A 72,089-nucleotide genomic window follows, 5' to 3' on the forward strand; every position below is an offset into this window, starting at 1 on the left:
CTGTGCCTTTATGTCCCCACATCAATCATTTCTTAGATATGGGAAGGGCAGGCCCTTGGACAAGACAGCTTTCCATAGCAAAATCAACACTGATGGGGTCTGAAAGCTGGGTGCTGACAGCTGGCAGCACACCCAGGAGCTGAATTAAGAGATCCTTCGTGCCGGAGGGAGCAGGAAACAATGTCCACATCACATTCCATAAACATTGTGACAAACTGAGAATCACTGTTTTAATCTATGTAAACTTTAATTTGCCATATTTTTCTGTTAAAATGGTGGGAGTACTCACAATTTAAAATTTTATTTTTCAAAATGATGTATATGTTCCTTTTTAAGTTCCTTACACCAACACCGTCTTCCACAAATTTCCATTCTGAAGTTTGGGACTTTATACATTAAATCTATAAGTGAATTTTATAAATTAAATCTATAAGTAAATTGACTTGTTAAAAATCTTATCTTCCCACCCAGGAAAATAGAGAGTTTTTCACTTATGACTAGATAAAGCAAATTGTCTTTAGTTTATTTTTAAAGATACTCTACATTTCTTTTTAAGTTTATTCCTAGATATTTCATATATATTTTTCCTACTGTAAATAACATTGCAGCATGACATTTCTAATTGTTCTTATCAATTTATTTTGCATGCAATATAATGTTAATAATAACAACAGGAATACAACTAACATTTATTGACTCATTATTATGCTGTTAAGAAAATAGCACATTCCTTAAATCAATTGCACTTATTCCTCACCATAACCTGATAAAATAGATATTATTGTTATCTTCATTTTAGAGATGAGGGAAAGAATATCTACAACATGATCTTTAGAAAGAAGACAATTGAACAGAGAGGAAAGATTCTAGTCTATCTGTTAGGGATGGATTCATGTCCTTACCAAAGGTGTGTTCAGATGCCTAGCCCTGGCCTTGGGTGTGTGAAGCCATTTGTAAATAGGATTTTTGAAGCTGCTATTAGTTAAGGCCTGCCCAAATGCATGAGGGTAGGCCTTCATCTAATATAGCTGAAGTCTTTGTAAACGAAGAACATTGGGACACAGAGAAGCCATGGGAGTAGCCAGAAGCTAGAAGTTGATGGAAGCTGCAAGAGAAAGGAGAAGATGCCTCCATGTGCATTGCCATGTGAACAGCCACAGAACCCCGAAGATTGCCTGCCAGCCAGAAGACACCAACCCTGGGAGAAAGCAAGCCTTGTAGCCTCTGATGCCATGAGCCAATAAATTTCTATTGTTAAACCAACCCATTGAATGGTGTTTGTTTTAGCATGTAAGAAACTGAAACACTATCCCATTGGTCTATTCTTTTCTTTTTTTTTTTTTTAAATATGCTGTATGGTGGAGTCACATTTCATTCTTTTTCCATGTGAGTATCCTGTTATTGCAGCACCATTTGTTGACTTTTTGCTTGTCTTTTTGTTTGTTTGTTTGAGGAAGTGCATGGGCTGGGAATCAAACCCACGTGGCAGGCAAGAATTCTACCACTGAACTACCCTTGCACCACCCCACATTGGTCTATTTTTGTACTAACAGTATATTGTTTAATGAGTCCTGAAATCTAACAATATAAATTCTCCAATTTTGTACCTCTTCTTCAAGATTATATCTGCTACTCTGGGAAGAATTTAATATCAAAAACAATTTCCACAGAAACACCTTCTGGAATTTATGGATTAATATATGGAAGTTATTGAGATTTCATAGCTATATTACATGGTTATCACTCCATTTATTTACATTTTCTTTTCCATTTCTCTCATTGTTTTGTAGCTCATTGTGTAATATGTTATACAATGTTATTTATTTCTAGGTATCTGATGTTTTCTGATTCTCTTGTACGTTTTTTAAAATCTAATTTTCTAACTATTGATGCTGGCAGATTGAAGCAATGGCATTATATACAGCAAGCATACAGAATTTATTTATTTATTTGATCACCAATTCTAATAATAATCCAAAATTCTTTTGGATTTTCAACATGTGCAATTATGTCATTTAAGAATAATTTCTTGAAACCCTTATACTTTTAAATTCTTCTTTCATTTTATTACACTGCCGATGTCCTCTAAGACAATGTTGAATAGAAATTCTGACAGCTAATTCCCAGGTCTCATTCTTTATTTCAGAGGAAAACCTTTCTGTACTTCACCTATAAATAGTATGCTTGATGTAGAATTTTTATAGATGCCATTTATCTAATTTAGGAAGTTTCTTTCTATTCTTAGTTTGTCAAGATCATGAAAAGTGTATTTTATCAAATAAATTTTCAATGTTATTGAGATGCTTAGATGGACTTTCTTGTTTAATCTGTTAATATGATGAATTACATTGATTGATTTTTTGCATTTAACCAATCTTTTATTCCTAGAAAGTCAAGTTGATCATGCTTTATTGTCTTTTTTTTGCATTTCTCTGGTTTTGATGAGCTAATATTTTTTTAATTTTAAAAAATTTTTTTATTAATTAAAAAAAGTTAACAAACAAAACATTTAGAAATCATTCCATTCTACATATATAATCAGTAATTCTTAATATCATCACATAGTTGCATACTCATCATTTCTTAGTACATTTGCATTGATTTAGAAAAAGAAATAAAAAGACAACAGAAAAAGAAATAAAATGATAATAGAGAAAAAAAAAACAACTATACATACCATACCCCTTACCCCTCACTTTCATTTACCACTATTTCAAACTGAATTTATTTTAACATTTGTTCCCCCTATTATTTATTTTTATTCCATATGTTCTACTCTTCTGTTGATATAGTAGCTAAAAGGAGCATCAGACATAAGGTTTTCACATTCACAGAGTCTCATTGTGAAAGCTATATCATTGTTCAATCATCATCAAGAAACATGGCTACTGGAACACAGCTCTACATTTTCAGGCAATTCTCTCCAGCCTCTCCACTACATCTTGAACAACAAGGTGATATCTACTTAATGCGTAAGAATAACCTCCAGGATAACCTCTCGACTCTGTTTGGAATCTCTCAGCCATTGACACTTTGTCTCATTTTACTCTTCCCCCTTTTGGTCGAGAAGCTTCTCTCAGTCTCTTGATGTTAATTCTCAGCTCATTCTAGGGTTTTTCTCAGTCCTTTGATGCTGAATCTCAGCTCATTCCAGGATCTTTGTCCCACGTTGCCATTGATGAGCTAATATTTTGATTAGAATATTTATAACAATAGTTATGAGATACACTGGACTAAATTTTTCACACATCATATTCTCATAAAATTTGTGTATCACTAGCCTCATTAAAAAACTCAGGAGGAATTATTTACTTTTCTATTTTCTGGAAGAATTTAAGATTGATATTATTTTTCCTTAACGTTTTGGAAGAATTCACTATTGACCTTATCCAAACATACAGTTTTATTTGAGAAAAGATTTTAATTGCAGTTTTAATTTTTAAATAGATATGGGATTAGTTCAATTTTTCTATTTCTTTCTCTGTCATTTTGTTGTTGTTGTTGTTTTTCTATTTTTTCTGTTGATTTTCATTTTGCAAGTTCGTTAGCATAATATTGATCATATTATCCTGTTTTTTTAATATTCACAGGAGTAGGAGTGATACCCACTTTTTCAATGTACCTAGAAAGTTCTAAAGTCTTTGTCTTATCCTGAAGTGTAACGGCACTCACTTATATTAGATTTTAAAAGTAAAAAAAAAAATGTTGTAATATCTAGGAAATAATATTTGAAAGGCATAAGAGGAAAGCTAACATAAGGTATAAAAGTAATTTATCCAAAAAGAATACAAGCTAAGGAGTTTAAACAGAAAGTAGAACATGTAGATGAATAGGAAAAAAATAGCAAGATGGTAGAGTAAATAAGTAAATAAGCAATTATATTAAATTAATATTTATATAAATATTAGAGTAAATATTTCATTAAAATGCAAATTAGGCCAGACTAGAGAAAAAGCCAACTACCAGATATTTTCAAGGAGATGTAAAGAAAGTAAAGCAATCATAGAAGATATCCAGTGCAAACAATCCAAAAGAAAATTGAAAAACACTTTAAACATGTAAAACACTTTAAATACTTTAAAATAGGATTAGGAATGAAGATGGATATTTCATAATGAAAAAGAGAAAATTCACCAAGTGTATGTTTAAACTCAAATTTGCAAATGCCTATATGTATCACATAAAACAAAAAAGGGAATAACAGGAGAAAAAATCTACAATTGCAGTTGAAGATTTTAACATTCTTCTCTCTTGGTAACTGATAGAACAAGGAGACAAGCAATTAGTAAGGATATAGAATATTTGAACAACATGATTAATAGATGACATAATTTAATAGATGGGAAATGAAATAAGTATATCTGTTTTTATTACTTCTAATCAATGTGGTAATGCAGAGCACACCAAGTAAAAAAAGCAAGGAAAAAAGTAAAAGGCATAACCATTGTAAAGGAAGAAATGAAATGGCTTTTATTTACACATAACATAAGTATTAATATAGAAAATCAAAATAATCTATTAACTATTATAATTAATGAGTACACATTTAGCAGTATTCCTTCTTACAAATTCGATGTTCAGAATCAACTGCATTTTTACATATGAGTAACAAATAATAGAAATATAAAGTATTTTAAGTGATGTCATTTACAATCACATCATAAAACTTCAAATAGTTGGCATAAATCTCCCAAAACACATGTAAAATCTCTACAAAGAAAACTATAAAGCACTGATAAGAGAAATTTAAAATATTTAATTAATGGGTAAATGTTTCATATTCATGGATTGGAAAACTCAGTACTGTCACTATGTCACTTCCCTACAGATTGATCTAAAGATACAATGAAATGTCAATCAAAATCCTAGCAGGATTTTTTTTTTATGGAAGCGTCAAGATGATCTTACAATTATTAAGGAAACACAAAAATCCAGCTAATAGTCAAAACTATCTTGAGAAGAATAATAAATTTTGAAGATTTACACAATTATAAATCATTGTTTGTAAGAAATTGACTATTTTAAAAAGTGTAGTGGGGTGGTGTGACTGTGGTGGCTCAGTGGCAGAGTTCTCGCCTGCTGTACCAGAGACCTGGGTTCGATTCCCAGTGCCTGCCCATGCAAAAAATAAATCAGCCATAATGAAACAAGCACCCATGGTGAACATGCAGTGAACTCATACTCTTGGGGAAGCGCAGTGGTGTCCGTATCTGTGTAGCTCTATTTATAAACTTTCTATTATGTTCCACTGGTCCCTAACTGTAAAAGAGAAAACAATAAAGTTTCTGGAAATAACCTGGAATAATATCTATATAAGCTTTGGTTAGCAAACAATATTACTTAAAACACAAAATTGCACCAACCACAAAATTGAGCACTTTTATTCATCAAAAGATAACATTAAGAAATTGAAAATTTAATCTATAGGTTGGTGAAAATTAAATCTATAGGCTGGATGTGACTGTGTGATTGTGAAAACCTTGTGTCTAATGCTCTTTTTTTCCTTATGGATAAAGAATAAATAAATAATAGGGGGGCTAAGGGGGAAAATAAATTGGGTAGTTGAAATACTAGTTGTCAATGAGAGGGAGGGGTAGGGTGTGTGGTATGTATGAGTTTTCTCTTTTTTCTATTTATTTCTTTTTCTGGAGTGATACAGATGTTCTACAAAATGATCATGATGATGAATACAGAACTATGTGATGATATTGTGAGCCACTGATTGTACACCATTTATGCAATGTATATATGTGAAGATTTCTCAATAAAAATATCTTTTAAAAATCTGTAGGCTGGGAATAGATTTTTAAAATATATTTTAAAATTGATTTGATTTATCTAATATATTGATATATTCATAAATACATCAATACATTAATGAAAATATATTAATAAATGATGGACTGATGCCTAGAATAAAAGAAACAAATAATGCAACAGAAAAAAAGAGAATAGCCAAATGAATAATAAACCAATGAAAATGTGCTCAACCTCATTTGTCATCAGGAAAATGAAAATTAAAACCACCATAAACTACCATTTCATATTCACTAAAATGGCTACAATTAAAAAGACTGATAATACCAATTGTAGCGCAAATGGAACTCATTCATACACTACCTCTCAGAAACAGCGCTAAGAGGAGAGATCTGTAAATATGAAATTTTATGTGTGTCACATCACTATAGAGATGCACGAGTCCAAATTCCATAGTGCTGGCCACTCCGATGAAAGTCTTCAATCAATTCCCCAGGACAGGCCAGCCGGCTGAAGACAGACGAAAGTTCTCTGCTCTGACTGCGCAAGTCATCACCTCTCCCTTAAAAGCCTTCAGCTGATTGGATTAAACATTTCTCATTGCAGAAGACACGCCCCTTAGTTGATTGTAGTTGTAAACAGCCACAGATGCAATTAACTGACATGATTTATGTCCCCAAAATGTCCACACTGAAATGGTCAGCCCAGGGCTTGCTTGACCAGACAACTGGGCACCATCACCTTACCAAGTTGATGCATGAACCTAACCAACACAGAGTGTAAATTGTTACAACCACTTTGGAAAATTGCTTACCAGTATCTACCAAATGTGACTATAGGCCTGAATACTCTATAAGCCAGAAAATCCACAATCTACTCCTAGAGAAAAGCCCTGTAGAAATGTATATACACACACATATATAAAGATGTGCATAAGAAAGTTTACAGAACACTGTTTGTGATAGACCCAACTGAAAAAAGACCAAAATGTCCATAAGCAATTAAATGGATAAATTGTTGGATGCTCATTCAATAGAAAACTATATAGCAATAAAAATGTACCAACTACTGGCATTTTAAACAACATAATAAATTTTACAAATATAATATTGATCAAAATAAACCAAATTCAAAAATAACACATACTGTATGGTTCTATTTATTTCTAGTGATCCAACGGCCTGTGTTTTGATTGCTGTCGACACCTTAGCCAAGAAACCGAAGAGACGAGTCTCAACCAGTCCAGTCCTTAAAATCATTCCTTACCTTTTCTTTTTTCCTCTCTTTGTAACTTGCACTATTGCCACATCCTTAAACCTTAGATTCTTCTTCTAAGCCGACTTCTCACCCAGCAGATGTCCTGTGATGATAGGGAGAATTAGAGCCTCCGTGGGGCAGGAAGTTAGAGAGGGTATTGGGAGAGGCATTGGAATTTAGGTTTTGAAACCACCATGTACTAACTCACTAGAATAGGCCCTCCTGTGCTAAGTTGTTAAAGTTTTTACTTCCCTTTTTTGGGTAAACTATTTCCTTGTGTTTATTAACAAGGGACTTGCCACATCAGAGGACAAGTACATTTTCTTCTTCTCTCACAGAACCACTGAGGCTTGTGCAGAAAGTGGCCCCAAACATAACACCCTGTGAGCGGAATCAAAGTGAGCAGAAACAACAAAAAAGAGAAACACTGATCAAAAAAGAAAGCAAGAAATCTGACCATTATAAGCTCCCCGCAACGTCATAAATCCACTCCTCAAACTACAGAACCAATGGACAATAATAACCAACTTACAAATCTTAATTTGAATATGAGCACAGTGAATTACAATAGTTGCCTTCCAATCCTTAATATGACGTTAACTGGCCAGTTACAATGTGCCAAATTTCTCTCCTCACCTCCCTATGTCTAACCTAATAAAAATCCCTTGTCCCTCCAGCTTGGGGAGATGGTTTTGAGGATTTTCCTCATGGCTCCCTCTGTGAGCCTTTGCTAATAAACTCTTCCTTCTCTTGGAATTCTGGTGTCACTGAATTAGCTTTGTGCCTATCGGGCAATAATTCACTTAAGTGGTCAGTTTCTGAAACCTCCCCAGTGTTCATCCTCCCTCTCTTTGCTGTTTCCACTCTTCTGTCTTTTCCTCTCATGAATGATAGCTTAAACTGAAGAATTCTGTTTTGCAGTTGTGAAAGCTACATGGTTGGCCAACGAAACTTGACCCCACTTAGAAGACAGGGCCTCTCATAACAGATCTGCCTTCTGCTTCCTTTTAGATGAGTCAGTTAAGACCAACCTTGGTCTCTTTCTTGTAAAAACTTACTTAAGGCTCAGAAAGTAGCCAACACATTGAGATATCCTGATATTTTTCTTCCCAAGTCCCATAAAGCTCTGGCCAGGCCTAAGATTCAGGCAACAGTTGAATCAGCTCATTTTCTAATGCATAGCATGAATTTCTAACTTTCCAGATGGGCACAAAGGGCTTGTCTCTACTCTGTACACCTAGACTTAGCTAAATTTACCACCTAAAGTTTATCATTTGAAACCCATCCTCAGCCAAGTACAAATTTCGGTTAGGACTCTTATAGTTGCAAATGACAGGGTGGGGAGAAACACACACACACACACACACACAATCTCAAAGTAGCTCGAAGGCAATTGTTGGTTCACATAACTGCAAAGTCCAGGGTAGCTCTGGCTTGAATCCTGGAACTCAAATGATGTCATCGGTTCTACATCTCTTGTCTCTGACCTTTTGTGTTGATTGGAGCAAAGCTAGCAGCCATCAGCAGATTAAAATTTTTAAGTCCAGGGTTAGCAACACGGTAAAATTTTCTTATACCCAGAGTGCAGATATCAATTCCAGAGAAGGATTCTGATAACCTGGTTTCTATCAGGCACCCACTCCTAGGATGGATCATTGTTGAAATGTGTGTGTGTGTGTGTGTTTGTGCTGGTGGAAGGAGGGGGTTCTTTTGCCGAACATTGGCTCCATTATAGCCATCTCTGTGACAGGTTGATGGGGTCAGGGGGAGGGTTGTCAATGCACTATGAGACTGCCGCAGCAGAACTGATAGAATTAAAGAGGTAGATAAAATATACCCCAGTAGATAAAATGTTGCGCAGTTCAAAACATTGTACTTGACAATAAGTTCCCTATTGGCAAGTTTTCAAGCACAATTCACATTGCATAGGACTGAAAGAGAGTTTTTGTTTGTTTGTTGTTCAGGGTCATGGACCATTCAAATCATTTCTTCGTCTTTTCTGAATTTCTGACTCCACCTTCCATTTGTTTTAGCATATGTCTTAACATATATGTTTCACTTCCAACTCAAATTCTCCTCTCCTGGTATATTTGATCCGATATTATAGCTTTAAAATTCCTGTGTTTCTACCATTACCTTCTGCCACATATAGTGTAGTGGTTAGCAGAATGGATTTTGGCATCAGGAAGACGTGGCTTTGAATCTTTAGCATGTATTTCTGAAGTATCTTTTAGCAATTTATTCAACCCCTCTAAGGCTTAGAGCAGTTGCAAATCAAAACCACAATGAGATATCATCTCACACCCACAGAATGGCCATTACCAATAAAACAGAAAAAGACAAGTGCTGGAGATGATGTGGAGAAAGAGACACTCTTATCCACTGTTGGTGGGAATGAAGAATGGCACAAGCGTTGTGGAAGGCAGTGTGAGTTTCCTCAGGAAGGTAAGTATAGAATTGCAATATGACCTGGCAATATCATTGCTAGGTATCTACTAAGAGGACATGAGGACAAGGACACAAATAGACATTTGCACACAAATGTTTATAGCAACATTATTTACAATTGCCAAGAGATGGAAACAGCCCAAAAGTCCATCAACAGATGAGTGGCTAAACAAGCTGTGGTATAGACATACGATGGAATATTATGCAGCTGTAAGACAGAATAAAGTTATGAAGTCTGTAACAACATAGATGGACCTTGAGGACATTATGCTGAGTGAGATTAGCCAGAAACAAAAGGACAAATACTGTATGGTCTCACTGATATGAACTAACATTGGTGAATGAACCTGGAGAATTTCCAAGTTAAGAACAGAGACCACCAGGAGATAGAAATAGGGTAGATATTGGGTAATTGGAGCTGAAGGGATACAGATTGTACAACAGGATTGATTGTAAAAATTCAGAAATGAACAGCACAACACTACCTAACCGTAATACAATAATGTTAGAACACTGAATGAAGCTGAATGTGAGAATGATAGAGGGAGGAGGCCTGGGGGCACAAATGAAATCAGAAGGAAAGATAGACGATAAAGACTGAGATGGTATAATCTAGGAATGCCAAGAGTATACAATGGTAGTGACTAAATGTGCAAATAAAAAAATGTTTTTGCATGAAAACGAAGGAATGCCAATATTGCAGGGTGTTGAAAGTAGATGGTCATTCATATTTTAAAACTTTAACTTATGTGTGAGACTAAAGCAAAAAATGTTCGTTTGGTACAAAATTTATATTTTGACGAGTGCATTTCCTAATATAACTTATGTGAACAGTTTAATTGAACACCATAAGTACATGGAACCTTGAGTAGGGCATGAGATTTTGTAGGTTTGTCCATAAGATGCCCCGATAAATCCCAAAGTGATTTGAACAGTGAATAAAAGAGTATTTGCATAGTCCTCTTGGGGGAATAGCAAGAAAGGGGGAAATTCAACTTCCCCATGTGCCCCGTGTAGAGAATTCCTTAAGAAAAAGGACCTTACTTAAAGCAATGTATAAGTATTACATTATTAATCATAAGAATTGCTCTTGGGAACATGAGAATCATTGCAAAAAGTCTCTATTTTAAATATGGAATGCTCTTAGAATTCATAACGTCCAATGTGTCACCTCATTAAATTCTGTGAATAATTTTAATGCCATTTATTTACAGTTTTAAGTAATAATGAGAAATTCAGAGAAATATTGAGCTATTCAGATTAGTTGTTGATTAATATACCACACTGATATAGAGTATGATTTAAAATGTACTATCTATGTTTTAATTATAATTATATTCAAGAAATCAAGCAAAAGTTTATTAAGCACTAGGTTCCAGGCAATATACTTTATTTTACAAAAGGTCTGGATTAAAGATCCAGCTTCTGTTAAATGGTGAGAGTACTTTTGCACATTCTCTAACAGAATGAAATATTATGCAATTAGCCAAAAGGACTATTTGAGTGGATTGAAGGGTGAGATGCATAATGAGAAGCTAATTACAGGGAAAGATCCTGGCTGCAGATATTTGTAGAATATTTCTTTTCTGACAAAATGCAGAATATTTATGTGGCATTTATGTGAATCAGCTGAATTCTGGGTTGAAATGGTGCAGTTAAAGATTGTTATCCTAGCAGAAGTATTCTCTGTGCCCATTATTTCATAATTAAATTTCATGTTCTTTTGTAATCCACCAAAATAAGAATGTTAATTTTGCTGCCTGTGTATACAAGTAGAGCTGAGAAAGCTTGATTTGAAATTCTTTTCCATCTGAAAGTATATTTAATTTGTGGACTATTGATGAGTAGTTTTCTGATGTTTGAAGTATTTGACAAGCAATAAAAGTAGAGTCACTGACTAAAACACTTAGTTTATATTATATTCCTTGCATTCAATGACTCAGTTTCCAGTACAGGGTGTCCAAGAATTTCTCAAAAGAATTGATAAAAACAACATTCTCTTTCCAGTCTTGGCTCCACCCCACCAAGAGGTGAATGTTATCTCTAGAATTCAGCCACCACCTGAAGTCAACTCAGGAAAGCTAAACTAAAATAAACAGATTTTGAATACCAAAGAACTGGAAACTGTGGAATTTTTGTGTTATTTTAACAAGTCTAGGTGCTAAATAGATTCAAAGGTGATTATAACGTGCAGGTTTATAACTGATTATTTTATATTTCAAACCAAAGTTCAGACCCCATAGTCCAACACACAGTATGACAGTGGGGTAGAATACATGAAATCTAAACTGCCTCAAAATATCTTCTTTGAAAAGTGATGACAGATGTAAATTGTTGTAATAGCTATGATAGAAATTCACTATTGTACAGGTCTTCAGTTTCCAAACTGCCTTCATGTATATTGTGACCTTCCCTACTATACTCTGAGTCCCTCAAGAACAGAGGTTTTGATTCATTCATGTTGAATGAACTCTCAGCCCTAGCAAGTTCTTATTACCATGCATTTAGGAAAAAGTAGGTTTAATGAATAAACAAATGAATAATTTCCTTCAACTCTTAAAGATATTATTAAATAGATAAAAATATGTATAATTATCTTCATTCTACAAAAGAATAATTAGAGGAAGTTTAAATCACTGGCTTAAATTCAGGTAGTTACTAGGTAGCAGAGTTGAAAAATGAACTCTGATGTTAAATCATGTGCTGCCTCTGATTAAAAAGTAAATTGAAAGCGTGGTTTTTAATTCACAAAGCTGAAAAATTTGCAGAGTTTTTGTTTTTCAAAGGCTCTTCCTTTCTAGGTCTTCTTCTGATATAAAGAATAAATATATTTTTTATTGGCCCAAGACATACCAAGGATAAGGATGAAGACCAATCTTAACCTAGAGGTTCTATGTGCTCCAGCCCCAAAACATTCCCTGACACTTGGGTCTCTTCCTCTGGTTCATGCCTTTCAAAGAACACTCAAAATAGAAATTTGGAAAATAACAACCCAGTGAGGAGTTCTGTTATTTTCTCCTAGGGCTACTTTAACAAAATACAACAAACTCGGTGGCTTAAAACAACAGAAATTTATTGTCTCAACATTCTGGAGTCCAGAAATCTGAAATCAAGGTGCCGACAGGTCCATGCTTCCTTTGAAGTCTGTACAGAAGAATCTACTCCATGCCTCTTCTAGCTATGGTGGTTGCCAGCAATCCTTAGTGTTCCTTGGTTTGCAGCTGAAGCACTTCAATTCTGGCCTGCATTGTCATATGGCTTCCTCCCATGTCTGACCCTGTGTCCAAATTTCCCCTTCTACTTATAAGGACACCTGTCATATTGAATTTAGTCCACCATCATCTAGTTTGGCCTCATCTTAACTGCATCCTCAAAGACTATTTCTAAAAAAGGTCAAATCACACTGCAGGGGGTTAGACATTAAATGTGTCTGGGGAATGGAGCACAATTCAACCCATAATACATTCCTATCCCATCTCTATGTGAATTGTTTGTCTCTCGGGCTCTATGGGAAGGTTTTTTTTTTTTCTTTTTTTGCATGGGCAGTTATTGGGAATGGAACCCAGGTCTCCGGCATGGCAGGTGAGAACTCTGCCACTGCACCACCATTGCCCACTATATGGGAAGCTTTTTATCTGCATGTGATAGGTGAGTGGGTAGAGCAAAGGGTTGGGTACTTCTTCACAGAGCATGTCATGGTCAGGTTCATATGTCAACTTGGCCATGTTGTGGTACCTGTTTGTCTGGTTGGGCAAGTGCTGTCCTGTCTGTTGCAAAGAGGGCATTTCATAGAATTAGATCATGATCATGTTAGCTGCATCCACAGCTGATTCCATTTGTCATCAGCCAAAGGGAAGTGTCTTCTGCAATGGGTGATATGCTAAATCTAATCATGGGAAGCCTTCTAAGGAGGATTTAGAAGAGACAGGTTCTGTTCCTGCTTGGGCTGGTGAGCCTCTCTTGTAGAGTTCGTCCAGACCCTCCATCGGAGTCGTCGGCTTCACAGCCTGCCCTGCGCATTTTGGACTCTGCCTTCCCAGGGTCTCGTGAGACACTTTTATAAATTTTATATTTGCAAGTGTTCTCTGTTGCTTCTGTTTCTCTAGAGAACCCTAACTAATACAGTGCATGATGTAAGAAGTAATTGGTAGGTCTAAGTCTGCTTTGAGCAAGGCCGGGGGTTATAAAGGCAGTGAAGGGGTCAGCCGCCCTAGTGGCTAGTCTTGAAGGTTCTTTCTTTTCCCTACTTATTACTTACCTGCCCCAGCTACCAGTCAGCACTGGTGGGAGAAGGGAGTTTTATGTTATGTTAGACTTGTTCCTGTTAGAAAGAAGTGGGAGAGAAGTTAACATAGAGGTGGCATATCATAGGGGAATTTCACGATTATGGTGTCTTTTTATTCATGCATTTATTTTTCAGACCTGAAGTTAGCCTGGGCACTCCTCCTTCCTCTCTGGACTCATTACCCTCATAGGAATCAGCTATAACATCAACTCTCTTTTCTCAATGAGTAATTCAAGTTCTAGACAAGTATCCCTACCTGCCACTGGTAGACTGATACCTTTCATAATTGATAATCTTTACTTTATGATTCATCTTGCTTGCTAAGGCTTAGAAGAATTTAGGAAGGGGTACTTATGAATGTTGAAAGAATATATATACCTCTCTCTGAATGCTGAAAGAATCTGTGCACTTTCGTCAGATGGAGACTACTCCTTTGCTGTTTGAGTTCTCTTAGCTATTTGATTTCTGTCAGTCCAACCCCATGTACTTCATATTATCAAAAAATCTCTCAAAGCTATCAGCCCTTCGATAATTCCTTGATCTTTTTCTTAGTGTGCCCAGGGATTCTCTCTTTGGAATTTGGGGAAGTGTGCTAGTTATTGAGTTCTTATTTCTTCATTTCTAATCCACCCTATTGTGCTCTGCTTTATAATGCTCAGATTGGGATTCCAGAAACCACATTATACCTCTTTCATCTGTCACTTTGATTAATTCCACTAACAAGGAGCGGTAGATGACAGCAGAAGCTGCAGGAGGTCTGAGACGTGCTTCTTCCTCTTTGACTCCTAGCCCTGTCAGTGTCATCAGAATAATGGTTCTTCTCCCCACCAATGACAGTGGATGCCACTTTCAGACATTGATTTCAGATTGCAGTGCTTTCTGATACTATATGAATTACAGCTCCTGAGGGGCCTTCCCTCCTCTGAGCTCCCGAGGCACCAACATCAACTGAACACCACCCTCGCTCGGGTATCGGGAGTACCAGTGCATGGGGGTCCTCTTCCAAATTCCTGGAGTGCCTGTTGAAGCCAAGAAGCTCCCCTTCCTCACAACTCTGGGTTGCTGCTCTACAGAGCTCTCCCACAAGCTTCTAAATTTAATAATCCCCCTCTTTTTTCTTCTATCACCCACGGAGGGGCGCCACCCACTTCCTGTATTCCTATAGTTTCTACTTCTGTGAATTACCAGTCCTCCCCATTTGAATTTTCAATACCCTAATACCAGATTGACAATTCTTCATATTCAATGCATCCTGTTAAATTAACCGATGTGGTTTCTCTTTATTGACTGGACCCTCACTGATACAGAAGAGAGGATTGGAATAAGGTCAAGAATGAATGCATTGGTTGAGTTCATCATTCTAAAAGCACTTTGCATCCAGATCTTTGCCCACAAAGGGCTTTTATTTCCGTAATAGGTTTTTCAAATTGAGGACTTGTTATCCAGTTACATTAACTCCCATATCACATCCCTCTAATTGATAAATACATTAGGGATCTAAAATAGATTGAAGTATGTACCCCCTCTTAATCCTATCCGATGTTCCTATGGTTTTGAAACCATTTGTAAATAGGAAACTTTGAAGATGGGTTGTCAGTTCTCATCAAATCCAAGACTTTCATTGGACTCATTTGTAAATAGTTTTACTAAGATCTCATTTAGGTATGGCCAAATTGAATCAGGAAGAGCCTTAATCCATATTGCTGGAAGCTTTATAGAAAGCCAGAAGTCAGAGAAAAACTCAAGTGCAGACCAAGGACATCACCATTTGTGGGAGGCAGAGATGCAAGCCAAACACTCCCAAAATTCTGGCAAGCCACCATTAAAACACTGCAGACTTCAAGGAGAAAGCTCAATCCTGCTGATGCCTTGATGAGACCTATAGCCTCCAAAACTGTTAACCAATAAATTCCTGTTGTTAAGTCACCGATGAGTGGCATTTGTTATAGTAATTCTAGCAACCTAAGACAGGCTCTAATAATAAAGATGAGACATTTTCTGATATTGATTTATTTTCCTGGAAATAGATGGTTTCAGTCTGAGATTTTACCACCTTATGATGTGAGGGAAAAGAAACAAGTGAAGAAATGAAGACAAATTTATTTCCTTCAGCCTGTCTCCTTGATGCAAAGAACAAGAAATTCTGAACACTAAAGAGTACAATCTTATTTGTCAGTTGCATTGTAGGAGAAATGGCAAGATAAATTAGTCTTCTGCTTCTTAAAAGTTTTCCTGAGCACTCCAGAGAAAACTTAAATCTTTTTCATATTGAAATGGAACAACAGCATCCAGCATCGATGCTTATCTTCAAAAAGTGTTCCAGGGCAGGCCACAGTGGCTCAGCAGGCAGAGTTCTCACCTGCCATGCCGGAGAGCTGGGTTCAATTCCCAGTGCCTGTCCATGCAAAAAAAAAGAAGTGTTCCAAAAACTCTAAAAAATGTTTCTAAAGCCAGCTGATTTAGTTAGCATTGACCTAAAAACAGGCAACTAGTCTGGAGATGAAGGTATTGTACACGCTGTTTTTAATAATTCATTTTTTGTTGCTTACTAACTCATATCTGGGCAAACAATTCCCAAATCCTGTCCATAAACAATCTCTTCACCAAACCTGCAACCAGATAGAAAGGTTCAGCTTTATCATTTTTGTATTCCTTCTTGCAATATTCTTTCTTTTCAACATTACAACCAACTATTCTTCTACAAAGCTTTTCCTTTTTTACTGGCACTGTCAAGTAAATTCTTGAAATACCTTCAAATCACTGCTTTCTAAAAAGAGAATAAATCTCTGAAAATCATGTAACTCCTTCATTTTCCAGATTTAAGCCCAGAAGTGTCTTTCCTTCATTCAAAAAGCATTTTGATCATCTGCCATGTGCCAGGCCCTGTCCTATTTTGCCAAACTGGAAATAAAGAGATAGCCCATACCTAGAGCCTGCCCTCAAGGAGCAACCAGTTTCTTAACAGAGATAAATAGCTATACTACTAGAAGAGAAATAATGACTCCCAAAAAGAGATAGGCAAATAGAAATCTAACAAAAGTTCTGAAAAGGACAAGGTTAATCTCAAGTGGGGAGAATCCAAGATGGAAGAGGTCACATTTGCATTCAGTTCAGTGTTGGTGCATTTTATCACACACCCAGTGGATGGAATGTTGACTGCAGCAGGATGGATTAGACTTGAGTAAATTATAACTTACTTTAAGATATACCCACAAAATAGGAACTGAATGTAAGGATATGGATCTATCTGTAGATTCACTTTCTTCATGAGATCCAGTACTATCTCCACTAGGGTTATTCCTAAAATTTCTTAAAAATCTTGATTTTTAAGGCCAATTGACAAGTTTCTGATATTGGTTGGACCAATTATGCAAAAATCTATTCAACCAATGTCATAGACTATGCCCATATATGCCTAGAATTGAGAATCCCAATCCAGGAACTTGATGTCAAGCAATAGCTACAGAGTAGAGAAGCAACAAAATTCACAGGCATCTAATATGACAGAAGCAAGTGTTCTGACAGGCAGGTGGACAGATAAAGCCTGGCATAATGGCGGGAACAGGAGCAGAAGAGATTGCAGATCCTGGGAGACCAGCGGCAAGGTATTCGGTCTCCTCTGTTATGGCTCTGACTATTGGGAGTTAGAACTTAGAACTCTGTTTCTAGTGAGAACTCAGGAAGAAGCCAGTTGGAAAGAGTGCAATAAAATCCACAGATTTAAAGTATTCTGGCAAAGTTATGAAGTAAAGGATTCAGGCATTGGAAAACATACCTAGGATGTATTTATTAGAAATGAAGGACAAGATAAGAAAAGCAGATGCCTAGTTACTAGAAACAATAGCAGAAGCACATCTTATTGAGTCAGCTGTCAAACATCGTTCATTATCAGGATCACCAGAGGAGCTTTTTAATAATATGTACCCCTAAGCTCCACACTGAACCTACTAAATCAGGATCTCTGCCATAGATCCCAGGCACTCGTATTTTATAAAAATTCTTTCAGATAATTCAGATATTATCCAGGTTTGAGAATGACTAAACAAAGACTTCTCATACTTCTATAACTACCTCTATGAATCAGAAGTAGCATTTGAGCCTGCAATAGGGACCCAGAGGTAGACACAAACAAGAAAAGTGGATGTGACTCTGCTTGCTAATATACTAATCTTATGGCAAAGGACATTCCAACTTGCAAGTTCTGGGATAACTGCAGGAAGTAGGAGATTTTCAGCCAGAAAGCCATTGAAAGTTTTTATTGTTGCTTTGTTTTATCATATTTAAAAGAGTTTTCTGACATGTCAATATCTAAAACAGTGAAGATCTCTGACCCATCCTCTTCCTCCATCTCAACAACTGAATCATCATTGTCAGTTGTCACTCAACCTTCTCCTGGCTTGGGATTTTTTCATGAAAGGACCATTGGCGGAGCGTAGTGTTGAATATGATATCCACCTAAACCAAACAGCATTGGCAGCATGTGGGATATTTGCTTGTTCCATGGTTTCACATTGCATTATGCTATTTTTATTTGTTTACAAATTTTGCCTTTAATCTCTAGTTTTAATTGTATCTCTATCTGATACACAAATAGCATCAATGAAGTCACAAAGAAGGAAAGTATGACTATATAGGTACTAAGCTAGCTGAGGTTCAAAGCTGATGAAACCTCTTTTTGTAAGGAAAGAACCATAAGATCACAAAGCTTTCTGTATTAAAAGCCAGTGCATTTATGCTAAATAGTGTTCAATTCCATGGGGTGCCACCCAGTTGAAATTAAGCCAGGCCACCTGTTTCCTTCTTCCACTGGTAAAGACCATCTCATATGAACCAGCTGCCATGGATGTGGTTCAGAAAGCTGTCCCTGAAAAGAACTCTGGGCCATCTGTGCTTGCAATACTATTAATAGAATGTTCTCCAGATCCTAGACTTTCATTCAGTAACCTCACATCAAGACCTTCTCCAACATGAGATTTGGAGAACATCAGTCATCAGCATTTCTTGTGCTCCCTTGGGAGGGCATCACAATTTGAAGGGAGGAGGGAAAGGGGTATGATGGGAATCAAATTTGCAAACTCCATGAGGACAAGATTTAAAAGATTATTTTAAAACATGGGGTAAGGGTAATCAAGCTGTTCCTGGGGGTAAAAATGTCTGTTTAGTAGCTCAGTAGTGTTATCAGAACACCACAACAAGAACTTTGGTTCTGTAGATGGAAAACTTTTTCCATGACTTTCTAGAATAGCAAGGGAAAACCTAAAACCCCAGCCAGTGCTAATGTGCACAGCACAGGATTACTTAATGAGCTTGCTTTGTTTTGTTGCTTGTTTGCCAACATTAAAGCCAAGGACAGTAGTTGATTTACATACTTTTCATACCTCTTTTTGGGTAGAAAAACTGTGGGCAAGAGAAAGGACTTCCAAAAGTGAACAAGAGACCTTATAAAACAGCACTGTAAAAAAAAAAAAAAAAGGGCAAAAAAGGGCACAAGATCCTCAGACATTGAAAGGAAGACCTGATAAAAAGAAGAGTAAATTCTCACCTTCAAAACGCAAATGAGACAATATATCAATGATTTTGGGGTGAGGAGAAAGAAAAAGGTATACCTCAGAATTGTCTGAGTAGATTGTTCAAAACCATAGCATGCACACACACATGCATGAACACGCACACACCACACCACACATACATGTGTACAACTGACACATACTCACACAAACATGCACAGAACGGGAATTTGGTGTGTTTACTAAAGTAATATGTTTCTATGATTGAAAATCAGGGACATAATGAACCACTATTATTAATGGGAATATGTCATATTCCTCACGTGTAGTGAGGGTGATAAAGACATTAAAAAGGTATTAAAGAGAGTGCAAGGAATAGAAGAATTAAGGCAAATGGAGCTGTGTTGTGGAATATTTTAACATTACCCATTCATGACAGCAAGAGAATCTATTACTACCTACCTAAAAGTAGGGTATAGGAAAAAGATGATGCCTTAGTTCTCGGTTGGCCTCAGAAGGTACCACATTGAAAATCTTGAGGCAAATCCAAAACATATTCCATATATTCATTTTGCCTAGGGAAAGATGAGCCCCCAGATTATAGAAATGATAAATTTGTGAAGCAGAGAAAAAAATTGAGAATAGAGGATTAGAAGGGGAAACATCTAGACTTTAAATCCAACGTGCTCATGAGAAACAGGAATAGCAATACATGTAATATTTGTAGAATTGTTGTTTGATTTATTTTCTGCTGAATATTATGTGTGTTACTTTATAATAAAGCTCTATAGTGATTGAATTATATAACATAAATAGCCATGAATTATTATACGCAAATATGTTATTATTTCTCATTTGAATTTGGTAATTTCCAATTAGAAACGGCACAATGTCTGTTATTAAGGTTCATCTTTATTTTTAACAGAAACTGCAAACTGAAAGAGTTTTTTCATTGTCGTATGCCTATAGTAGGGGCTTATTTCTTTATCTTCTGCCATACTCTAATCCTATCTTTTACTAAATCCTGCTTTTTCCAAAGGAAAAACAACTTGCATGTTGATATTCTATATTAGAAAAAAAAAAGCAAAAATTTTAATGAACAGCTTGCTCACTTTTGGACTTTGCTATTGAAATCACTTGCATATATATTTCTAATTGGCAAAATTGTTTTGGATTTTATTTTCCCAACTACAGTTTTCTGTTTGCTCTTGGGAGACATTTTTGAGGGAATGGAGGGTTTCACATTTCAAGCTTTGCAGACCCTTTGTAACACATAATGATGACTTGCCTATAGTTAGCTACTGAGCCGGCAGCCTTCCTAAATTTACAACAACACAAACCTTTAGCAAACTTTGAAGTTGCAAAGCTGTATGAATAATCAGTGTAAGAAATTTGGATGAAGGCAGTCAATTTTTCAGAGGATTAGCTCCATTCTGGCTCATACATATGCAGTGAAGAGATACACAGATGCAGATAATTTATCAAGTCAGGTAAAATTTTCCTATGAGTTTATTGTTCTAATAAACATGTAATTTTATTTTAAGCTCTGCATAGCTAATAAAGAGATCAAAAGGATGATTAAACTGAAATTGCCTATATAAGAAAACTAAAGTTTCCAAAATCTATTGTAATTTTGCCACTTGAAATGAAGATTCACATGATATACCATCTTCCCACACAGACTTCTTTAGTATTGCCTTACCATAATTACTGTTTTAGCCTTAATTATTAATTATGGATGCCTTTTATTATATGCCATCTGTTCATTAGCATGCATAGATATCAACTGCCTGACCCTGCATGAGGAATAACTTATTTAATTTGAAACATATTCAAGTTGATTAAACAGTTTGATTTTAGGAAGATTAAAATGAGTTTTCTGAAGAAAATTTGAGAAAAATGTCTCTATACTAGGGTACACTTTATTCCCATATTGAACAGCAAGATAACATCATTTATTCATAAATAGAGGAGTAACCCAAAAGATTTTGGAAATTATGGACACATCAACAGAGACAGGGTATAATTAACACATCAACAGAGATAGAATATACTATGCATATCTTGTAAAGTAGATGCAGAGGGGGCCACGGTGGTTCAGTGGCAGAGTTCTCACCTGCCATGCCAGAGACCTGGGTTTGATTCTCGGTGCCTGCCCATGCAAAAAACAAAAGTTTTTTCAAAACTTTAAAAAAGTTGATTCACAAATTTTATGTAGTTTTCTTTACCTCTGTGAAGGCTTTGCAAATTTCTAAGCACCCTCAGCACATTCAGAGGGCTTTCTCCTGAGCTTCAGTGGATACAGCTAAATCAGTCTTCTAGCATTTCGTTTGTAGGAATGGCAAATATTAGGATATAGGGTCCATGTCAATAGCAAACACTGAAATCTTAAACCCTTGAAGGTGAATATTGTGTCCTGCTTATCTCTTTACAGGTACTAGCATTGTACCTAGATATAGTTGGTACTTAATCTTTTAAAAATATTAATAATAAATCAAAGTATATTAAACTTGTGGCTGAGCATTAGATACAATTGCTTACTTTTTAAGTAATGCCCACTAATGAGGAAGTTGATATAAAATATCTCAAAGTTAGAAAATTATTGAAATAGATCATTTATTAAATAAAATATAATGAATTGTATTAATCATATAAAGATGAACAGCTTTATTATCAATTATTTGTTTATTCAGGAAAAGTCATGCACCTGAGGAAATGCCTTGGAGAAACTTTCTAAAGACTCTGAGTTCCTGAGATTCCTTTCCCTTTGGCTCCCCGGAATCCTAATGACTACATAGTATATACTACACTGGTATCATTAGCGTTAATAGATCACTGTGTTAGGATTGATTTGATAAGTACATTCTAAACTACCTTAAATTTCAGTTTGTGGAAAAAAAGTAGAAGTAAAACGTCAGAAAATATTGTACGCTATGGAATAAATAAATAAATAGTCCCATTGTCCCTGCGAATCTGTACCATAGTAAGGATAGGTAGGAAGCCTAAAGCTGGGACCTCGGCTCAGCCCCTCCTTTGTCAAATTGGCAGCATACTTTTGAACCATCACTAATTGGTAGTATCAGAGTGCCCTATTTCACTTCTTGGAAGAGATTTAATCCAGGTGTTGTGCACAAATCCAACTAATAGGCTGCTTGTCTCCCCAAGATCCTGAGAATCTCGTGGAGGAATATATAACTATGAGTCTGGCTCTAGTTGGAACTGGAGATCCAAATAAATTCATCCCTCTTGAATTTGCTTAATCAAGTTGATCCAATGGTAACAATGGGCAACACTGATCCAATGGGTAACAGTGATACCCATTGGATCAGGCCGCTCACATCTCCCTGATCATAATCAGTTATAGACAGACCAACCCTTTCCCAACAGGAGACAGTACCCCCTTAAAACTTAAGATATAAGGGAGTGCAAGGGTAGTTCAGTGATACAATTCTCACCTGCCATGTGGGAGATCTGGGTTTGATTCCCAGCCCTCGTACTTACAAAAAAAAAAAAAAAATCAACAAATAGTGCCATAAGGGGATAGTCACATGGAAAAAGAATGAAATGTGACCCCTGCCATATAGCATACCAAAAACAAAAAATTAAGATATAATGGGTTTCCAACCCCTTATCCAGAAGTTCCTGAAAAATGGCCTCCTAGTCCCTTGTCAGTCTCCCTATAATACTCCTGTTCTGCCTGTAAAGAAACCAAGTGAGATGTATCAGGTGGGCACAAGACCTCAGAGCTATGAACAGCTTTGTCCTTCCCTTTCATCCTAGAGTCCCCAACCCTTATACAAAATTCCTAGTCTACCCTGTAGTACTCCATCCTTGATTTAAAATGTGGCTTCTTCTGTATACCTGTTCACCAACACTCCCAGTTTTTGTTCTTTTTGAATGGCTGGGGCCAGAAGACCCTACCCAAACCCAGCTTACTTGGACAGTTTTACCTCAGGGTGTTAGAGGTAGCCCTCATCTTTTTGGAAATACCTTAGCACAGGACTTAGCCCTCTTACATTCAGAATCTAGTGTACTTGTTCAGTATGTAGATGACTTATGGATTTGTAGTCCTACAAGCTCCCCCCCCCCCCCATTTTGGACACCATTACCACATTTAAATTTTAGCTGAACAAGGATATCAGGTTTCAGCCTCTAAGGCTCAAATTGTCTTACAAAATGTTTCTCTGGTCTGTCCTCACCCCTGGGGGACACTCTGTCATTTGAGAGATTCTAAGCCATTCTCTCAGTGCCTCCCCCTGGGTCCAAGAAGCAATTAAGAGCCTTCTTAGGAATGGCAAAGTATTGCAGAATCTGGATTGCTCAGTTTGGAGAAATAGCACAGCCTCCATATGAAGCCTCTGGGGGCTAGATAGTGTCCCCTTGGAATAGGGAGAAGAGCAGGCTGCTGCCTTCAACACCCTTAACAGAAAGAATCCTTGCCTGTCTACCACCATAGGCCCGACAACCCTTGTGTGCCGGTTTGAAAGTATGTCATGTACCCTAGAAAAGCCATATTTTAATCCTAATCCTATTTTGTAAAGGCACCCATTTCTTCTAATCCCTATTCAGTACGGTATATTTGAAACTATAATTAGGTCATCTCCCTGAAAGTGTGACTCAATCAAGAGTGGTTGTTAAGCGGGATTGGGTGGAGACATGTCTCCAACCATTCGGATGGGTCTTGATTAGTTTAGTGGAATTCTATGAAAAAGAATGACAAGACAGAAAGCCAGGAGATTCTGAGAGGGCAGGATGACATAGCCACAAGAAGCAGAGAGTCCACCAGCCAGGGACCTTTGGAAATGAAGAAGGAAAACACCTCCTGGGGAGCTTCATGAAAGGAAGCCAGGAGAGAAAGCTAGCAGATGATGCCGTGTTTGCCATGTGTCCTTCCAGTTGAGAGACAAGCCCTGACTGTGTTCGCCATGTGCCTTCTCACTTGAGAGAGAAACCCTGAACTTCATTGTCCTTCTTGAATTAAGGTATCTTTCCCTGGATGCCTTAGATCGGACGTTTCTATAGATTTGCTTTAATTGGGACATTTTCTTGGCCTATAAACTGTTAACTAGCACTTATGAAACTCCCCTTTTTAAAACTCTTCTGTTTCTGGTATATCACATTCTGGCAGCTAGCAAACTAGAACACCTTGAGAAGCCATTTTACCTATATGTTACTGAGAAAAAGAGAGCAGCATTAGGAGTTTTAGTACAAAAACTAGGGAATGTTTGTCAACCAATGGGATATTTTTTAAAGTCATTAGATGCCACTGCCCAGGGGTGGTTGCCTGGCCTCCAAGCAGTAGGGGCCACCACCCTACTTATAGAACAAGCCACCAAGCTGATGTAGTGACAGGCCCTAGTGGTGTACACACCCCACCCAGTCAGATATCTTCTAGAGACAAGGGGACATCAATGGTTTTCAAACAGTAGGCTCTAAAACATCAGGCCTGGTTATTAGACACTCTAAAGGTCCAAATCCAGGTCTGTACTACCCTAAATCTGGCCACCATGTTGCCTGTAAGCCCAAGCCAGAAAAATACACCTCTCAAGCACTCATGCAGAAAAATTTTAGCTCAAAATTATTCTAGCCAACCAGATATACAGGATCAACCTCTACTTATCCATTGTTAGAGTGGTTTACAGAAGGAATCAAGTTTATAAGAGAAGGGGTCAGGAAGGCAGAATATGCTATAGTATCCTTGCATGAGGTTATCAAAGCAAAGCATTTACCCACTGCGAACTTGGCCAAAAATCCAAACTCATAGCTCTCACCTGCAGACTGACACTAACAGCCTGGAAGACAGTTCCCTCTATATTGACTTTAAATATGCCTTTCTAGTGTTGCATGCCCATTCCACCATCTGGAAAGAGAGGGGATTGCTTACAATGACAAGGCCCTTGTCAAGCATAGACAAGAAATTCTCAACTTACTGGAAGCTGTGTTGCTTCCTCAGGAACATTCAGTGATTCACTTTCAGGGGAATCAAAAGTCTGATTCTCTTGTCAGCAGAGGAAATATTAGGGCAGACAGGGCTGCCAAAGCAGCAGCTCAAAGTCTGACCTTCATGATGACATTAATCTCTACTATTTTCCTCCCACCTTCATCCCCTGCTTACACACAGGAGGAAGAAAAACTAGCAAAGAAGTCTGGATATGCACATGAGGCGGGTGGATGGCTTACTAAAGAAGGGAAAAAATTCTTTCCTAATGAGATTCAATGGAAAGTCCTTCAGGATCTTCATCAAGCTACCGCCTAAGCAGGGATGTCCTTACCGCTCTGGCACAAAGGAATCTTGGCAGATGAAATTTAATTAAAACCATTAAAAGTTTCACTCAGGGTTGTGCACTTTGTGCCAATAAATGATCCAAACTCTGGAAAACTTACCCAGCCTCCAACCTTAACACCCCAGTCCAGACATGAAGGGCATACCCTGGGGAAGACTGCCAAGTTGATTTCACCGATATGCCAACTTGCGAAGGGTTCAAATGTCTCCTAGTCCTTGTGGATACTTTTACTTGAAGAATAGACACCCTCCCCACCTGGAAAGAAATAACTAATGGCGTTTCCAAACTCCTCCTGAAAGAGATAATCCCTAGCTTCAGCTTTCTTATATCTATTCAAAGTGGCAAAGGGCTGGCCTTTTTAAAATAAACTAAATAAAGGATGGCCACCACTTTTGGCATAAAATGTGTCATCTTCATTGTACGTAGAGACCCTAGTTATCAGAAAGATCCAACCGGACTTTAAAATAAACTCTGGTTAAACTATATCAAGAGACCAATACATCGTAGGTTCCTGATCTCTCAATAGCCCTTCTTAGGATATGTTTAGCACCAAGAAAGTCTCTCCAACTTAGCCTCTTTAAAATGATATCTGGGAGGGGAGCTGTTGTGTAGCTGCTTGTTGGGTAGTGCTTTGAAAGCTATTGCTCTTTTCTTTCTTTGCTTCGTATGTTTGTTGTATTGTGCAGCAAAAAAAGTTTAAAAACTTAAGATGATGTTTGGGAGGCCATTCTGAACCCAGGATCTACTATTAGATCCAGAACCCCAGATTGACTTGATTAGGAACCACACAGAAACTTATTCAGGACCTAGGAGCTCAGTTCTTTCCAGCTCCAGGTCCTAATCTACCTCTACCTAAAATAAAGTCTGGATATTCCATCCTAATTAAGACCTGGCATGAAAGCAGACCAGACTCCCAGCTCAAACCTAAATGGAAGGGATCTTACCCTATAATTTTTGTCACTTCTACAGCAGTCAAAATCAGTAGAATCTCCAACTAGGTGCATTTATCCAAGGTCAAGTCCATGTGTGAAGATCTATCTCCTCAACCCTCTGGTGCAGGAGGAATCCTTTGAGTGTCAGCCATTAGAAGGACTAAACTTTTTGTTCAAAAAGCAAAGCTAAGTATACCTCTTTGCTTCATACTCCCTAAATCAGGTTTGCTTTTCATTCTCCTAAACAGTCTATCTGTAACTGTCTCTGAGAACCTCTTAAAGATCTTTGTCAAATATACTACCCAACAACTGAAACTGTCTAATTGCTGGATCTGCACCCATCAATATCTGGCCACCCTAGCTTGGCCTGATAACAGGACCTACCAGGAAATCACAAATCTTTCCATTTCCCCAACTTGTAATATGACTCCATTATACATGGGATCCTTTATCTTGCTTTCCTCAGGCATTTTCTATTGCTTAGAGGAACTCAAAATTCATCAACCTGTAATATCCTCCATTATGGGTGCCATGTACTCCAAAATAATAATAGCCCCCAATTCCTCTTCCCTTTTTGTATCAAATCAAATCCATACTTGGGGGAAATACCATCTAATCTGTGCAAATCCATAATATATGTCTACCCAAATGGACATACATGGGACTTTGAGGTAACTCAGGTACTAAAACCCAGGCCCAAGGAAACCCCTCATTAGGGAAGCCTGCTTTCTGTACCAATCCCAACTATCTTCTCACTGCTGAGTGAGACAAAGCAGGAGCCATTTTCTCAAACCAATCCTGGTTGAAGTGCCTGGATGGAACACAGCTTTATCACAATAGACCAAATTCAAACTCTTTTCTAAAAACTACTACTCAGCAAGAAGAATGCTGCAAAGTAGACCCCAGTATTACCAGCCACTTAATTAATAAGACCTGGAAAAATAATGAGCTCCCTGGCATTCTTTATCAGGAATACCCTGCAGCCCCATAACCTCCTCTTTCCCCCTTAACTGCCATTCATATGACCCTCTCCAAAATATGCCTTCATGTCCCCAGAGGCAAATCCTAACAAGCAAACCTGTGGAGTGACCTCTGGACTGGCTGGATGACGAGTGGGCTGCATCACCTCAATCTGCAGACATCTCACAACCCTGTCCTTTAGTGTCACTCTGAAGAAGAGGGGTGTGGTGGTTAGGTTCAGGTGTCAGCTTGGCTTGGTGAAGGTGTCTAGTTCTATTGCTATGGACATGAACCAATGGCATGTGAACCTTTCTTCCCTCCCCAATCTGCTTTCTTGGGTTGTTCCCTTTCTGGGAACTCTAACTCTTCTGCTCGTTCTTCTTTTTAGACCATGCCTCTTTAACCTTCTTGTCAAATTTATCTTCACAAGGTTACAAGACTTTCACAATAAATTCATGCTGACTCGTGGATATATTGCCCCCCAACGTCAGACAAGGATCTCCCTTTCCTAGCCCATCTAGAGTAGCCATAGAGTTCTACACTCTTTCAGGCAGGGACTATAAACTCTAGTCAGCAAGAAAAAATTCCAGAAGACAGTCATCCCTCAACCACCCCTTAAAAATAACGGTGAACAATTCTCTCAGTGGGGGAGTTGAGGCAGTTTTAGGAAAACATCTAGCAGCTCATGGGGTGCCTCCAGGGCCCAGCTCAGGGGGAAGGGAAATAACCTACCCAGTGAGTTCAGAGACTTGATAGGCTACCTTATAATCCTTAATTTGAATGTCTATTTAGCCTATTGCAATAACCCACTTACAATCCATAATTTACATGTGTACAACCAATCACAATGTACCCACATCTCGGACCTCACTTCTGTTTGTTTAATCTAACAAAAACCCATGTGCTAAACAACCTGAGTGTGTCTCTCCCTTGAGCATACCCATGCTCACCCATTGAGCATGTACTTTCTCTTCAATAAACTTTTCTTACAAGATTATACCTGCTTGTCTCATCCTTGAATTCCTTCTTGCAATGAGACTTCAAGCCTGCAATGGGATTCTGGTGACAAAGGTGGTCTGGCAAAAGAAAATATTATAACCAGGGCCTCTGTAGACAATAAATTTACATTTTTAGGGATTTCCTACTTTGTGTTGGAAGCAAGGATGCTAGAATTGTGAAAGGTAAATACTAAACTACAATCTTTATTCTCTTTCTACCAGCAAAAAAATTATGGTGAGAAATAATGGTAAATAAAAGGAAGCGAGGGCTAGGTGAAGGAAGTATTTCTTTGCCCTAGTGGATTTGTATTTCCTCATGTAAGGTTAAAACTGTGAAGTGTGTTACTTGGTGTTGGGGATTGAATCATATCCCCCATAAAAGGCACGTTCAGGTCCCAACCTTTGGTCCTGTCAAAATGAACCTGTACATAAACAGGAACTTTGAAGATGTTATTAGTTAATGTGTGCCCGCTTGAGGGTGAACGCTAACCAAATATGGCTGAAGTCTTTATAAGTAAAAGACATTGGACAAGAAACAGGAGGCGAAGTGGAGCTGCCAGAAACTGTAAGTCAATAGCCTCTGGAAGAGAAAGAAGACAAATGACATGTGTATGTCATTTGATGGAAAAGCCAATGAATCCCACAATCACTGTTCAGTCAGAAGATACTGACCCAAGAAGGAAGAGAGCCTTCTAGCCTCAGAAACTGCAAGCCAATAAATTCCCATTGTTAATCCAACACATTACATAATATTTATTTTAGCAACTGAGAAACAAGACACTTGGTAAGAAAGTGTTTAGAATGGATGCACTAAATTAATTTTAGACTTTCCTATGTATTATTTTTAAACAACTCAGAAAGATGACTATAAATTTTAATTCAATTATGTTAATAAACATCATAATTACAAGTTGCTACTCTGGGAACTATGAATAATGAAATCTCCATTAAAGCTCTCAATTGTTTCCCCTACTGCCAAATGAAAGGACAGAATAGCTGCCAGTACAATCTAGGCCAAAAAGAATTTCTCTCTAAGAAACAAAACTGAAGTGGAGGGTAATGGAGTTAACAAAGGAACATCAGATTAAATGAAAGAAGCCCGGGCAGACAGAAGCACAAAGGATCGCGGCAGACAGAAGCACAAAGGATCGCATAGCGGTTATTTTGATCCAGTGAGTAGTGACTACAGGGAGAAAAGAATTTACATTGTCACACTTACTCCTATCTGACAAAGTCTAAAAGTTTCTGAGTCACTGCATAACTGGGTTTATTTATCAGTGAGAATTTCAGATGCCACATAACTATATAATTTATCTTTTGCTGAAGTTAATCAAACAAACTAGGAGGGTTTTGAGGACCAGGTTGACCCTGACCTGGTTATATTCATTCCCCATAGCTTGTTCAACGAGGAAACTATTTCAGTCTTAAGCAGTCTTAAAAATAACAGAAGGAACATTTTTGCAAGAAACTATACATTTGGTGGGGAGAAATAACCATTTTCAAATGGCTTTTCTTTCCTCCACTTGATTACACTCATTATGCTTTGACGTTAGACTTTCAAGCTGGCAAACATTTATAGGGACAAGAAAAGAGAGGCTACAATGACTGGTCACAAACACCACAGTCTGAATGGGAGGGAAAAACAATATATAATACAGTGAAATCAAGACATCTAGGTTTGGAAACTAGAGATATCCAATATGGACCCTGACGTTCACGAGAAAAATCATCTTGTGTGTCAAGATGTAGGAGTAAGAACTTCACCAGACTGCAGCAGATAGTGACATCTGGAAAATCATTCCTCTCATAATCTGACAGGAAAAGATGGATGACTTTAAAAATAGGTTCTGCTTTCTTTATGGCCATCTATGCATTATCAACAGTTTGCTCTTAAACTACTCGGTTTAAGATTAATGACATTTAGATTAAAATTATGTGAGCTATAATGTAGTCTGATACAATTATCTACCCATTTACCTTGGTTTGTGGTTAAATCCCTACAGTTTCACTTAGGCATAGTCAGAAGTGTTTAATTGTTTATGTACAAATTGTGTTTTTACATTTTTAAACTTTTTCCAAGGTTATATTTGCACATATTTAGGCAAAGAAGTCTACAAAATTATTACAAGCACATATTTTAGGAAGTCAAATAGTTTTATGTAACTTGCTAAGAAAGACATAGCTTCAAAAAACCTTCATCATCACCTACAGGCAGCAATTTTAACTTTTTGTTTTTTATCTTTAAACAACCTAGTTGGACTGCCAGTCTCCGAGTTTTCAGTTTTAGGCAAACTCCATGGACTTGACGCTATGGAAGCTAAGGACTTCTCTTTCTCTAACATTGCCTACCCCAACAAGCACACTTTCTATTTTATTTTCCTGTCCTCCCAATATTTTTACAACATAATTGTGGCTTGTTCAACCCAAGCTCAAGCCATGTAATATACTGTGATGACTTGTGCAATTTCTTCTTTCTCCCTGCTGTCTTGTTTAATTGTTTCGTTTCCTGTGTACTTGCTATTAATTCAACTGCCATATTTCCCCTGTTTGTGTAACTCTTAACTCATTAAATTGAAACACATGAGGTATATTGTATTAATTTCATCCTTTGGAGACAACTTTCCTGAAGGCCCCTGACTTACTCCAATCTAAACTGTTTAACTTCTGTGCTCCTGCACAGTTCATCACACCGAGAGCTTCCTGATCATACTCCTGGGGATTTCTGCCTGTCTCCTGTACAGAAAGCTAATTTCCTGCATTTTGTTATCTCTTTTTACCCTTGGGTTGTCCTATCAATTTAGTGGAACACATCTTCCAATAGTTTCCTAACAAAGGATGTAAGTAAATTTGTGACAACTTGACTTTATTCTACCCTCGTAGTGAACTGTTTGACTGGGTATAAAATTCAGTAATGAATAACAGTTTGTCTCAGAAATTTGAAGACCTTGTGCCATTATTGTCTTGCCTCAACTGTTGCCGATGAGCAATCAAGCCACATCTCATTTCGTGAAGCTTTTAAGCTAATTCTTTTTTTCTTTCCAGAAGTGTTTAGTATCTTCTTCTTGTAAATATTCTGAAGTTCTATAAATGAAATACTGAAATACTGAAGCAGGATTTGTTTTCATTTATTTTACAGGGTACCCTTGTGAAATTTTCAATATGGAAACTCAATCATCTTTTCTGGAAAATTTTCTTGATTACTTTTTGTCAAATTTTCCCCCTTGTTTTTTCTATGCTCTCTTTCTAGTTTCCTATGATATGGATATTGGTCCTTTGGATGATTTCTCTAGCTTTCTTATCTCTTAATGTCTATATCTGGCTTTGTCTGGTTTATGGGATGTTACTGTCTATTATATATTTTTTCAATTTTTCATTTCTGCCATCATATTTTCAATTCCCATAAGCACTTCCTTATTATCTGACTGCTCTTTTAATATTGTTTCTTGTTTCATGGATGCATTATCTTTTCTCATGTATTTTGAGCTCCCTCCATAGTTTGTTTTCTTCAGATTTTTAAATTTTATGTTCGATTTTTGTCGATGTTGCTTTTTAAGGTAGTTTTTAGATAGGTTTTATTATTTGTTTGTTTTTTCTCTTATGTGTAAGGTTTTTTCAGATGTCAGGTGAGTCCAGACATAGATAAAAGGATGGCACTAAAAAGCTGATTCAGAGTTTTGCATACAAATTTGTCAACAGTGGTCCTCATTCCAAGGAGATCTGTGTTGTTTCATTGGAGAAATCCCAATGTCAGCATGTTTAGGTCATTTATCTTGGACTGGTCAACTTTCCCAATAAAAATCATTCAATCTTTGTTTGGAATGGTTAAGACTGGCTGCCAGATTGTGGGAAACAAGTGGTGAAAGGGAGCTGGCAGGACGTCACTCTTCATGACATGTAAATATTCAGTTAAATACCTTTCTTGTGTGTTTTGTTTTAGTATGAACCCCCTACCATAACTTTGCCTACTTTTCCCAATCCAGAGGCCTTCTGTTTTATTCTCTTCAGGTATCTACAACTGGAGGGAGGTTCCTGTCTCTGTGAGGGTGGGGAGGAGAGCTAAGTGTTTAACTTACTTAGAAACAATCTTTAAATCAATCATTTTTTTCAATGCCTCTGATGGTTAGTCTTGTGTGTTAACTTGGCTAGAGTATTAATAACCAATTATTTAATCAAACACCAATCTAGGTGTTGCTGTGAAGATATGTTGTGAATATGGTTAACATCTATGATCAGTTGACTTAATGTAAAGGAGAGTATCCTTAATAATGTGGATGGGCCTCATCCAAGTTGTTGAAGGGTTTAAGAGCAAAAGCTTAGGTTTCTAGAAGTTGTGTTTCGAGACTGCAGCGTCATCTCTTGTCTGAAATTCCAGCCTACCCTCTAGATATTAGACTTATCAGACTCCACAATTGCATGAGCCAATTCTTTAAAATAAATTTATAGGAAATCAATATAGAATAAAGATGGGATTTTAAGAGATGTGTCTAAAAAGTGTGATATTGTTCTCTTTTCTAAGCCAAGAGTGAATTTTATATTTTACCTGGACTGTGTTCTTTCAGAATGTTAAAGCAGACTCAGATTCAAATAATAACTAGAATCCAGAACACTGTTTTTTTTATTTTTTGGAAAAGCTTTTTCATTCCTAGATTTCTGAGCTTAAATAAATCATTCAACCCCACCATTGTGCCATTTTAAATATTTTTTACATAAAAAGATTATGTAACTATTTCAGTTTAAAACAAAGAAGCTTTATGCCATTTTTCCCACTGACATGATGAGAGATTTAAAGATAGATTAATTAGAATAGGGTGACTGCAATTAACAGGGGAAAAAATATAATGGCAGTGAATTGCACAAGAGGAAAAGCTTATTTTATCACATCTAAAAGCTTGGTGGGGAGGGATTGATTCGAAGTATCAAAGCTCTGCTCCATAACTTCCCTTGGGACCTAGAACCTTCTAGCTCATGAGTCTCCCCCACCCCCAGGTGACCCTCATCTCCATGGTCCAACATTTGTACAGTCAACAATTATGGCACAGGCAGCAGAATGAAAAATAAAGAATAACCAAGAAAAGAAAAAAAATTTTAAATTTTCCCAGAAACTTCCACAGGACACGTCTGTTTAATTCCCACTAGACTGAATTTAGTCATGTGGCCTCCCTTTGCTTCAAGGGAAACAGGGAAACATCTTCATTCAGGCAGTCATGTCTATGCTAAAAATTCTAATGCCATGGAGAAAGGAAAGAAATGCAGACTGGGGGACAGCTAATAGTTTCTACCATTTTATGTTATTATAGTAACACGATAGCAGTAATCTCTGCAATCTCCCAGTACTGAGGTATTGGTGTTGGTTTTCTATGTTGATAAATAGATGCAGTTCTAGAAATTTCTACTTGGCCTCTCCCACCATAATATTCTCACTCCTTTGGTCAGAGAACCAATGAAAGTTTTCTGCCTGTTAACCATATATGTAAGTATTTAAATTACAGGATATCAGAGCATTGGGCCAGCCATATCTATTACAGTTATGCATTATAGAACTTGGAAAATAAACTCAGGTTGGGTTCAGTGACTAGCTGGATTCCTTGTGAGGTGGAACAAGTCAAACTGCTATTAATCATCTGACTACCATAAGCTTCTACTCAGATCGCAGTGGGTTACATCTGTCAATTCAGAAACAATATCCAGTAATGATGAAATAGTCTGGCTACTTCCCTTTCCCCAGTGTGCAGTCACCATGTAAATGATCCCTTTAAGGCAAACAAAGAGGAATAATTACAGTGTACAGTGTTTAGGAGCATAGTAGTAGTTTTAGGAAACCAGTCCTTCCTTTCATTCAAAAGGCTGTGAACTGGTTCAAGTCTGGATTGGTTGAGGAAAGCTTACCCAATTAGAGTTACTCAAGTCGGACCCTAGAGCTTATATATCTTAGCATATACATATCAACTAAGAATTGAACTGTCTGCATAACTATTTTGGTCCCCAGGACACCGCTAGCAATTATCTAGCACAAAAGATCTCTGCTGGTCAAATCATTTTGCTTATTGCTTCAGCTCTGCTACCCTCAATAGTACTATGCACACCTTGTCACTGGCAATTAAGAGTCTGCACTTAGATCCTGTGCCTACGTGGTCCCACCATCCCCTTTGAATTCAGAAATACCATTTCAGTGGCATCAACTTCCTGCATTACCATCTGCAGAGACTAGAATAATCACTACAGAATCTTTCAAGTTACCAGTACTCCACTGATCAAAGTTATTTCTTAAAGCCTTGGTAAGTTATGTCCTAGGGACTTGCCTGAGGAACATAGTTAAGAGGTAGGTATTACATAGCAAACCTCCAGCATCATGGTCACTGAAAGCTTTATTTTTTAGAGAAGTTATAGGTTTACAAAAAAATCATGTGTAAAATATAGTGCCCACATTTACAACCTTATTAATAACACTGTGCATTAGTCTGGTACATTTGTTATATTCTGTGAAGAACATTGTTATAATTGTACTATTAGCTACATCTAAAATTTAAAATAGAGTTCACTGTTTCTGTTCTACAATCTTACATGTTTTCAAAAAAATTGTATTCTAATAACATGCCTATAACCTAAATTTCCCCTTTTAACCACATTCAAATATATAATTCAGCTATGTTAATTATGTTTCAATGTGATGTTACTATCATCACCATCCATTACTAAAACTTTATGATCACCCCAAACAGAAATTCTATACCAATTTAGCATTAACTCCTCACTCCCTAACTACCCCAGGCCCTTGTAACCTGTTCCAGATTGTAACTCGATGTATTTGCTTATTTTAATTATTTCTTATCAGTGAGATCATACAATATTTGTCCCTTTGCATCTGGCTTATTTCATTCAATATGATGTCTTCAAGGTTCATCCATGTTGTCATATGTATCAGAAATTAATTTCTTTTCACAGTTGAATACAATTACTATGCATGTATATATCACACTATATTTATACATTCATCAGTTGATGGATGCTTGAACTGCTTCCATCTTTGGGGAAAATGTTGGTGTCCCACAGGTCTCTTAGGCGCTGTTCATTCTTTTTAATTTTTTAATCTTTTACTTCTCAGCCCAAATAATTTCAGTTGTCTTATCTTGGAATTCACTGATTCTTTTTTCTGCCACCTCCAATCTGCTGCCAAGGCAATTTCATTTCAGTTATTGTGTTTTTCAACTTCAGTATTTCTCTGAAGAGAATTTCATTGTTCAGCCATTGTTTTCCTCATCTCCTTTAGTTCTTTCTCTGTGTTTTCCTTTATCTCCGTGAGCATATTGAGGATCTTTTTTTTTAAGATCTCTGTTTGGTAATTTCAAGGTCTGGTCTTCTTTATTAATGGAGTTTTGTCTTGTTCCTTTGAATGGACCATCATTTCCTGTTTCTTAGTTTGTCTTGTAATTTTCTGTTGCAAGTTGTACATTTTATCATTTTTAAGTGCTAACTCTGGGATTCAGTCCCCGGGCTGTCTGTTAAGTTTGAATACAGTTAGTCAAAACAAATAAACCAAGACAAAAAGCATCTTTCACTCTCTTTGCAATTTGGCTCTGCTTTGATTGCTGGCCTTACCAAACAAAGGTGGTAGGTTTCCAGCCTGATGCACTCAATGATCAATTCCTGAGGCAATGGGGTTTCAAAGAGAGAAAGAGTTTTTTTCTAGATACAAAGCAGGAGATCAGATGGCCTGTCTGCCCAAAATTCTGTTTCCCCAACTGGAGTAATTCTGATAGTTTTATAGTATCAAAAGATGGGCAGGTTTTAGGATAATGAGCACAATGGCTCCGGGTGATATAATTAGATGTGATCTAATTATTGAACATGCACAGATTGATGACATGCTTTGTCTCAGAATGTATATAAGAAAAAGCCGGCCTTACTGAGCCTTCAATCTTGGGGGTTGTCCCTATGAAACTTATTCCTGCAAAGAATAGCCTAAGCCTACTTAAATTTAGGCCTAAGAGTCACCCCCAGAAAACCAGTTTTGTTGCTCAGATGTTATCGTTCTCTCTAAGCCAACAAGGCAAGTGAACCCGCTGCCCTCCCCCTCTACATGAGTCATGACTCCCAGTGGTGTAAACCTCCCTGGCAATGTGGGACAGAAATCTTGGGATAAGACGGGACACATCATCAAGGGATTGAGAAAACGTTCTTGACGAAAAGAGGGAAGAGAGAAATGAGACAAAATAAAGTGTCAGTGGCTGAGAGGTTTCAAACAGAGTTGAGAGTTTATCCTGGATGTTATTCTTATGTATTATATAGATATTCTAGATACTCCTTTTTTAGTTTATGGTGCATTGGAGTGGCTGGAGAGAAGTACCTGAAACTATAGAACTGTGCTCCAGTAGCCTTGTTACTTGAAGATAATTGTATAATATAACTTTTACAATGTGACTGTATGATTGTGAAAAGCTTGTGTCTGATACTCCTTTTGTCTAGATGAGTAAAAAATATGGATAAAAAGTAAGCAAATAATAGGGGGAACAAGGGTTAAAATAAATTGGGTAATTGGAAATAGTAGTGGTCAATGAGAGGAAGGAGTGAGGAGTATGGTATGTATGAGTTGTTTTTTTTTTCTTTCTTTTTCTGGAGTGATGCAAATGTTCATAAAAATGATCACGGTGATGAATACAAAACTATGTGATGATATTGTGAGCCATTGGTTGTATACAATGTATGGAATGTTTGTATGTCAAGAATGTTTGTATGTTGTTTTATCAATAGAACTATTTTTTAAAAGAAGAAAGAGAATACAGGCCTTAATATGCTGATGGGCATGATTTTTAGCATTATAATGCAATATAGGTCACTTATAGATTAAAGTCTAAGCTACTGCACATATCAAGCAGGCTCCTTTTGGCTAGATCCAGTCTTGGTTATCAAGATGACTTTGGAACTGGGGTCGGTTAGTTCTGGGTTGATCCAAGGTGCCTCATTAATAAATGTTAGGAGCTATCTTTAGTGATCACAAGACTCAAATTTAAAAAAAAGATACAATGGGTATAAGTAAGGGTCAATCACAAGGTTTTTACGGTCACAAGGGCACAAGGTAAAGGTTATACAATCATTATCAGAGATCAAGGCAGTTGTATTACAAGTCAAAGATTTCAGATATTTCCCTCTGTCTAATATAATGGAAAACAAAAGGGAATATCTATATAATGACTCAACAACCATAATCATCCCTTAAATTCTAACTTCTCGATTACAGTGGTCTCCTTTAAAGTTTAGCGCTCCCATTAAAAGTACTAGTCCACGGAAAATGGGAAGTGCAGGGTCCTCTCTGTCTGAGTCTACACAGAGCCAGAACTAGGATGCCTGCTTCTTCTCCTGAGTTTGTGCTTGCTAGAGGCCTTAGGCATTCTCCATGTTGAGTTTGAGTAAAGCCCCCTCTACTGCCTTTGAAGTAGACCTCTTTCCCCTCCTAGGTACTTGCTTATGTGATTTAAAGGTAGTCCTTTGCCCCAGGTCATTTCAAATTAATTGTTTCTCACACCCCAGCAAAGGGTCTCTCTGCCCTCAGGGCAAACTGTAGGAGAGCACGCTCAAGAAATGTTCCAGGCTTGGTCTCTCATACTCCCATCTAACAGACTGGCACTGACACACACACACTCCATTGTATATACAGGGGCCAGTGTGCTCCCTCTGGAACAAGGCTAGGGGCCCACAATGAGAGTGCAAGCTGGCTCTATCTTGTGTTGTGGAGAGGTGGGAGAAGGGCCAGCAAGGGCAACAGTTGCTCCTTTTATAGCTTTTTAAGATGCGTTTTCCATAATCCAGCATTTGCATCGTTAATGCAGCCCTTTATCTGTTTTCCACAGTTTTGAGGAAGGTTACTGGCTTTAAGACTCTTCTGCTGGCTTTAACCCAGGAGGTTTGGAACAATGCTCAGAACAGTATTTGGAAGCAGCTGATCAAAGGTAGATGTCTGGGATCAGACTACACATCCCTGGAATTTGGAAGACTAGCTCTTTTTGTCCCACCCTGGCACCAGCAAGCTTGGCAAGGAGCTCCAGTCCTTCTGCTGCCTACCATGAAGCTGGGGTAAAAAGGGTGGTAGCTGCTGCAGGGAGGATGAAACACTCACCAGTCTTTTCACAATGCACCAACCTCTTCTTCCCACTTCTTTCTGGCTGCTGCATGGTGTTCCCCTAGAACCCAGGGTTTCAGACAGCTCCTAGAAGTTCTGTAGTTGAATTGGTAGAGGAACTGATTCCTGGACCTTCTTATTCTGCCTTCTTCCCACAATCCTCTTTCCTAAAGCCTTTAGACACTTTTTTCTACAGTACAAAAAATTCTGGCATCCACCTTCATTCAATAGGGGCCGCATTTAGGTCCAGGTTTCATTCTAGTGACCAAGCAAAATCCTAGAAACGCAGTCCACTGCGTCAGCTAGAATACTGGCTACAGGATCTCTGTTTAGTGATACCATATCAATTAAATTCAGCCTGATATGACATCAAATTCCTTCCAGCCTCATCCAAGAATCATAGAATTCATTCTAGTACATATTCCTGGAATCTCTCACTTTAATAAGGTGAAAGTGAAGAAATGGATAAAAAAAGTTTAAAGTTTTAAAATTTTACCAAATCATCTATCTAGAGATAATAAAGCTGAAATTAGTTGTAAAGTAAAATTTATAAATTTTCCACCATTTCCATTTTTTCCAGGAGTTCTTTCATTCTCCTTTAGAGAAGAAGCTAAAGTTGACTACATTTTTGTGTTTGTTTTTTTTTTTTTTTTTTTTAGTTTTTCTTTAACTTACATTGCATATAAAGATTTTTGTTTCAGGTTTTGTTTTGTTTTGTTGTAATTGGTTTTTCATGCTTTATTAGATTAATAGGTCTTGCAAGGTCTTAGGCAGAGTTTCACATATTTTTTTATAAGTTGTAATGTTCTGCACATAATATGATTTGGTAAATGAATTAAAGTGAAATAATAAAGTAAAAATCTTGATATACAGCAATATTTAGTAAAGTGAATATATCTAACTAATATTGATTTAGGCATGCAATAAGATACAGAAAACAAAAAGGAGTTGATTGTTATAGTTGATGATGCTTAGAAAGGTTGAAACTATCTTTTATGTAAGCAATCTCAACACAGTGCCTGGAACAGAAGAGTTGCCAAATACATGTATGTGAGTGAATGGACGAATGAGTAAATGAAATAAAGTGTAAGCATAGATTATTTAGCAAATGGCTTTAATCAACTTGATCCTCAGTTGTTAGCCACCATCACTAGAGGAACCTGGGGAGAACCAGAAAAGCACTCCAAATAATAAAGAGTGTATATGGCAATGGCTTCCCTGCTTTTCTAGTGGTAGACGTCTTTATAAAAACAAATGCTTACCAAGAAGTTAAAAAAAATGAAAGCAATAAATGCAGAGCATCACAGACGGAAACCCATTCAGTCCCCTCTCTCTATTCTCCTCTCTTCACTTTAGAAGACCCTGATAGAAAATCCCTGTAAGGAATTTCCAGAACTGGTATCTTATCTAGACAATGTGCATGTCCTTTTCCTTTGTAGGCTAAGCAAAAATAGGTCAGTAGTGGATTTTAGTTAGTTTTTCTTCTTCTTAATGAAATGTGGCCAGAGTTCTAATACATTGTGGCCAGAGTTCTTTTACAAGGGTAGTATAGGCTGACTATGGAGTGCATTTCTCAGGAACGTAGATGAAGACTTGACCCAAAAGTATTTCCATACATCTCAATTTTCATCTACTGATGTTTCAGGGGAAAGGGCTGCATACATTTTCAGAAATAACTAACAAACAACCCAAACAGCATCTATAATATCCAGTATTATTTTCTTTCAGGATATCATTTTTCATAATGTCATTTTAAATCTTCCTTCCTACCAGAATTCCATCCATCTACATTACACAGTGCCTAAATTTGTAAATAACCGAAAAAGAAACTCAAGACATTATTTTATTCGCATCACAGGTAAAATATGTAATTAGAATTCAGTGATCTGATACTAGTTAGTATACAGCCTCATGGAAAATGACAAAATATGGATTCATGACTCTAAATGCTTATCTTGGATGTAAATAAGAGTGCCTTCAAGATCATGGCGGAAATCACGAAGCATAAGACCAGCCCAGTTAATGACTATTTTACTCTTCAGCAGCTGCTGTTTAGAACTGGATATTTTATGTTGCCAAAAGTGAAGAGACACCGGAATGGGAAAAAACAATTTATGGGAAAAAACAATTCTATGTGTACTTATTTTTCCAGGCACAGAGAATTAGGGAAAATGATCTAGAAATTCATAAAATAAGCAATTTTCATGGTTCAAGTGTTAATATAATTATGACTGTAATTATTATGTAATGCACTATAGGACATTTAGAAATAAAAAAGTATCCATATTCCCACTAACCACAGATAATTGTCTTCATGTTCTGCTACTCTTCTACTACGTATAATTCAAACTATTTTTTTAAATCTCTTTACATGTTTATAGAAATAATTTGTTTCCATTTAAAAAGCATGTATTATGAGATTGATATTTGTTATCATGACTCAAATGCATGTGGCCTTTGGAAAATGGAAGACTGAAGAAATTAAATTGCTTATATGAGGCTTCTACAGTTGCATAAATAACTTATAAATGATAGGATTTATCCATGTAATTCCTAATTTTCCCACCTTTTTTTTTTTAACTGTAAAGGGGTGGATAATAATAATACGGTTAAACTAATCTTAATGGTAAATATCACAATTTCTTCTTTTCCTCTTTTTGTCTTTGCTTTTTTTCTGGTGGTTCTCAAATAAGATGCCATGGTGTTATTTAAAGAAGCATAGCATATAATGTTTGCTAATAATGATTAAATTATAAAGGTTTTATAAATTAGAATAGATTATACTTTCAATCAACTTAAATTCTAATGTGCTGTCTTCATAGTAGTAAAAGAAGGGATAGAGTTTAAATGAGCAAAATCAGATTGGGCACACCCATGGAAATGTGTCATTCACGTGTTATGTTTTGCATCATAAATATCACCTCAGAGAGGAGGCTGAGAACAACTACTGTATTATTACTCCTTCTCTTTTGTCCCTCCAATCTGTCCTCTTTCCTTTCACAAATATTTACAGAGCACATAGTATATACATCGCGTCCTTGGCTAGGATCTAGAGATTCAAAATTGAATAAGACACGGCCCTTCTCTCACAGAATTTAAGACTGCAGGAAGAGGAAAGCAAATAAAGGTATAAGGGTTACATATAACAGTTGAAACTTAGTGGTTCATTTGTTTTTCCTGCCATGTCTTCTGTACTTTGCTCCAGGCATCCTACACAGCAGGCACTAAGTAAATATTTGTGGAATGGAGGCAGGAATGCAGAGAGAAGGAGCATCTGAATTTGGCTTGTAGATCAGGGGAGCCTTCCCAGAGAAGGCAATGTTTAACTGATTTTTAAAAGCTAACCAGGAATAAACTATTTGCAGTAGGAAGAAAATTCTAGGCTAAGGTAACATGATGTTTGAAACAATATGGTATGAATCAGCAGAATATAATTAAGGAAATTCTGGTGTAACTGGAGTAAAGAATACTAACGTGGAAGTGAACAGAATAAGGTTGGCCTTTTAAAATCTGGGGTCAATCTAATTACCTGACTTTTGTCCTGAAAACTAAGGCTAACTAGTAAGAATTTGGGGCCAATTTGAAGGTAGAAAATGAGTGAATGCACATGAATGAATGAGATGAGAAGAGATGAAGGCATGAAATAAGGAAAAGACAGAAGGAAGTAAAGATTAAAAAGACAGGTGAGAAGTTCTCAAAAGGGACGGTTCTGAGAGTAGGATTACTGCATTAATTAGTAGCAGTAGGACATTAACTGTGTAAGAGTAAATTAGGATAAAGCAAGCATAGCCAACTGTTCCCAAGTACTTCACTCTGAATGCCTACACCCTGCATTGTAAAGCTGACCAATAATAGAGGGAAATATTTCTAAAATGGATTTGTGAGTTCTAAGAATTAAAATAAAAAGAAAGTCCATGGGGGTTATGTGTCTATTTTATTTACATATAAATAGAGATTTTTCCAGTTTGCTTTTCAGAGATTTTTAACAGTACTAGATGCAATACTCTGACAACCTATAAAACAAAGGAAATAATCAACACATGCTTGGCTTTATGCAAAAAAGGAGAAGGGGAGGGGAAGGGAGAGGGGGTAGGAAAGGGAAAGGGGAAGAGGAAGATGAAGAAGCAGGTAGCCCATTTTAAACTTAAAGGCAGCAAAGAAGAAATCATAGTGAGAAAAACTGTGTGTAGAAGCTTTAGAATATAACTTTTTCACTCTTGTAAGTCAGGGACTTACAAAAAATGGAAAATGGAAAGGGAGTTTCCACCTCCAACCAACCAAATCCCAAATAGTTTAGTAAGCATTGCAGCTCTCACTAGCGTTGGTATCCTCTGTAATGTGATGCACATACAACACCCATCAATAACGCTCTCGTGCAAATGGTAGTTTCTCTTAAAATTGACTTCAGGAGTCCCAGCACACAGCTTTTCAACTCAGGAACAAGAAGGAAGAAGAATTAGTGGGACCACACTTTCCCGGGACTTTCGTTGTTTTTTCCTGGAACAGTGACCTCCTTGCTCTCTTTCCTGACTGACATCAATTCTTGCTGCATTTTAATTCCTACTCAACATACCTCCTCAGCAAAAGCCTGGTGGCAAGCAACAAAGGTAACCTAGGAAGGGAAAAAACGAAAAGGATAAAAGAAAGATAAAAACTCAACTTTTTATTATTAGTAATTACATTAGGTATTTTTTTTGGAGTATCTAATTTAGCTTAAATTGTAATAGCAATGATTTAAGCAAATGTCTTCCTCAACCTCTCTTCTTTGCTTGGGGCCCAATGACCTAGATAACGGAAAATGGGTTTCATTTCTTTCCAAGATGTATCCATTCACTTTGAAAACTAATGTGAATATCCAAAGGCATGCCAATCAATTTTTAACTCTCATTTCCATATTTTGTTTTTTTTTCTCTAAAAAGTTGAAATACATTTTTAATTCCATCTCCATTCCCCTACATATTCTAAAGCTCTTAAAGTGTTCTGGTTATGATTTTACCCATCTTGAGAATTAAGCCCTTGCCCTCTCTCCAAGATACTCCAAAGGATCTGAGAATATTCCATTGTACCCCTGCCTTGGCTTTCTGTGGTGCAGCTGATTTTCCCTACCTCCTCCTGTTCATGACCTTGCCTGTAACTGTTCCTGTCTTCTCCTTTTGATAAAATCCAAGTTGCACAAGTAATGGTTACTAGTTCATGAGAAAATATTCCTTCTTGTGAGCAATACCCGAATGAGGGAAGCATGATCTGGCAAAGACAAAAGTTGAACTGTGATGCAATTGCAACAAAGGACTCAGCAATCCCTTCAAAGGCTCTGAATGGAGCCTGGGCTTTTGTATTCAGCATTACCAGTGATTGGATGCTATTTTAGTTTCCTGGCTATTCAAGCAAATGTCATGAAATGGGTTGGCTTAAACAATGGAAATTTATTAGCTTATGGTTTTGAGGCTAATAAATTGAAACCAAGGCATCATCAAGCAATGCTTTCTCCAGAGAAACTGGTGTTCTGGGTTGGGCTGCAAGCAATTCTTGGCTCCTCTGTCACATGGCAGCATCTCTTGGTCCCCCCTTCTCTTCCAGTTTTTGTCAGTGCTTGGCCTCTTGCTTCCTGTGGCTTTCTGTCTGCTGAATTTCATTCTGCTTATAAGAATTAAAGATCCATCCTGATAGAGATGGTGCAACCTCAACTGAAGTAGCCTTATCAAAAGGTTCTACTTACAATGGGTTCACATCCACAGGAATGGATTACATTTATGAACATGTTTTTCTGGGATGCATGCAGCTTCAAATTGGTGCAGATGCATAACAATGCTCATTATGGTTCCCTATTTGGCATCCAACTCCAGGAGGGCTCTTTCTCCACAAGAACAAAGCCATACATTTCACCACCTACTCCACTCCCATTTCTATCTTCCTTTCTTGAATTTTTTAATCCTTTCAGATATTACAATACTTAGTCCATGGACTGGAATGTAACAGGCAGTCATGTCTTGCTTTCTGGAATATGTATACAAAAATTATATGGTGAAAACAGATTTGAGCACATAGGGAAGATGGTATCCAATGTATTTCTCACCAAAACGACCAGTATTATAGCTGGTTTTCCAGAACAATACAATTACCCAATTGTAAGAGCACATAAAACCTCATATTAGTTACATTAACATGAGATGAATATTTACTAAAAAGTAAAGGTCATCTATGTTTTGTGAAATCAACCTCTAATGCTGATCCAGATCTGAGTAACAATATGTGCTAATACCTAAACTTGTTGTGAGAAGAACCAAGGACATCCCTCATATGTTGTTTAGAAGCAGGGCAAAGCACTGGACACACCTTAGTTCTTACGGACAGAAGGTCTTCCCTCATTAATTGTCCTGAAAATAAACAGAAAAAATATCATTGTATACAATTTTCAGTAGGAACCTGGGAAAGGTTTTAGAAAAGATTTCTTTAATAGGATCCAAAAAGATGCAATGAAACAGAAGCAGAAAACCATAAGGAGAAAAGTCTGAGATAAAATCAAAAGTCAAGAATTTCAGAAAATCCAAATTATAAAAGAAGAATTCAAACTGTAGTTTTTATCATTGACCCTGCACAAATGAAATCAGTGTTCAAGAAAACAAAAGTATATGCACTTCAAGATTGCAAAATAAGATACAATGATAACTACCTGAGTAGAGCAGACTCATTTAGGACTCTGGTCACCCAGCATTAAAGAGTTCAAACAAGTGCTCTGCATTATCCCAGTTTGGAGGAATTTTAAAAGCCTGAAGGCAAAGAGAAATCTAACACAAAAATCAGTTCAGGCAGTGATCTGGCATGTTGATCAAGATAAAAATTGAGAGGGGGCTAAGATACCTTGGCCCAACTCCTATTAAGGATCCAAGGCTATATGCACATGAGAGGGTAAAATGCTCAGAGAAGTGGAAAAACTCTCTGAGACTCCTTGATTTAAAATTTCCATGGACTGTTATGCCAAAACCTGTTGGTGAAGCCCCAACAAGAGCTACAGTTAGTTAGGGAGCATATTGAGCTACAGTGGTTGACAGGATTATGAAAATTGGTAAATTTGAATGGGCTCTGTGTGAAACGTTTATGTCTTCTTTACCAGGATATTTTATCAGACTGGATATTATGTTTGACTGGGGAATACTTCTGCTACCAAATGTTGTAAAACTAAAACCTGTTGGTAAAGTTCTACTGGGGGCTACAATTAGATTGGGAAAATAGAGGAATGAAACAATTGATGGGAATAAAGTGAAAATTGGAATGGCTGATCAGATTTTATGTAGCGGTAGTGTCTTCCTTACTTGAATGCATTATAGGGGATGGATATTATGTCTGACTAGGGAGTGTTTCCCTTGCCTAGCATTGTACAACAAGAGGCATGTAAATCAGCCAATATTAGTTGGGAATACCAAATAAGAACCAAGATTGCCCAAACTCACACAGGTCATCAGTTTCACACTGGTATGGGTAAAGTTTCGGGACAGTAGCCCTGTGTGGAACATAGAAAGGTTCATTGGCAAGAGCTTGTGAGGTGACAAAAAAAAAATGGGCTTGTGAGGGCCACCCTACAATGACTGTTATAACTTTGGACCAGAAGATTTCCTTTTGAGGGATTATTACTAGCTGGATAGTGGGGTTTGATTAAGAGTTCCTCTATGATTGAGGGACATAATGTAATCTTAAAATCTGAATTACCCATAATATCTTGAGTGATGTCAGAGAAATGTTCTAATAGGAAGAACAATGCCCAAGAGAGTTCCATAATAAAATGAAAAATACAGGAACTTGTAGAAAGGTCCTCAAGAGTAGGGAGCCTCTTTTCTCCTAGAACCAGCTTTGGAATCACCTGAAGAGCTGCCAGACCCTATTGATTGAGCAGTTCCTGTAAATAGCTGACCAAGTATTGGTTGACCAAGTAAGAGTTGCTTGGTGTATGGACAGAAGTTCCAAGGTGACTGGACAGCATACTGTTTGGAACGCTGTGGAATTGAGATGGTGGATGAATGGCTCTGGTCAAAGAAGTAAAAAACCAATCAGTTTTGAACAATGAATAAAAAAGTATTTGCAATGTCCCCTTCGGGGAATGGTGATAGAGGGGGAAAACTCAACTTCCCCAAGTTGAATTCTTGATATTCTCAAAAGCAGTGTGGACAATCAAAGCTATAGGCTGAACCCCCAATCTTGGGGTTTGTTCATATGAAATTCAACCCCACAAAGGATAGGTCAAGCTTACTTAAAATTAGGCCTAAGAGTCACGCCCAAGAGAACCTCTTTTGTTGCTCAGATGTGGCCTCTCTCTCCAGCCAACACAACAAGCAAACTCACTACCCTCCCCCTGTGTACATGGGACATGACTCCCATGTCCCACCTGGCAATGTGGGACAGAAATCCTAGAACGAGCTAAGACTCCACATCGAGGGATTAAGAAAACCTCTAGAATGAGCTGAGACTCAGTATCAAAGTATTGAGAAAAACTTCTCTACCAAAAGGGGCAAGAGTGAAATGAGACAAAATAAAGTGTCAATGGCTGAGAGATTCCAAACAGAGTCAAGAGGTTATCCTAGAGGTTATCTTTATGCATTAAATAGATATCACCTTGTTAGTCAAGATGTAGTGGAGAGGCTGGAGGGAACTGCCTGAAAACGTAGAGCTGTGTTCCAGTAGCCATATTTCTTGATGATGATTGTATAATGATATAGCATTCACAATGTGACAGTGTGATTGTGAAAACCTTGTATCTGGTGCTCCTTTTTTTTAAAAAAAAAAATAAGAAACGCTTCATGAATTTGCATGTCCCTTGCACAGGGGCCATGCTAATCTTCTCTGTATCATTCCAATTTTAGTATATGTGCTGCCGAAGTGAGCACTTATGCTCATTTTATCTACCTTATCAACAGATGAGTAAAACATATGGAATAAAGATGAATAATAGGGGGAACAAATGTTAAATTAAATTGAAATTGAAATGCTAGTGATCAATGAGGGGGAGGGGTGAAGGGTATGGTATGTATGATTTTTTTCTGTTTTCTTTTTATTTCTTTTTCTGAATAGATGCAAATGTTCCAAGAAAAAAAAAAAACAATCAGTGGGCGGGCCGTGGTGGCTCAGCAGGCAGAGTTCTCGCCTGCCATGCTGGAAACCCGGGTTTGATTCCTGGCGCCTGCCCATGCAAAAAAACAAAACAAAAACAAAAACCAATCAGTTCAGTTCACTGAATTGAATGCTATGTGCCTATATACCTGGGTTTTTTCCAACTCATGGTCAGGCCTGAAGCAAATACGGTCAGGCAAAAAGCAACAGAAAATTGACCTATGAAAGGGATGCCCATATGAGGCAGGGCCCTATGGAAATCACCATGAGAACTGGAGGGGTACATTAAAGTAGGCTATATCAATGCTCATCAGAAGAAGCCCTGTCCAAGGTGAGTATCTGTTCTAGTTTGCTAGCTGCTGGAATGCAATATACCAGAAACGGAATGGCTTTTAACAAGGGGAATTTAATGAGTTGCTAGTTTACAGTTCTAAGGCCAAGAAAATGTCCCAATTAAAACAAGTCTATAGAAATGTCCAATCAAAGGCATCCAGGGAAAAGATACCTTGGTTCAAGAAGGCCGATGAAGTTCAGGGTTTCTCTCTCAAGTGAGACGGCACATGGCGAACACAGTCAGGGCTTCTCTCTCGGCTGGAAGGGCACATGGTGAATACGGCATCATCTGCTAGCTTTGTCTCCTGGCTTCCTATTTCATGAAGCTCCCTGGGAGGCGTCTTCCTTCTTCATCTCCAAAGGTCGCTGACTGGTGGACTCTCTGCTTTGTAGTGTTGCTCTCTCTGAATCTCTCATTCTCTTTTTATAGGACTTCAGAAACTAATCAAGACCCACTCAAATGGGTGGAGACATGTCATCCCCTAATCCAGTTTAACAACCATTCTTAACTAAATCACATCAACCAGGGAGATGATCTCATTACAGTTTCAAATATACAGTATTGAATAGGGATTATTCTACCTTTATGAAATGGGACTTATATTAAAACATGGCTTTTCTTAGGGGACATGCTTCCTTTCAAACCAGCACAGTATCCTAGTGTACTTGCTTGATGTGGACATCTGGGTCCATGAAATGAGTGGACAGTGGGGAGTTGCAGCAGGGCAGAGGTGGGTTAAGTTTAGATATATTCCTTTTGCATCCTCTGAGCAGTAAATGACAATAAGAACTGTTCTGTTTGCAAACCAGAGAGATAGAGACTTCAGATGGTAATAAGGCACATAGCTGGCAAGTCAAACTGATGCCAATAGCAAAGGGAAGCTACATATGGTTCCTGATAGGAATAGAAACTTACTCTGGACTGGAAGATGGGAATACATAAAATACTTTAAAAGTACTGGAACAAAAGATATTGCACTGACCACATGCCTCACCAACAACTGCCAAGCACCAGGCTTCTCAGTGTGCCTTAGACACTATGTATTTTTATTCCCCCCACCACTGGCTTTCCTCAGGAACCTATCACCAATCTCCAAATTCTTTGACCAAAAAGCAAAGGGGTACTTCTGGGCCAAGATGGCGGCCTAGCAATGTGCACGTTTTAGTTCATCCTCCAGAACGACTACTAAATCACCAGAAACAGTATAGAACAGCTCACACGTCAGTGACCGGACACACAGCGTACCCCAGTCTGGACCAGCTGGATGGGCTATGAGCCCCCCCAGAACCATGAGTTCCCAAAGCTGTAGCAGCAAGTGCCCCTCCCCTACAGGCTGCTTCCCAGAGGAGAAAGGAAAGAGACTTTACCAGCAGTTGGGGCTGAGCCCAACCAAATGCCAATTGTGGATTAACTAATTCTAACTACTAAAAATAGGCCCCCAGCTCAGGTGAACCTGGTCTAAGCAGAGATTGCTCATTTTTGCCCCGGCCCCAAGGGGGCAAGGCTGATGGCAAAATAAAAAGGAAACAGAGGTTTTTGTGACTGTATTTCTACAAAGGTTTGACTGCCCTTGGATACAGCAGCAGGGCTTCTCGGGCTGCAACTGCCCCAGGCATAGGCAGAAACAAGCTCGTTTGAGGACTTGCCTGGAGGCTCTACCTTCCCCAGGGGAGGTGTGAAGCCCAACTCAGGTGGAATCCCTCCCTCAAGGAATTTAGACACCAGGGCTTGGTAATTTGAAGCCATTAAAACCAGCCTACAACCTCTCCTCTGTCTCCACCATGTCCCTAACAGGGAGAGTCTGCCAAACTTAAAGGTACTACATCATCTTATGCTGGTGGGACCTGCAGGCAGACAAGCACCACATACTGGGCAGGATAAGAAAAACAGAGTCCAGAGACTTCACAGGAAAGTCTTTCAACCTGCTGGATCTCACCCTCAGGGAAAACTGATGCAGGTGACTCTTTGCTCCTGATAGGAAGGCAATTTGGTCTGTGAAAATCCAGCTGGGGTCTGTAATACCTAAGCATACCCTCCTAAGGATGGGGGTGGAAAGGCACCATACAAGCAGGGCAAGAAACAAGATCTAAAAAATTATCCTCTGTGAAGCAAAACTTAAGCTAGAGGTCCAGATAAAGCTGAACTGAATGTCAAAGACCAGATAGACAACAAATTCATCCAGCAAGAAAACCCTAGGTAAAAGAAGTGAAAGCAATCTCCAGAATAAACTAATTAAGGTAATTAAATGCATAGATGCCAGCAAAAAATAGCAAATCACACTAGTAAAATTGAAGATATGGCCCAGTCAAAGGAACAAACAAATAATTCAAATGAGATACAGGAGCTGAAACAATTAATTCAGAGTATATGAACAGACATGGAAAACCTCACCAAACATCAAATCAATGAATTGAGGGAGGATATGAAGAAGGTAAGAAATGAAAAAAAAGAAGAAACTGAAAGTCTGAAAAAACAAATGGGAACAAAACAGAACATATGGGAATGAAAGTCATGGTAGAAGAGATGAAAAACACAATGGAAACCTACAATGTTTCCTATGCAGGACATAGGGTTAGTGAACTGGAGGATGGGACATCGAAATCCAAAAAGAAAAATAAAATATAGGGGAAAAAATGGAAAAATATGAGGAGGGACTCAGGGAAATTGATGACAATATGAAGTGCATGAATATTCGTATTGTGGGTATCCCAGAAGGAGAAGAGAAGGGAAAAGGAGGAGATAAACTAATGGAGGAAATTATCTGAAAATTTCTCAACTCTTATTTAAGACTTAAAATTACAGATCCAAGAAGTGCAGCATACCCCAAAGAGAATAGATCCAAATAGATGTACTCTAAGACATTTACTAATCAGAATGTCAGAGGTCAAAGGGAAAGAGAGAATCTTGAAAGCAGCAAGAGAAAAGCAATCCATCACGTGCAAGGGAAGCCCAATAAGACTATGCATAGATTTCTCAGCAGAAACCATGGAGGCGAGAAGACAGTGGGATAATATATTTAAATGAATAAAAGAGAAAAACTACCAACCAAGAATTCTATATCCAGCAAAATTGTCCTTCAAAAATGAGGGAAAAATTAAAACACTTTCAGACAAAAAAATCACTGAGAGAATTTGTGACCCAGAGACCAGCTCTGCAAGAAATACTAAAAGGAGCACTGGAGACAGATATGAAAAGACAGAAGAGAGAGGTGTGGAGAAGAGTGTAGAAAGGAAGACTATGAGTAAAGTTAAAAAGAAGGAAAACTAGATATAACATATAAAATCCAAAAGGCAAAATGGTAGAAGAAAGTACTACCCATGCAGTAATAACACTAAATGTTAATGGATTAAACTCCCCAATCAAAAGACATAAACTGGCAGAATGGATTTAAAAACAGGACCCATCTATATGCTGTCTCTACTCAAAGGACCTGAGGGCAAGGACACAAATGGACATTTGCACACCAATGTTTATAGCAGCATTATTAACAATTACCAAGGGATGGAAACGGCCAAAATGTCCATCAATGGACAGGTGGCTAAACAAACTGTGGCATATATACATACGATGGAATATTATGCAGCTGCAGGACAGAATAAAGTTATGAAATATGTAACAACATGGATGGACCTTAAGGACATTTTGCTGAGTGAGATTAGCCAAAAACAAAAAGATAACTAATGTATGGTCTCACTGATATGAACTGACATTGGTGAATAAACTTGGAAGATTCTGTTGGTAACAGAAACCATCAGAAGATATAAATAGGGTAAGATATTGGGTAATTGGAGCTGAAGGGATACAGATTGTACAACAGGACAAAATATAAAAACTCAGAAATGGACAGCACAATACTGCCTAACTGTAATATAATTATGTTAAAACACTGACTGAAGCTGAATGTGAGAATGATAGAGGGAGGAGGGGTGGGGGCACAAATGAAATCAGAAAGAAAGATAGATGACAAAGATTGAGATGGTATAATCTAGGATTGTCTAGAGTGCATAATGGCAGTGACTAAATGTACAAATTTAAAAAATGTTTTTGCATGAGGAAGAACAAAGGAATGTCATTACTGCAGGGTGCTGAAAATAGATTGTAATTAATATTTTAAAGTTCCAACTTATGTGTGAGACTAAAGCAAAAAAAGTTTATTTGGTACAAAATTTATATTTTGACTAGTGCATTTCCTAATATAACTTGTATAGATAGTTGGTTGAACACCATAAGTACATGGAAAGTTGGGTAGGACATGAGATTTTCTTGGTTTTTCCAGAGTGATGCTGCAATGAATCCCAGAGTGATTTAATCAGTGAGTGGAAAAGTATTTGCAAAGTCCCCTTCAGGGAATGGTGAGAATGGGGGAAAATTCAACCTCCCCAAGTTGAACCCTTGATATTCTCAAAAGAAGTGTGGACAACCAAAGCTATAGGCTGAGACCCAGTCTTGGGGTTTGTTCGTATGAAACTTAACCCCACGAAGGATAGGCCAAGTCTACTTAAAATTAGGCCTAAGAGTCACCCACAAGACAACCTCTTTTGGCCAAGTCAATCTTCCTGAGTCTTGGTGGTCCCCGAGCATGGTTTGGACTGGGTCCTGTCCACTGCCGCAGGCCTTAGTGTGAACACATGAATAGAAGAAGAAAGTTTCTTCTTGCCTCTGTACTTGCTCTCCAGAATTTAAGTTTTATATACCCATCATGTCAAAAGTGCTTCTCTTGGATAATCATAGTTTCCAAAAGGTCTAATTGTCCAAAATGTGGCTCTGTTGGTGAAGCTGAAAATGCCAGTTACAGATATAAACTTTCCTTAAAAGTTGCAGAATCAGACTTCCGGAGAAGATGGCGGCTTAGTAAGACGCGCGGATCTTAGTTTCTTCTCCAGGACAGCTACTAGGGGAGTAGAAACGATACAGAACAGCCCCCAAAGCCACAACAGAGATAAAAAAGACAGCGTACCCCATCCTGGAATGGCTGGCTGGCTGAGAGAAGCCGCTCGGGTGAGATCACCGAGGCGCGTGGGCTTCACCGGGCGGGGCGGCAAGCGGCCGGAGTCACTCCCTTCCCCCTTCCCGGGCGGGCTGGGAGAATTGGAGAGGCGGTCCCCTGAAACCGCGGCGGCTGGCGCCCACACCACGCGCGGCCCCCCGGACCAACTGAGAGAATTGGATCAGAAATCCCCATGCCGCAGAGAACGGTGATGGGTGGGGGAGGCCCCTTCCAAACCCGTGACTCCCCGGGAACATGCACTCTCCTGGGCGGGCCGCTGCCGCTGGTGCCCTCTCGCCACGCTTGTCGCCCCGGGCCGACTAGGAAATTTGGACGGGCGCTTTCCCGGGCTGCAGCAGCCAGCAACCCTCCCCGCATTCGGACCCCGGGCCGGCTCGCACTCTCCCAAGCCACTTCGGCTAGCGAACCTCCCGGACGGCAAGAGTTTCCCAAAGTTAAAGGCCCCACCGCACCTTTTACTGGTAGGAGCCGCAGACAAACGTGTGCCACGAGCACCACCTACTGGGCAGGATAAGAAAAACAGAACCCAGAGATTTCACAGAAAAATCTTCCAAACTTTTGGATCCAATACCCAGGGAAATCTGTCTAAATGCGCAGACGCCAACAGAAGATAACGGATCACACTCAAATAATTGAAAATATGGCCCAGTCAAAGGAACAAACCAATAGTTCAAATGAGATACAGGAGCTGAGACAACTAATGCTGAATATACGAACAGAAATGGAAAACCTCTTCAAAAACGAAATCGATAAACTGAGGGGGGACATGAAGAAGACATGGGCTGAACATAAAGAAGAAATAGAAAAACTGAAAAAACAAATCACAGAACTTATGGAAGTGAAGGACAAAGTAGAAAAGATAGAAAACTCAATGGATACCTACAATGATAGATTCAAAGAGACAGAAGATAGAATTAGTGATTTGGAGGATGGAACATCTGAATTCCAAAAACAAACAGAAACTGTCGGGAAAAGAATGGAAAAATTTGAACAGGGTATCAGGGAACTCAAGGACAATATGAAGCGCACAAATATATGTGTTGTGGGTGTCCCGGAAGGAGAAGAGAAGGGAAAAGGAGGAGAAAAACTAATGGAAGAAATTATCACTGAAAATTTCCCAACTCTTATGAAAGACCTAAAATTACAGATTCAAGAAGTGCAGCGCACCCCAAAGAGATTACACCCAAATAGGCGTTCTCCAAGACACTTACTAGTTAGAATGTCAGAGGTCAAAGAGAAAGAGAGGATCTTGAAAGCAGCAAGAGAAAAACAATCCATCACATACAAGGGAAACCCAATAAGACTATGTGTAGATTTCTCAGCAGAAACCATGGAGGCTAGAAGACAGTGGGATGATATATTTAAATTAATAAAAGAGAAAAACTGCCAACCAAGACTCCTATATCCAACTAAATTGTCCTTCAAAAATGAGGGAGAAATTAAAACATTCTCAGACAAAAAGTCACTAAGAGAATTTGTGACCAAGAGACCAGCTCTGCAAGAAATACTAAAGGGAGCACTAGAGTCAGATACAAAAAGACAGAAGAGAGAGGTATGGAGAAGAGTGTAGAAAGAAGGAAAGTCAGATATGATATATATAATACAAAAGGCAAAATGGTAGAGGAAAATATTACCCAAACAGTAATAACACTAAATGTTAATGGACTGAATTCCCCAATCAAAAGACATAGAATGGCAGAATGGATTAAAAAACAGGATCCTTCTATATGCTGTCTACAGGAAACACATCTTAGACCCAAAGATAAACATAGGTTGAAAGTGAAAGGTTGGGAAAAGATATTTCATGCAAATAACAACCAGAAAAGAGCAGGAGTGGCTATACTAATATCCAACAAGTTCGACTTCAAATGTAAAACAGTTAAAAGAGACAAAGAAGGACACTATATACTAATAAAAGGAACAATTAAACAAGAAGACATAACAATCATAAATATTTACACACCGAACCAGAATGCCCCAAAATACGGAGGAATACACTGCAAACACTGAAAAGGGAAATAGACACAAATACCATAATAGTTGGAGACTTCAATTCCCCACTCTCATCAATGGACAGAACATCTAGACAGAGGGTCAATAAAGAAATAGAGAATCTGAATATTACTATAAAGGAGCTAGACTTAACAGACATTTATAGGACATTACATCCCACAACAGCAGGATACACCTTTTTCTCAAGTGCTCATGGATCATTCTCAAAGATAGACCATATGCTGGGTCACAAAGCAAGTCTTAGCAAATTTAAAAAGATTGAAATCATACACAACACTTTCTCGGATCATAAAGGAATGAAGTTGGAAATCAATAATAGGCCAAGTGCCAGAAAATTCACAATTACATGGAGGCTCAACAACACACTCTTAAACAACGAGTGGGCCAAAGAAGAAATTGCAAGAGAAATTAGCAAATACCTCGAGGCAAATGAAAATGAAAACACAACATATCAAAACTTATGGGACGCAGCAAAGGCAGTGCTAAGAGGGAAATTTATTGCCCTAAATGCCTATATCAGAAAAGAAGAAAAGGCAAAAATGCAGGAATTAACCATCCACTTGGAAGAACTGGAGAAAGAACAGCAAACTAATCCCAAAGCAAGCAAAAGGAAAGAAATAACAAAGATCAGAGCAGAAATAAATGAAATTGAAAACATGAAAACAATAGAGAAAATCAATAAGACCAGAAGTTGGTTCTATGAGAAAATCAATAAGATTGATGGGCCCTTATCAAGATTGACAAAAAGAAGAAGAGAGAGGATGCAAATAAATAAGATCAGAAATGGAAGAGGAGATAAAACTACTGACCTCACAGAAATAAAGGAGGTAATAACAGGATACTATGAACAACTTTACGCTAATAAATACAACAATTTAGATGAAATGGACGGGTTCCTGGAAAGACATGAACAACCAACTTTGACTCAAGAAGAAATAGATGACCTCAACAAACCAATCACAAGTAAAGAAATTGAATTAGTCATTCAAAAGCTTCCTAAAAAGAAAAGTTCAGGACCAGATGGCTTCACATGTGAATACTATCAAACATTCCAGAAAGAATTAGTACCAACTCTCCTCAAACTCTTCAAAAAAATCGAAGTGGAGGGAAAACTACCTAATTCATTCTATGAAGCCAACATCACCCTCATACCAAAACCAGGCAAAGATATTACAAAAAAAGAAAACTACAGACCAATCTCTCTAATGAATACAGATGCAAAAATCCTCAATGAAATTCTAGCAAATCGTATCCAACAACACATTAAAAGAATTATACATCATGACCAAGTAGGATTCATCCCAGGTATGTAAGGATGGTTCAACATAAGAAAATCAATTAATGTAATACACCATATCAACAAATCAAAGCAGAAAAATCACATGATTATCTCAATTGATGCAGAGAAGGCATTTGACAAGATTCAACATCCTTTCCTGTTGAAAACACTTCAAAAGATAGGAATACAAGGAAACTTCATTAAAATGATAGAGGGAATATATGAGAAACCCACAGCTAATATCATCCTCAATGGGAAAAAATCAAAAACTTTCCCCCTAAGATCAGGAACAAGACAAGGATGTCCACTATCACCACTATTATTCAACATTGTGTTGGAGGTTCTAGCCAGAGCAATTAGACAAGAAAAAGAAATACAAGGCATCAAAATTGGAAAGGAAGAAGTAAAACTATCACTGTTTGCAGACGATATGATACTATATGTCGAAAACCCAGAAAAATCCACAACAAAACTACTAGAGCTAATAAATGAGTACAGCAAAGTAGCAGGTTACAAGATCAACATTCAAAAATCTGTAGCATTTCTATACACTAGTAATGAACAAGCTGAGGGGGAAATCAAGAAACGAATCCCATTTACAATTGCAACTAAAAGAATAAAATACCTAGGAATAAATTTAACTAAAGAGACAAAAAACCTATATAAAGAAAACTACAAAAAACTGTTAAAAGAAATCACAGAAGACCTAAATAGATGGAAGGGCATACCGTGTTCATGGATTGGAAGACTAAATATAGTTAAGATGTCAATCCTACCTAAATTGATTTACAGATTCAATGCAATACCAATCAAAATCCCAACAACTTATTTTTCAGAAATAGAAAAACCAATAAGCAAATTTATCTGGAAGGGCAGGGTGCCCTGAATTGCTAAAAACATCTTGAGGAAAAAAAACAAAGCTGGAGGTCTCGCGCTGCCTGACTTTAAGGCATATTATGAAGCCACAGTGGTCAAAATAGCATGGTATTGGCATAAAGATAGATATATTGACCAATGGAATCGAATAGAGTGCTCAGATATAGACCCTCTCATCTATGGACATTTGATCTTTGATAAGGCAGTCAAGCCAACTCACCTGGGACAGAACAGTCTCTTCAATAAATGGTGCCTAGAGAACTGGATATCCATATGCAAAAGAATGAAAGAAGACCCATCTCTCACACCCTATACAAAAGTTAACTCAAAATAGATCAAAGATCTAAACATTAGGTCTAAGACCATAAAACATTTAGAGGAAAATGTTGGGAGATATCTTATGGATCTTACAACTGGAGGCGGTTTTATGGACCTTAAACCTAAAGCAAGAGCACTGAAGAAGGAAATAAATAAATGGGAGCTCCTCAAAATTAAACACTTTTGTGCATCAAAGAACTTCATCAAGAAAGTAGAAAGACAGCCTACACAATGGGAGACAATATTTGGAAATGACATATCAGATAAAGGTCTAGTATCCAGAATTTATAAAGAGATTGTTCATCTCAACAACAAAAAGACAGCCAACCCAATTACAAAATGGGAAACAGACTTGAACAGACACCTATCAGAAGAGGAAATACAAATGGCCAAAAGGCACATGAAGAGATGCTCAATGTCCCTGGCCATTAGAGAAATGCAAATCAAAACCACAATGAGATATCATCTCACACCCACCAGAATGGCCATTATCAACAAAACAGAAAATGACAAGTGCTGGAGAGGATGCGGAGAAAGAGGCACACTTATCCACTGTTGGTGGGAATGTCAAATGGTGCAACCACTGTGGAAGGCAGTTTGGCGGTTCCTCAAAAAGCTGAATATAGAATTGCCATACGACCCAGCAATACCATTGCTGGGAATCTACTCAAAGGACTTAAGGGCAAAGACACAAACGGACATTTGCACACCAATGTTTATAGCAGCGATATTTACAATTGCAAAGAGATGGAAACAGCCGAAGTCCCCATCAACAGAAGAGTGGCTAAACAAACTGTGGTATATACATATGACGGAATAATATGAAGCTTTAAGACAGAATAAACTTATGAAGCATGTAATAACATGGATGGACCTAGAGAACATTATGCTGAGTAAGTCTAGCCAAAAACTAAAGGACAAATACTGTACAGTCCCACTGATGTGAACCGACATTTGAGAATAAATTTGGAATGTGTCATTGGTAACAGAGTCCAGCAGGAGGTAGAAACAGGGTAAGATAATGGGCAATTGGAGTTGAAGGGATACAGACTGTGTAACAGGACTAGATACAAAAACTCAAAAATGGACAGCACAATAATACCTAATTGTAAAGTAATCATGCTAAAACATTGAATGAAGCTGCATCTGAGCTATAAGTTTTTGTTTTGTTTTGTTTTGATTTTACTATTATTACTTTTATTTTTTTCTCTATATTAACATTCTATATCTTTTTCGGTTATGTTGCTAGTTCTTCTAAACCGATGCAAATGTACTAAGTAATGATGATCATGCAGCTATGTGATGATGTTAAGAATTACTGATTGCATATGTAGAATGGTATGATTTCTAAATGTTGGGTTAATTTCTTTTTTTCCGTTAATTAAAAAAGAAAAAAAAAAAGAGAAGGGGTAATTGGAGCTGAAGGGATACAGACTGTACAACGGGACTGGATATAAAAACTCAGAAATGGACAGCACAATACTACCCAATTGTATTGCAATTATGTTAAAACACTGAATGAAGCTGCATGTGAGGTATAGTTTTTTTTTTCTTTCTATTATTGTTTTAATTCTTATTCTGTTGTCTTTTTATTTCTTTTTCTAAATCGATGCAAATGTACTAAGAAATGATGAATATGCAACTATGTGATGTTATTAAGAATTACTGATTGTACATGTAGAATGGAATGATTTCTAATTGTTTTGTTAATTCTTTTTTAATTAATAAAAAAAAAAGACATCCTCTTTTGTTGCTCAGATGTGGCCTCTCTCTCCAGCCAACACAACAAACAAACTTACCACCCTCCCCCTATCTATGTGGGACATGACTCTGAGAGATGTGGACCTTCCTGGCAACATGGGACAGAAATCCTAGAATGAGCAGAGACTCAGCATCGAGGGATTGAGAAAAACTCTAGAAAGAACTGAGACCCAGCATCCAGGGATTGAGAAAATCTTCTCAACTAAAAGGGGGAAGAGTGAAATGAGACAAAATGTCAATGGCTGAGAGATTCCAAACAGAGTTGAAAGGTTATCCTGGAGGTTATTCTTATGCATTAAGTAGATATCACCTTGTTATCCAAGATGTAATGGAGAGGCTGGAGGGAACTACCTGAAAATGTAGAGCTGTGCTCCAGCAGCTATGTTTCTTGATGATGATTGTATAATGATATAGCTTTCACAATGTGACTGTGTGATTGTGAAAATCTTGTGTCTGATGCTCCTTTTATCTATCTTGTCAACAGACAGTTAAAACATATGGAATAAAAATAAATAATAGGGGGAATCAGTGTTAAAATAAATTTAGTTTGAAATGCTAGTGATCAATGAAAGGGAGGGGTAAGGGATATGGTATGTATTATTTTTTTTCTGTTTTTGTTTTATTTTTTTGTTGTCTTTTTATTTCTTTTTCTGAATTGATACAAATGTTCTAAGAAATGATCATGATGATGGATATGCAACTATGTGATGATATTGTGAATTACTGATTATTTATGTAGAACAGAATGATCATATGTTAAGAATGTTTGCGTTTCTTTCTTGTAATTTTTTTTAAAAAATTTAAAAATTAATAAAAAAATTAAAAAAAATATATTGCACCAATTTGGACAGCTGAGTCATTCTTTCAGCCCAAGAAACATACTTTTATCCTCAGAGTAATGGTTTGATAGAGAATTGAAATTGGCAATTGAGACCATGAAGGACTTTACATGCCTTCATTAGTGTGTGCTTACAATCAACATAATGGGCTCTTGCTACTGGATAGATTCCCCTGCTTTTCTGGGGGATCTGGGGAAAAAAGGAACAGGGGAGGTTGCTGATATAACTGTACATTTGTTCTCATGGGGGTAGGATGTTTGTATGATTATACAATTCTTTCCCATATGACTTCAACTTTTCTTTTTCCTACCTGTTGCCATGGTCCCAGGACCAGGGCTGCAACTGCAAGTGCTGGAAATAGGAACAGTTCTTAAGCAAGACCTGTAACTTCATTTTTAAATATTCACATTAGATGTCCTAAGTGCTTAAAGAGGGGATTATACCTTCACTCTGTCTGATAAATTGGGATTGAGAGTGAATGCTCCTATATTACTTTAGTTGCCGAGATAGTCTACTTGTTCTGTGCCTGTGTAACCTGACCCCATATGAATGGGAGTGGTCTGATGGGAACACACTTGCTAGGTTGGTGTGGCTGCTAGCATTCTGCACCAGCACAGTGACCAAACCTAAAAAGAAGAAAAATCTAGATAAAAGTAAGCCACAAACAGAGAGGCAAAAGAATAGCTGAGGTAAAGAAATAAACAAACAGGTTATGAAATCCAATATTATATTAATGCCTTAAGAGAAGCTCAATATAAGAGGTTGATAATGTCTCAACTCATTTATACCAGATGCCTGGAATGGTTGTATCTTGTATTGCTGAGCCTATTCTTGTCTTTGGAACCTGACATGATTGAATGGAAATCTGCAAACCTAAGGAACCTCACCTTGGACAATATTTTGGTCATTCCATATCATGTTGAACTGGACTGTTTCAATAACTGAGTGAGATAAAGGAACTATAGCAAAGGTCAGGGATGGCCTGTAGTATCATGAAAATCTTGGCAGGTCTTTGTCTTCAGTTCTTGAAGAAGCAACCTCTGAGTCTATGGAATTTCTTATGATGGAAATGTCTTTTGTTCTTTCTTCATGATTGGCCCCAAACCTTACCTAACTCTTCATGTGCTAAAAAGACGACAGGAAGGGGCCACCACACCTGCGGTCTTAGAGTGGGGACAGGCTTTACCACAAATGCCAATCACATTGTTTAGAGGTCTTTGAGCCACATCCTGTCAGCCTGCTTCACCAACTTCTGGGAAAGGTTGAGGTTGAGCATGTGATTCTGTCAATCATGCCAGTGTACTGCCAGGGCACCTAACACTCCAGTGAGCTTCTGTGATTGAGAAAACATATCACTGTGGCTATGCCAGGAGGATAGCATTTCCAGATGGAAATGGACATGCCATTTCCAGATGGAAAGGACACATAAGCTTACATTTGAGACCCTCCCAGACCTCACCCTAAGCCTTTCTTCTTTTGGCTTCTCCATAGTGTATCCTTTTTACTAAACCAAACTGTAATCATAAGTATGGTTCTTTCAGTGAGTTTTGTGAGGTATTCTAGTAAATTATAGAACTCAAATGTGGAACTCCTGAATTTGTGGCCTAGGCCCCTGTATTAGTTAGGGTTCTCTAGAGAAACAGAATCAACAATCAACAAGGAACACTTGCAAATATAAAATTTATAAAAGTGTCTCATGTGACCGTAGGAACACAGAGTCCAAAATCCACAGGGCAGGCTGCGAAGCCGATGACTCCAATGGATGGCCTGGATGAACTCCACAGGAGAGGCTCGCCAGCCAAAGCAGGAATGCAACCTGTCTCCTCTGAGTCCTCCTTAAAAGGCTTCCCATGATTGCATTTAGCATCACTAATTGCAGAAGACACTCCCCTTTGGCTGATTACAAATGGAATCAGCTGTGGATGTAGCTAACGTGATCATGACCTAATCCTATGAAATGTCCTCATTGCAACAGACAGGCCAACGCTTGCCCAATCAGATGAACAGGTACCACAACTTGGCCAAGTTGACACCTGTCCCTAACCATAACAGCCCCCAAATTTGTGACTGGTGCTTGAAAGACAATCTTGTAGAGGATTGCTCTTAACCTGTGGTGTCAGTGAACAGACGGAGCAATTTGGAAGCCATTTGTAGTTGCTGTTTGAAGTGTTTGATACCAGTTCAGCTGATGTCAGAAGCTAATGTTTGTAGTTATAGAAGTTTTTGATAACCTTCGCATACTACACACAACAATAATCACAGAAATAATAAAGCAAATGCAAAGAAATTAAAAAATAAAAACTTTGGCTTACAAAATAAAACATATGGGGGCAATGTGACAGTGGGTCAGTGGCAGAATTCCTGTCTGCCATGCCAGAGACCCAGGTTCGAATCCTAGTTCCTGCCCATGCAAAAAAACCCCAGAAACATATGGGATATGAGGAAGCTTTTCTCAGACATAGCCTTATACATAAATATTTTGGGGTGCAAGTAACAGAAACTAGTAAGTGAGCTAGCAAAAACATAAGGAAATATTAAACAGCCAGACTTCCCACTGAACTGGAGGACATATTTACTTGATAATTTAGCATTCAGACTCTAAGACAGACTTCCTAAATTTGAAACCAGCTCAGTCAATTTTTGGCACTATAACATTTAGTTTGCTTTAGTTTTATTATGTATAAAACAGGAACTAAAAATACTTAACATAACCTTAGTACTTACAAATTCCTTATAGTGTACCTGATTCATGAGTAAATAGCTCCAGAATAACAGCCTTCATATTATTAAAAATCTTAGCTCTTCTAGAAACCACCAACATGTAATGTATAAATTCTGTTTTTTATATCAATAAAAATACAGAAAATGCACAAATATAAATCAACAAGGTATATAGAACACTAAATAAAAGAAGTTACAAAATTATGTTGGGAAATATTTTCTTTAACTTAAATAATCGAAAATAAGTACTATATAACCATAGTAGATATGGATGAGAATATTTAGGACATGTTACCATTTCTTTCCTGTTTATTTTATATAGTTATTATAAACTTAATATTTCAACTGATATGGAGCTTGACAATATGATTATAAAATTCATTTGGGAAAAGAAGCAAAAGAAATAGTTTCAAAATGTTGGGGTCAAAAGACAACAGTTTTAAAAGAATGGCCTTAATGCTATAATAATTAAATTATAAGTTCATGAGTGGATATATCAATGTTGTTGAGTAGGTAATCCTAAATTATAAAATAATGTATAATTTACCTTTCTGTTTTAGCACTACTTTAATTGCTTCTCTTATTAAAAGCTATGTATTCACATCAAATATAACAAAAAAATAAAAAGAAAATGCCACTGGAATTTGAACTATATTTATAAATTAATTGAGGAAAATTGACATCATAAAATAAATTAATTTTCTAGATATTCAATATTTCTTTAATGACCCTCAAATAGTTTTGTACTTTTCTGCAAATAGATTATGTAATTGGACAGAGGATTCTTTAATAAAATTTTAAAATCTTTACATACACACATAGAACTATATATGCACATATGTGGCGAGAACATCAGTGTACTTATTTGCATTTGGTTAGATATAATTTGCATTTATTAGATTTGCCCCTTTAGTCTAAAATATTTTTTCTTATATTTAGCCTGCATACCTCTCTTAATAAAGCCTGTTTTGCTATTTATACATTCTATGAAAACCTTTAATTTTGCTTTTAATTTTATATTGTCCTCTGTTTTTTTAATAGTCAGCATCTATTATTATCTGCTTTACCACCCCCTTCTTCTTCTGAAAGCAGATTGCTCCCACCGACCTTTTATGGAAATTTATTCTCTTTTTTTTCTCTAATTTTTTCACTCAAAGGTGAGCTATTACAATGCTACAGAGTACACACTCCAGACAATAGATGAACTGACTCGGGATTAGTAAAGAGGTGTCTGTAAAATTTTCAGTCCTACGTTTGCATTCCCTGAGAATGGGGTCAATGAATTATGAAATATATCTCCAGAATTACATGCATATCAAATAAAAATTCTTGTTCCTAAAGAACATTTGAAAATATATAGCTAACAATAGGCAACAAATCAATTCATTTGGGAATTTATTTGAGAGATATTTGGTATCAGCTAATCTCCAAAACTCCTAAAAGATTCAAAACAGTTATGGTAGCAAAATTTTTTTAAACTATGAAAAACTTAGAATCATTGAGATCTTATGGGGAAAGAAAACTTTCACATCCAGATACTATGACTATATTCCATACTGAAGTAATATAAGCTTTAAAAGCATACAATGGGGCAGGCCACAGTGGCTCAGCAGGCAAGAATGCTTGCCCCAGGTTCAATTCCCGGTGCCTGCCCATGTGCAAAAAAAAAAGCATACAATGGCTTCTAATACAATAAAGTATCATGAAGTTAAAATAAAGGGAAGAAGACATGAAATTCTATATTCCTACCCATCTTCCAGCTTTATTACTTTCAACAAGAACTGTTTTACAACAGGTTTCTAGTTCTAGAGTAAGCAGATGTCCTGTGAATAATAAATTCTAAGTATGTGAATGGAATTTCCAAAAGAAGTTTTACAGAGAAAGTATAGCTCTATGTATTTTTACTATGGAAATACTGGTTATCATAGAACTATTTTAACAGTATTAAAGCATTAAAAAATAAATATTCAGAAATTCACAAGAAAGAACATCTAATTTTGTTAGCTAAGAACTCAAGAGCTAACTGCTAGTCAAAAAAAATTCATGCTGTCAAATGCTTCTAATCATTATGTTATAAGAATGGCTGCACTCATGCAAATGAAACACTGGGCTAAATATATATATATATATATATTTATATTTATATATATATATAATGTTATCAAACATTAGACAGCAATTAACAAAAGACTTGAATTCCTGAGGGATGTGAAATGATTGAAGTTTGTCTTATGACTACCCAGGATTTTGATTAGAGACACATTATTGACCACTGAGCAGAGAGAGAGATTCCTCATAGATAACAGTGCTCTTGCTGGGTTCAGGGACAGACATCAGAATTGAGATAGTTTACAGAAGCTGGAATTTGAGCGGCAGTGTTCTGGAGAGAAGGGAGATACACAGAAAAAGAGCTTCAAAAATATGTACAAGGACCTTAATGAGTCTTTGATGAATGCTAAGATGTGCAGTCATAACGTAAAGCTCAATGAGAGCAGATAAAGACTAAGTCACTGCAAGGTTTCAATTAGCATAGAACAAACAGATATGGGAATCATTCAAGTTCCCATAAGTAAGAACAGACACTCATTGATGAACGTTTGAAGCATTCAGTGGAGACCCCAGAACATCTACAAATTAGTGGTGGGATTAAGCAATCCCTATAGTAAAGACTACTCTAGATCCATACTTAAAAAGGTTAAAATAAACCTCAAAGAGATTGAACAGAACAATATCATCATAGCTGCTTACTAGAACAAAAGGACAACTTGTTTTTTAAAAAGACAACTAGCACAGATTATAAAAAATATGAAATAAAATTTTCTAGCATCTGATCAAAAATTACTAGACACTCTAAAACATAAGGAAATTATCCACAACCAAAATAAAAATGAATCAAAACAAAGAGACTTACAAATAAAATAGAAGGTGGAGCTAGCAAATAATCTCATAACTTTGTTCAAGTATTCAAGATAGAACATGAACAGGGTAAGAAAAGAAGCAGAAGATATAAAAAAGAAAATTTCTAAAGATAAAAATAACATATCTGAGAAAGAAAAATCTATCTTGGTTGCTGCAGGAGAAGAAATAGGTAAAACTGTAGGCCCAGAAATAGAAACTGCCTAAAATGAAACACCCAGGAGAAGAAAGTCTAAAACATGGAGTTTGGGAGACCCATGGAGCAATATCAAACAGTTTAACATGTGTGTCATTGGATTCCCAGAAAAAGAGAAGGAGATAGCGGAAAAAAATACTTGAAGAAATAATAACCAAAAGTGTCAAAATTGGGTGAAAAATATAAATCCATAGATCTGAGTGGCTTAACAAATATCAAAGAGGCTAACACAAAGAAAATTAGACCAAAGCACATAAGAATCACATTTCTGAATATCAGTTATAAAAAGTAAATATTAAAAACAATCAGGAAAAAAGACATTATATGCAGAAGAAGAAAGGAAAGAATTACTACAGAATTCTTCTTAGAAATATTCAAGACAGAAGGCAATGGAATGGAGGAGTGATGTCACCAAGCAATGAAGACATCCAGGAATGTTTCCCCTTAGAGACATAAATAAAAGGAACAGATCTGACTCTTTAAGTACTTTGAAAGATAATCAAGGAGAATGACTCAATGCATGTTGAATTTCTGTGAGGGGCACCTGAAAAATCTAAGAGAGTGGTGAGGTGAATTTGCCAGCCCAGATCCTTCCCTGTGCTTAGATCCATATGGTATGAGACACACACAGCAGCTTAGAGCCCCACCCAGGGACTCAAGGCCACATACATCTATAGTGGAGCCTAGCAGCTGGTGCATGCATGCATTGAAACCAGTCACCCAGAAACTAGAGAGACCATGACAGAACCTTTGACAAACTGTGAACACTCCCAACCAAGACCCTAATTTCTGATGCTCCTAGATGAAAAAAATTCAATATTTTTTTATTAACTAACGGAAAAAAAGAAATTAACCCAACATTTAGAAATCATACCATTCTACATATGCAATCAGTAATTCTTAACATCATCACATAGATGCATGATCATCGTTTCTTAGTACATTTGCATCAGTTTAGAAGAACTAGCAACACAACAGAAAAAGATATAGAATGTTAATATAGAGAAAAAAATAAAAGTAATAATAATACTAAAAAAAAAAAAGACAAACAAACAACCAAACAGACAAAAAAAAAAAAAAAACCTATACCTCAGATGCAGCTTCATTCAGTGTTTTGACATGATTACTTTACAATTGGGTATTATTGTGTTGTCCATTTTTGAGTTTTTGTATCTAGTCCTGTTACACAGTCTGTATCCCTTCAGCTCCAATCACCCATTATCTTACCCTGTTTCTAACTCCTGCTGGACTCTGTTACCAATGACATATTCCAAGTTTATTCTCGAATGTCTGTTCACATCAGTGGGACCATACAGTATTTGTCCTTTAGTTTTTGGCTAGACTCACTCAGCATAATGTTCTCTAGGTCCATCCATGTTATTACATGCTTCATAAGTTTATTCTGCTTTAAGGCTGCATAATATTCCATCGTATGTATATACCACAGTTTGTTTAGCCACTCGTCTGTTGATGGACATTTTGGCTGTTTCCATCTCTTTGCAATTGTAAATATCGCTGCTATAAACATTGGTGTGCAAATGTCCGTTTGTGTATTTGCCCTTAAGTCCTTTGAGTAGATACCCAGCAATGGTATTGCTGGGTCGTATGGCAATTCTATATTCAGCTTTTTGAGGAACCGCCAAACTGCCTTCCACAGTGGTTGCACCATTTGACATTCCCACCAACAGTGGATAAGTGTGCCTCTTTCTCCACATCCTCTCCAGCACTTGTCATTTTCTGTTTTGTTGAAAATGGCCATTCTGGTGGGTGTGAGATGATATCTCATTGTGGTTTTGATTTGCATTTCTCTAATGGCCAGGGACATTGAGCATCTCTTCATGTGCCTTTTGGCCATTTGTATTTCCTCTTCTGAGAGGTGTCTGTTCAAGACTTTTTCCCATTTTGTAATTGGGTTGGCTGTCTTTTTGTTGTTGTTGAGTTGAACAATCTCTTTATGAATTCTGGATACTAGACCTTTATCTGATATGTCATTTCCAAATATTGTCTCCCATTGTGTAGGCTGTCTTTCTACTTTCTTGATGAAGTAATTTGATGCACAAAAGTGTTTAATTTTGAGGAGCTCCCATTTATTTATTTCCTTCTTCAGTGCTCTTGCTTTAGGTTTAAGGTCAATAAAACTGCCTCCAATTGTAAGTTTCATAAGATATCTCCCAACATTTTCCTCTAACTGTTTTATTGTCTTAGACCTAATGTTTAGATCTTTGATCTATTTTGAGTTAACTTTTGTATAGGGTGTGAGATATGGGTCTTCTTTCATTCTTTTGCATATGGATATCCAGTTCTCTAGGCACCATTTATTGAAGAGACTGTTCAGTCCCAGGTGAGTTGGCTTGACTGCCTTATCAAAGATCAAATGTCCATAGATGAGAGGGTCTATATCTGAGCACTCTATTCGATTCCATTGGTCGATATATCTATCTTTATGCCATAACCATGCTGTTTTGACCACTGTGGCTTCATAATATGCCTTAAAGTCAGGCAGCGCGAGACCTCCAGCTTCGTTTTTTTCCCTCAAGATGTTTTTAGCAATTCGGGGCACTCTGCCCTTCTAGATAAATTTGCTTATTGGTTTTTCTATTTCTGAAAAATAAGTTGTTGGGATTTTGATTGGTATTGCATTGAATCTGTAAATCAATTTAGGTAGGATTGACATCTTAACTATATTTAGTCTTCCAATCTATGATCACGGTATGCCCTTCCATCTATTTAGGTCTTCTGTGATTTCTTTTAACGGTTTTTTGTCTCTTTAGTTAAATTTATTCCTAGGCATTTTATTCTTTTAGTTGCAATTGTAAATGGGATTCGTTTCTTGATTTCCCCCTCAGCTTGTTCATTACTAGTGTATAGAAATGCTACAGATTTTTGAATGTTGATCTTGTAACCTGCTACTTTGCTGTACTCATTTATTAGCTCTAGTAGTTTTGTTGTGGATTTTTCCAGGTTTTCAACGTATAGTATCATATCTGCAAACAGTGATAGTTTTACTTCTTCCTTTCCAATTTTGATGCCTTGTATTTCCTTTTCTTGTCTAATTGCTCTGGCTAGAACCCCCAACACAATGTTGAATAATAGTGGTGATAGTGGACATCCTTGTCTTGTTCCTGATCTTAGGGGGAAAGTTTTCAATTTTTCCCCATTGAGGATGATATTAGCTGTGGGTTTTTCATATATTCCCTCTATCATTTTAAGGAAGTTCCCTTGTATTCCTATCTTTTGAAGTGTTTTCAACAGGAAAGGATGTTGAATCTTGTCAAATGCCTTCTCTGTATCAATTGAGATGATCATGTGATTTTTCTGCTTTGATTTGTTGATATGGTGTATTACATTAATTGATTTTCTTATGTTGAACCATCCTTGCATACCTGGGATGAATCCTACTTGGTCATGATGTATAATTCTTTTAATGTGTTGTTGGATACGATTTGCTAGAATTTCATTGAGGATTTTTGCATCTGTATTCATTAGAGAGATTGGTCTGTAGTTTTCTTTTTTTGTAATATCTTTGCCTGGTTTTGGTATGAGGGTGATGTTGGCTTCATAGAATGAATTAGGTAGTTTTCCCTCCACTTCGATTTTTTTGAAGAGTTTGAGGAGAGTTGGTACTAATTCTTTCTGGAATGTTTGATAGTATTCACATGTGAAGCCATCTGGTCCTGGACTTTTCTTTTTAGGAAGCTTTTGAATGACTAATTCAATTTCTTTACTTGTGATTGGTTTGTTGAGGTCATCTATTTCTTCTTGAGTCAAAGTTGGTTGTTCATGTCTTTCCAGGAACCCATCCATTTCATCTAAATTGTTGTATTTATTAGCATAAAGTTGTTCATAGTATCCTGTTATTACCTCCTTTATTTCTGTGAGGTCAGTAGTTATGTCTCCTTTTCCATTTCTGATCTTATTTATTTGCATCCTCTCTCTTCTTCTTTTCATCACTCTTGATAAGGGCCCATCAATCTTATTGATTTTCTCATAGAACCAACTTCTGGTCTTATTGTCTTATTGATTTTCTCTATTGTTTTCATGTTTTCAATTTCATTTATTTCTGCTCTAATCTTTGTTATTTCTATCCTTTTGCTTGCTTTGGGATTAGTTTGCTGTTCTTTCTCCAGTTCTTCCAAGTGGACAGTTAATTTCTGCATTTTTGCCTTTTCTTCTTTTCTGATATAGGGCGGTAAATTTCCCTCGTAGCACTGCCTTTGCTGCGTCCCATAAGTTTTGATATGTTGTGTTTTCATTTTCATTTGCCTCGAGGTATTTGCTAATTTCTCTTGCAATTTCTTCCTTGACCCACTCATTGTTTAAGAGTGTGTTGTTGAGCCTCCACGTATTTGTGAATTTTCTGGCACTCCACCTATTATTGATTTCCAACTTCATTCCTTTATGATCCGAGAAAGTGTTGTGTATGATTTCAATCTTTTTAAATTTGTTAAGACTTGCTTTGTGACCCAGCATATGGTCTATCTTTGAGAATGATCCATAAGCACTTGAGAAAAAGGTGTATCCTGCTGTTGTGGGATGTAATGTCCTATAAATGTCTGTTAAGTCTAGCTCATTTATAGTAATATTCAGATTCTCTATTTCTTTATTGACCCTCTGTCTAGATGTTCTGTCCATTGATGAGAGTGGTGAATTGAAGTCTCCAACTATTATGGTATATGAGTCTATTTCCCTTTTCAGTGTTTGCAGTGTATTCCTCACGTATTTTGGGGCATTCTGGTTTGGTGTGTAAATATTTATGATTGTTATGTCTTCTTGTTAATTGTTCCTTTTATTAGTATATAGTGTCCTTCTTTGTCTCTTTTAACTGTTTACATTTGAAGTCTAATTTGTTGGATATTAGTATAGCCACTCCTGCTCTTTTCTGGTTGTTATTTGCATGAAATATCTTTTCCCAACCTTTCACTTTCAACCTATGTTTATCTTTGGGTCTAAGATGTGTTTCCTGTAGACAGCATATGGAAGGATCCTGTTTTTTAATCCATTCTGCCAGTCTATATCTTTTGATTGGGGAATTCAGTCCATTAACATTTAGTGTTATTACTGTTTGGGTAATATTTTCCCCTACCATTTTGCCTTTTGTATTATATATATCATATCTGACTTTCCTTCTTTCTACACTCTTCTCCATACCTCTCTCTTCTGTCTTTTCGTATCTGACTCTAGTGCTCCCTTTAGTATTTCTTGCAGAGCTGGTCTCTTGGTCACAAATTCTTTCAGTGACTTTTTGTCTGAGAATGTTTTAATTTCTCCCTCATTTTTGAAGGACAATTTTGCTGGATATAGGAGTCTTGGTTGGCAGTTTTTCTCTTTTAGTAATTTAGATATATCATCCCACTGTCTTCTAGCTTCCATGGTTTCTGCTGAGAAATCTACACATAGTCTTATTGATTTTCCCTTGTATGTGATGGATTGTTTTTCTCTTGCTGCTTTCAACATCCTCTCTTTCTCTTTGACCTCTGACATTCTAACTAGTAAGTGTCTTGGAGAACGCCTATTTGGGTCTAATCTCTTTGGGGTGCACTGCACTTCTTGGATCTGTAATTTTAGGTCTTTCATAAGAGTTGGGAAATTTTCAGTGATAATTTCTTCCATTAGTTTTTCTCCTCCTTTTCCCTTCTCTTCTCCTTCTGGGATGCCCACAACACGTATATTTGTGCGGTTCATATTGTCCTTGAGTTCCCTGATACTCTGTTCAAATTTTTCCATTCTTTTCCTGATAGTTTCTGTTTCTTTTTGGAATTCAGATGTTCCATCCTCCAAATCACTAATTCTATCTTCTGTCTCTTCAAATCTATCATTGTAGTTATCCATTGTTTTTTCCATCTTTTCTACTTTATCCTTCACTTCCATAATTTCTGTGATTTGTTTTTTCAGTTTTTCTATTTCTTCTTTTTGTTCAGCCCGTGTCTTCTTCATGTCCTCCCTCAATTTATCGATTCGTTTTTGAAGAGGTTTTCCATTTCTGTTCGTATATTCAGCATTAGTTGTCTCAGCTCCTGTATCTCATTTGAACTATTGGTTTGTTCCTTTGACTGGGCCATATTTTCAATTTTCTGAGCATGATTCTTTATCTTCTGCTGGCATCTGGGCATTTAGTCAGATTTCCCTGGGTGTTGGACCCAACAGGGTGAAAGATTTTTCTGTGAAATCTCTGGGTTCTGTTTTTCTT

At 37.3% G+C, this 72,089-nt stretch overlaps 1 long non-coding RNA gene and 1 other non-coding gene across 3 annotated transcripts; one reads left to right on the forward strand and one right to left on the reverse strand.

The window, feature by feature from the left end:
* The first annotated feature begins 8,496 nt into the window (after positions 1–8,496).
* On the forward strand, positions 8,497–25,458 carry LOC143662430 (uncharacterized). Of its 2 annotated transcripts, none has more exons than XR_013165328.1 (3): positions 8,497–8,574; positions 9,325–9,459; positions 25,376–25,458. It is a non-coding gene; the product is annotated as an uncharacterized LOC143662430 (long non-coding RNA). The 2 variants fall into 2 exon arrangements; XR_013165327.1 differs by lacking the exon at positions 25,376–25,458 and adding an exon at positions 21,948–22,118.
* Positions 25,459–47,313: 21,855 nt separating this feature from the next.
* Positions 47,314–47,418, reverse strand: LOC143675203 (U6 spliceosomal RNA). The gene has a single exon (XR_013171446.1). It is a non-coding gene; the product is annotated as a U6 spliceosomal RNA (small nuclear RNA).
* Between the last annotated feature and the right edge of the window lie 24,671 nt (positions 47,419–72,089).

Source organism: Tamandua tetradactyla, chromosome 2 (genome assembly GCF_023851605.1).
Source record: "Tamandua tetradactyla isolate mTamTet1 chromosome 2, mTamTet1.pri, whole genome shotgun sequence".
Classification (NCBI taxonomy): domain Eukaryota; kingdom Metazoa; phylum Chordata; class Mammalia; order Pilosa; family Myrmecophagidae; genus Tamandua; species Tamandua tetradactyla.